We start from the raw sequence: 68,606 nt of genomic DNA, 5'->3' as shown, positions 1-68,606 counted from the left end.
CTTCCCGAGGGACTTAGAAGAATTTTGTGATATTTTTTATTAAAATGGTGTATAAGGGTATATATATAAATATATTTTATGCACTGTATATGAGCTGGCGATTTCTAAGTCTGTGGTTCCAGAGGGGGTAACCAGGCTCACTAATAAAGGTCAAACCACTTGCCTGCCAGAATGCCCTGCTTCAGCACAGACCAGAAAGGCATTGTGATAAGCGTATCCCCGGTATAGTCAGGGGTTAATGGGAGTCGTCCCCGTCCCCCCAGTATACGGCCAGAACCATGGACCCGGTACTTGTGGTTCGGACTGTCTCCAACCAGCCATAATGTTGTGAGAGTGAAATTATGTCTAAGTCCAGCTTTGGTACATTAGAAGCAACTCTGAAACTTAACCTAAGCGTTTTTCGAAGCTACTTTTTGGCTAACTTCTTATAGGAAGGTCTAGGAGCTCTGAAAATGAACGTGCGCGTCTTTCACTCTTCCCGAGAGACTTAGAAGAATTTTGTGATATTTTTTTATTAAAATGGTGTATAAGGGTATATATATAAATATATTTTATGCACTGTATATGAGCTGGCGATTTCTAAGTCTGTGGTTCCGAGAGGGGGTAACCAGGCTCACTAATAAAGGTCAAGCCACTTGGCTGCCAGAATGCCCTGCTTCAGCACAGACCAGAAAGGCATTGTGATAAGCGTATCCCCGGTATAGTCAGGGGTTAATGGGAGTCGTCCCCGTCCCCCCAGTATACGGCCAGAACCATGGACCCGGTACTTGTGGTTCGGACCCTCTCCAACCAGCCATAATGTTGTGAGAGTGAAATTATGTCTAAGTCCAGCTTTGGTACATTAGAAGCAACTCTGAAACTTAACCTAAGCGTTTTTCGAAGCTACTTTTTGGCTAACTTCTTATAGGAAGGTCTAGGAGCTCTGAAAATGAACGTGCGCGTCTTTCACTCTTCCCGAGAGACTTAGAAGAATTTTGTGATATTTTTTTATTAAAATGGTGTATAAGGGTATATATATAAATATATTTTATGCACTGTATATGAGCTGGCGATTTCTAAGTCTGTGGTTCCGAGAGGGGGTAACCAGGCTCACTAATAAAGGTCAAGCCACTTGGCTGCCAGAATGCCCTGCTTCAGCACAGACCAGAAAGGCATTGTGATAAGCGTATCCCCGGTATAGTCAGGGGTTAATGGGAGTCGTCCCCGTCCCCCCAGTATACGGCCAGAACCATGGACCCGGTACTTGTGGTTCGGACCCTCTCCAACCAGCCATAATGTTGTGAGAGTGAAATTATGTCTAAGTCCAGCTTTGGTACATTAGAAGCAACTCTGAAACTTAACCTAAGCGTTTTTCGAAGCTACTTTTTAGCTAACTTCTTATAGGAAGGTCTAGGAGCTCTGAAAATGAACGTGCGCGTCTTTCACTCTTCCCGAGAGACTTAGAAGAATTTTGTGATATTTTTTTATTAAAATGGTGTATAAGGGTATATATATAAATATATTTTATGCACTGTATATGAGCTGGCGATTTCTAAGTCTGTGGTTCCGAGAGGGGGTAACCATGCTCACTAATAAAGGTCAAGCCACTTGGCTGCCAGAATGCCCTGCTTCAGCACAGACCAGAAAGGCATTGTGATAAGCGTATCCCCGGTATAGTCAGGGGTTAATGGGAGTCGTCCCCGTCCCCCCAGTATACGGCCAGAACCATGGACCTGGTACTTGTGGTTCGGACTGTCTCCAACCAGCCATAATGTTGTGAGAGTGACATTATGTCTAAGTCCAGCTTTGGTACATTAGAAGCAACTCTGAAACTTAACCTAAGCGTTTTTCGAAGCTACTTTTTGGCTAACTTCTTATAGGAAGGTCTAGGAGCTCTGAAAATGAACGTGCGCGTCTTTCACTCTTCCCGAGAGACTTAGAAGAATTTTGTGATATTTTTTTATTAAAATGGTGTATAAGGGTATATATATAAATATATTTTATGCACTGTATATGAGCTGGCGATTTCTAAGTCTGTGGTTCCGAGAGGGGGTAACCAGGCTCACTAATAAAGGTCAAGCCACTTGGCTGCCAGAATGCCCTGCTTCAGCACAGACCAGAAAGGCATTGTGATAAGCGTATCCCCGGTATAGTCAGGGGTTAATGGGAGTCGTCCCCGTCCCCCCAGTATACGGCCAGAACCATGGACCCGGTACTTGTGGTTCGGACCCTCTCCAACCAGCCATAATGTTGTGAGAGTGAAATTATGTCTAAGTCCAGCTTTGGTACATTAGAAGCAACTCTGAAACTTAACCTAAGCGTTTTTCGAAGCTACTTTTTGGCTAACTTCTTATAGGAAGGTCTAGGAGCTCTGAAAATGAACGTGCGCGTCTTTCACTCTTCCCGAGAGACTTAGAAGAATTTTGTGATATTTTTTTATTAAAATGGTGTATAAGGGTATATATATAAATATATTTTATGCACTGTATATGAGCTGGCGATTTCTAAGTCTGTGGTTCCGAGAGGGGGTAACCAGGCTCACTAATAAAGGTCAAGCCACTTGGCTGCCAGAATGCCCTGCTTCAGCACAGACCAGAAAGGCATTGTGATAAGCGTATCCCCGGTATAGTCAGGGGTTAATGGGAGTCGTCCCCGTCCCCCCAGTATACGGCCAGAACCATGGACCCGGTACTTGTGGTTCGGACCCTCTCCAACCAGCCATAATATTGTGAGAGTGAAATTATGTCTAAGTCCAGCTTTGGTACATTAGAAGCAACTCTGAAACTTAACCTAAGCGTTTTTCGAAGCTACTTTTTAGCTAACTTCTTATAGGAAGGTCTAGGAGCTCTGAAAATGAACGTGCGCGTCTTTCACTCTTCCCGAGAGACTTAGAAGAATTTTGTGATATTTTTTATTAAAATGGTGTATAAGGGTATATATATAAATATATTTTATGCACTGTATATGAGCTGGCGATTTCTAAGTCTGTGGTTCCGAGAGGGGGTAACCAGGCTCACTAATAAAGGTCAAGCCACTTGGCTGCCAGAATGCCCTGCTTCAGCACAGACCAGAAAGGCATTGTGATAAGCGTATCCCCGGTATAGTCAGGGGTTAATGGGAGTCGTCCCCGTCCCCCGAGTATACGGCCATGAACCATGGACCCGGTACTTGTGGTTCGGACCCTCTCCAACCAGCCATAATGTTGTGAGAGTGAAATTATGTCTAAGTCCAGCTTTGGTACATTAGAAGCAACTCTGAAACAACCTAAGCGTTTTTCGAAGCTACTTTTTAGCTAACTTCTTATAGGAAGGTCTAGGAGCTCTGAAAATGAACGTGCGCGTCTTTCACTCTTCCCGAGAGACTTAGAAGAATTTTGTGATATTTTTTATTAAAATGGTGTATAAGGGTATATATATAAATATATTTTATGCACTGTATATGAGCTGGCGATTTCTAAGTCTGTGGTTCCGAGAGGGGGTAACCAGGCTCACTAATAAAGGTCAAGCCACTTGGCTGCCAGAATGCCCTGCTTCAGCACAGACCAGAAAGGCATTGTGATAAGCGTATCCCCGGTATAGTCAGGGGTTAATGGGAGTCGTCCCCGTCCCCCCAGTATACGGCCAGAACCATGGACCCGGTACTTGTGGTTCGGACCCTCTCCAACCAGCCATAATGTTGTGAGAGTGAAATTATGTCTAAGTCCAGCTTTGGTACATTAGAAGCAACTCTGAAACTTAACCTAAGCGTTTTTCGAAGCTACTTTTTAGCTAACTTCTTATAGGAAGGTCTAGGAGCTCTGAAAATGAACGTGCGCGTCTTTCACTCTTCCCGAGAGACTTAGAAGAATTTTGTGATATTTTTTTATTAAAATGGTGTATAAGGGTATATATATATAAATATATTTTATGCACTGTATATGAGCTGGCGATTTCTAAGTCTGTGGTTCCGAGAGGGGGTAACCAGGCTCACTAATAAAGGTCAAGCCACTTGGCTGCCAGAATGCCCTGCTTCAGCACAGACCAGAAAGGCATTGTGATAAGCGTATCCCCGGTATAGTCAGGGGTTAATGGGAGTCGTCCCCGTCCCCCCAGTATACGGCCAGAACCATGGACCCGGTACTTGTGGTTCGGACAATAGGAAAAAACCTGGCGCTTACCTTAAGCTTAATATATGAGGTGTGCTTACAATGTGGCAGTAAGTTAGACCACGGCTCTATGACAGATGCTTTGAGCCAGCATGGAGTTCCCCTCTGCTGCAACCCCAGGGAAGGGTTAATCCGGAACCCTTTTAAAGATATAGAGACATACAAGCAATGGGGGAGCGTGGGATTAGAAAAACATTTGACAATAAAAAACAATAAAATACAATAAAATTAATGTGGTTACAACAATATTGCTGGGGGTTGGTGAAAATATTAAATACACTTACACGGCCATGTGCAAGCGGACACGGTAATGTGGTTTCTTTAAGCAATTCCAGTCACTCCCAACAACAGGTAATGGTGGTTTAGAGGGTTTTGAAATAAATATATAAATATATCTGTACTCACACGGCCATGTGTGAGTCCTTGCAGGAAATTGGTAACTTTGGGGTTAAATTAACCCATCTGCATCTCCCCCCAGTGTAGACTCTTCTTTGTTTGCAACCAACGTGGGATTCTAACTCCAGTCTTGGGCATCAGATGGGGACTCTCCCCAGTGGTGGTAGTAGGGGGGGGAGTAGGTAGAGAAAGTGAGGCACGTTGTCAGTGGGGTTTAAAACACATTTATTAGTTTTAAAAGCAATTGGTACAACAAGACTCACATACATACATAGTGGTTGGACCCCTGGCCTCCTCGTGCAGTCCAGGATACAGTTTAAGCAGCCGTTATTGCCAATCACGCGTCCGTGATGCAGGAGGAAAAAAAACAAAACTTTTTCTCCTTATCTGCAATGGCTGCCTGGTTGATCCGGCTACGGGAGCCACGTTGGGCCAAATTCAGCAGGAACTTTAGAGCTACGCGTTTCGTCGAATCATCGACTTCCTCAGGCTCATATTCTGACGTGGAGGGGGTCTCTGAGTTTTATAAACCCCCTGTGTAATCAAAGTCTAATTGGGGCGGGCTGTGTTTAATAAAGCCCTAATTACAAAGTTTTTTTTTTTTTTGTTTTGTTTTTTTTTTTGTTTTTTGGTTTTTTTTTTATCAACGAGATTTACATAATTCATGTTCTGTAATCACACTGTCTTGCCTTTTAGAATTGGTTTAAGTTAAAACATTCTTGTATACTTAAATTAATATCCCTAACCATCAGGGGTTAATAGATGACTGCAATAAAATACATACTTGTTGATTATTTAATGAGATAATTTTATCAGAGTATTGTCAAATTTATTTGTAAACTTCACACACATTTAAACAATTTTATACAAATTCTACTAAAATTAAAATTCACAGGTATTTTGGTTTTAAGACCTCCAATGGGGTCCATCTAATCATATGTCAGAATTGGTCATCTGGTGATAATAGTTCAAAGTGTACTTGCTCCTTGAACCTGAACATTTAGATAAAAAATTCTTACCATGTAGATTTATAAACACATATAAATTAGTTAGAACATTTTGGCTATCAAAAGTGCCCAAATCCTTTAATATAAAAAGTAAATTACCCATCCCCGTCAGGGTTATACATTGGTTAAAAAACAATTATAAATGGATCATACGCAATATGTTCCATTTTAAAAATTAATCACTTTTGTAATAGTCGCACAAAATATTATTATCATTCTAAATCTAAAAGCTATGAACTAAAAATCTAAAAACAAGACTGACAACTAAAAACTAAAACTAAAACGGGAACTGACGCTGGACAAAGAAAATCTAGGGAACTAAAGGGAGCTGTAACAGAATGGAACTGTAAATGAATGGAACTGTAAAAGAAGAAGGGGAGAGGGGAAATACAATCAAACCCACATCTAATCCAATTTTCTTATGGTTCTAGATAGGGGTAAAAAGTTCCTCCCTCATAACTCTATATAGTTTTATTTCAAAACCCTCTAAACCACCATTACCTGTTGTTGGGAGTGACTGGAATTGCTTAAAGAAACCACATTACCGTGTCCGCTTGCACATGGCCGTGTAAGTGTATTTAATATTTTCACCAACCCCCAGCAATATTGTTGTAACCACATTAATTTTATTGTATTTTATTGTTTTTTATTGTCAAATGTTTTTCTAATCCCACGCTCCCCCATTGCTTGTATGTCTCTATATCTTTAAAAGGGTTCCGGATTAACCCTTCCCTGGGGTTGCAGCAGAGGGGAACTCCATGCTGGCTCAAAGCATCTGTCATAGAGCCGTGGTCTAACTTACTGCCACATTGTAAGCACACCTCATATATTAAGCTTAAGGTAAGCGCCAGGTTTTTTCCTATTGTCTCTCTGTTATATCCATCACCGTTGGCTGCCACCTTATAGCTTAATATTTATGAACATGGCTGATATGGAGGTGGAGGAAGAATCAACCACCCCCATAGACAGCACACCAATTGTCATTACACAAAGTGTGTTCGTAAAAAGGGCACTGAGATCTAATGATATAGAGAGTAAATTAAGCGTCAAAGAAGAAATCAATACCTCTGACATAGTTAAAGCTGAATTCGAGAAATTAGATAAAATAATGAAAAAAGAAGTACGTATCCTTCTGGATAAAACATATCTAGAAGAATATTTAAGGGTTGCAAGGATCCCTAGAGGTCTCAGCTGGGACAATTTATAATTGTTTTTTAACCAATGTATAACCCTGACGGGGATGGGTAATTTACTTTTTATATTAAAGGATTTGGGCACTTTTGATAGCCAAAATGTTCTAACTAATTTATATGTGTTTATAAATCTACATGGTAAGAATTTTTTATCTAAATGTTCAGGTTCAAGGAGCAAGTACACTTTGAACTATTATCACCAGATGACCAATTCTGACATATGATTAGATGGACCCCATTGGAGGTCTTAAAACCAAAATACCTGTGAATTTTAATTTTAGTAGAATTTGTATAAAATTGTTTAAATGTGTGTGAAGTTTACAAATAAATTTGACAATACTCTGATAAAATTATCTCATTAAATAATCAACAAGTATGTATTTTATTGCAGTCATCTATTAACCCCTGATGGTTAGGGATATTAATTTAAGTATACAAGAATGTTTTAACTTAAACCAATTCTAAAAGGCAAGACAGTGTGATTACAGAACATGAATTATGTAAATCTCGTTGATAAAAAAAAAAACAAAACAAAAAAAAAAAAACAAAAAAAAAAAAAAAAAAAAACTTTGTAATTAGGGCTTTATTAAACACAGCCCGCCCCAATTAGACTTTGATTACACAGGGGGTTTATAAAACTCAGAGACCCCCTCGACGTCAGAATATGAGCCTGAGGAAGTCGATGATTCGACGAAACGCGTAGCTCTAAAGTTCCTGCTGAATTTGGCCCAACGTGGCTCCCGTAGCCGGATCAACCAGGCAGCCATTGCAGATAAGGAGAAAAAGTTTTGTTTTTTTTCCTCCTGCATCACGGACGCGTGATTGGCAATAACGGCTGCTTAAACTGTATCCTGGACTGCACGAGGAGGCCAGGGGTCCAACCACTATGTATGTATGTGAGTCTTGTTGTACCAATTGCTTTTAAAACTAATAAATGTGTTTTAAACCCCACTGACAACGTGCCTCACTTTCTCTACCTACTCCCCCCCCTACTACCACCACTGGGGAGAGTCCCCATCTGATGCCCAAGACTGGAGTTAGAATCCCACGTTGGTTGCAAACAAAGAAGAGTCTACACTGGGGGGAGATGCAGATGGGTTAATTTAACCCCAAAGTTACCAATTTCCTGCAAGGACTCACACATGGCCGTGTGAGTACAGATATATTTATATATTTATTTCAAAACCCTCTAAACCACCATTACCTGCCAGTGACTGGAATTGCTTAAAGAAACCACATTACCGTGTCCGCTTGCACATGGCCGTGTAAGTGTATTTAATATTTTCACCAACCCCCAGCAATATTGTTGTAACCACATTAATTTTATTGTATTTTATTGTTTTTTATTGTCAAACACTTGTGGTTCGGACCCTCTCCAACCAGCCATAATGTTGTGAGAGTGAAATTATGTCTAAGTCCAGCTTTGGTACATTAGAAGCAACTCTGAAACTTAACCTAAGCGTTTTTCGAAGCTACTTTTTAGCTAACTTCTTATAGGAAGGTCTAGGAGCTCTGAAAATGAACGTGCGCGTCTTTCACTCTTCCCGAGAGACTTAGAAGAATTTTGTGATATTTTTTATTAAAATGGTGTATAAGGGTATATATATAAATATATTTTATGCACTGTATATGAGCTGGCGATTTCTAAGTCTGTGGTTCCGAGAGGGGGTAACCAGGCTCACTAATAAAGGTCAAGCCACTTGGCTGCCAGAATGCCCTGCTTCAGCACAGACCAGAAAGGCATTGTGATAAGCGTATCCCCGGTATAGTCAGGGGTTAATGGGAGTCGTCCCCGTCCCCCCAGTATACGGCCAGAACCATGGACCCGGTACTTGTGGTTCGGACTGTCTCCAACCAGCCATAATGTTGTGAGAGTGACATTATGTCTAAGTCCAGCTTTGGTACATTAGAAGCAACTCTGAAACTTAACCTAAGCGTTTTTCGAAGCTACTTTTTGGCTAACTTCTTATAGGAAGGTCTAGGAGCTCTGAAAATGAACGTGCGCGTCTTTCACTCTTCCCGAGGGACTTAGAAGAATTTTGTGATATTTTTTATTAAAATGGTGTATAAGGGTATATATATAAATATATTTTATGCACTGTATATGAGCTGGCGATTTCTAAGTCTGTGGTTCCAGAGGGGGTAACCAGGCTCACTAATAAAGGTCAAGCCACTTGCCTGCCAGAATGCCCTGCTTCAGCACAGACCAGAAAGGCATTGTGATAAGCGTATCCCCGGTATAGTCAGGGGTTAATGGGAGTCGTCCCCGTCCCCCCAGTATACGGCCAGAACCATGGACCCGGTACTTGTGGTTCGGACTGTCTCCAACCAGCCATAATGTTGTGAGAGTGAAATTATGTCTAAGTCCAGCTTTGGTACATTAGAAGCAACTCTGAAACTTAACCTAAGCGTTTTTCGAAGCTACTTTTTGGCTAACTTCTTATAGGAAGGTCTAGGAGCTCTGAAAATGAATGTGCGCGTCTTTCACTCTTCCCGAGAGACTTAGAAGAATTTTGTGATATTTTTTTATTAAAATGGTGTATAAGGGTATATATATAAATATATTTTATGCACTGTATATGAGCTGGCGATTTCTAAGTCTGTGGTTCCGAGAGGGGGTAACCAGGCTCACTAATAAAGGTCAAGCCACTTGGCTGCCAGAATGCCCTGCTTCAGCACAGACCAGAAAGGCATTGTGATAAGCGTATCCCCGGTATAGTCAGGGGTTAATGGGAGTCGTCCCCGTCCCCCCAGTATACGGCCAGAACCATGGACCCGGTACTTGTGGTTCGGACTGTCTCCAACCAGCCAAAATGTTGTGAGTGAAATTATGTCTAAGTCCAGCTTTGGTACATTAGAAGCAACTCTGAAACTTAACCTAAGCGTTTTTCGAAGCTACTTTTTGGCTAACTTCTTATAGGAAGGTCTAGGAGCTCTGAAAATGAACGTGCGCGTCTTTCACTCTTCCCGAGAGACTTAGAAGAATTTTGTGATATTTTTTTATTAAAATGGTGTATAAGGGTATATATATAAATATATTTTATGCACTGTATATGAGCTGGCGATTTCTAAGTCTGTGGTTCCGAGAGGGGGTAACCAGGCTCACTAATAAAGGTCAAGCCACTTGGCTGCCAGAATGCCCTGCTTCAGCACAGACCAGAAAGGCATTGTGATAAGCGTATCCCCGGTATAGTCAGGGGTTAATGGGAGTCGTCCCCGTCCCCCCAGTATACGGCCAGAACCATGGACCCGGTACTTGTGGTTCGGACTGTCTCCAACCAGCCATAATGTTGTGAGAGTGACATTATGTCTAAGTCCAGCTTTGGTACATTAGAAGCAACTCTGAAACTTAACCTAAGCGTTTTTCGAAGCTACTTTTTGGCTAACTTCTTATAGGAAGGTCTAGGAGCTCTGAAAATGAACGTGCGCGTCTTTCACTCTTCCCGAGGGACTTAGAAGAATTTTGTGATATTTTTTATTAAAATGGTGTATAAGGGTATATATATAAATATATTTTATGCACTGTATATGAGCTGGCGATTTCTAAGTCTGTGGTTCCGAGAGGGGGTAACCAGGCTCACTAATAAAGGTCAAGCCACTTGGCTGCCAGAATGCCCTGCTTCAGCACAGACCAGAAAGGCATTGTGATAAGCGTATCCCCGGTATAGTCAGGGGTTAATGGGAGTCGTCCCCGTCCCCCCAGTATACGGCCAGAACCATGGACCCGGTACTTGTGGTTCGGACCCTCTCCAACCAGCCATAATGTTGTGAGAGTGAAATTATGTCTAAGTCCAGCTTTGGTACATTAGAAGCAACTCTGAAACTTAACCTAAGCGTTTTTCGAAGCTACTTTTTAGCTAACTTCTTATAGGAAGGTCTAGGAGCTCTGAAAATGAACGTGCGCGTCTTTCACTCTTCCCGAGAGACTTAGAAGAATTTTGTGATATTTTTTATTAAAATGGTGTATAAGGGTATATATATAAATATATTTTATGCACTGTATATGAGCTGGCGATTTCTAAGTCTGTGGTTCCGAGAGGGGGTAACCAGGCTCACTAATAAAGGTCAAGCCACTTGGCTGCCAGAATGCCCTGCTTCAGCACAGACCAGAAAGGCATTGTGATAAGCGTATCCCCGGTATAGTCAGGGGTTAATGGGAGTCGTCCCCGTCCCCCCAGTATACGGCCAGAACCATGGACCCGGTACTTGTGGTTCGGACTGTCTCCAACCAGCCATAATGTTGTGAGAGTGACATTATGTCTAAGTCCAGCTTTGGTACATTAGAAGCAACTCTGAAACTTAACCTAAGCGTTTTTCGAAGCTACTTTTTAGCTAACTTCTTATAGGAAGGTCTAGGAGCTCTGAAAATGAACGTGCGCGTCTTTCACTCTTCCCGAGAGACTTAGAAGAATTTTGTGATATTTTTTATTAAAATGGTGTATAAGGGTATATATATAAATATATTTTATGCACTGTATATGAGCTGGCGATTTCTAAGTCTGTGGTTCCGAGAGGGGGTAACCAGGCTCACTAATAAAGGTCAAGCCACTTGGCTGCCAGAATGCCCTGCTTCAGCACAGACCAGAAAGGCATTGTGATAAGCGTATCCCCGGTATAGTCAGGGGTTAATGGGAGTCGTCCCCGTCCCCCCAGTATACGGCCAGAACCATGGACCCGGTACTTGTGGTTCGGACTGTCTCCAACCAGCCATAATGTTGTGAGAGTGACATTATGTCTAAGTCCAGCTTTGGTACATTAGAAGCAACTCTGAAACTTAACCTAAGCGTTTTTCGAAGCTACTTTTTGGCTAACTTCTTATAGGAAGGTCTAGGAGCTCTGAAAATGAACGTGCGCGTCTTTCACTCTTCCCGAGGGACTTAGAAGAATTTTGTGATATTTTTTATTAAAATGGTGTATAAGGGTATATATATAAATATATTTTATGCACTGTATATAAACTGGCGATTTCTAAGTCTGTGGTTCCAGAGGGGGTAACCAGGCTCACTAATAAAGGTCAAGCCACTTGCCTGCCAGAATGCCCTGCTTCAGCACAGACCAGAAAGGCATTGTGATAAGCGTATCCCCGGTATAGTCAGGGGTTAATGGGAGTCGTCCCCGTCCCCCCAGTATACGGCCAGAACCATGGACCCGGTACTTGTGGTTCGGACTGTCTCCAACCAGCCATAATGTTGTGAGAGTGACATTATGTCTAAGTCCAGCTTTGGTACATTAGAAGCAACTCTGAAACTTAACCTAAGCGTTTTTCGAAGCTACTTTTTGGCTAACTTCTTATAGGAAGGTCTAGGAGCTCTGAAAATGAACGTGCGCGTCTTTCATTCTTCCCGAGGGACTTAGAAGAATTTTGTGATATTTTTTATTAAAATGGTGTATAAGGGTATATATATAAATATATTTTATGCACTGTATATGAGCTGGCGATTTCTAAGTCTGTGGTTCCAGAGGGGGTAACCAGGCTCACTAATAAAGGTCAAGCCACTTGCCTGCCAGAATGCCCTGCTTCAGCACAGACCAGAAAGGCATTGTGATAAGCGTATCCCCGGTATAGTCAGGGGTTAATGGGAGTCGTCCCCGTCCCCCCAGTATACGGCCAGAACCATGGACCCGGTACTTGTGGTTCGGACCCTCTCCAACCAGCCATAATGTTGTGAGAGTGAAATTATGTCTAAGTCCAGCTTTGGTACATTAGAAGCAACTCTGAAACTTAACCTAAGCGTTTTTCGAAGCTACTTTTTGGCTAACTTCTTATAGGAAGGTCTAGGAGCTCTGAAAATGAACGTGCGCGTCTTTCACTCTTCCCGAGAGACTTAGAAGAATTTTGTGATATTTTTTTATTAAAATGGTGTATAAGGGTATATATATAAATATATTTTATGCACTGTATATGAGCTGGCGATTTCTAAGTCTGTGGTTCCGAGAGGGGGTAACCAGGCTCACTAATAAAGGTCAAGCCACTTGGCTGCCAGAATGCCCTGCTTCAGCACAGACCAGAAAGGCATTGTGATAAGCATATCCCCGGTATAGTCAGGGGTTAATGGGAGTCGTCCCCGTCCCCCCAGTATACGGCCAGAACCATGGACCCGGTACTTGTGGTTCGGACTGTCTCCAACCAGCCATAATGTTGTGAGAGTGAAATTATGTCTAAGTCCAGCTTTGGTACATTAGAAGCAACTCTGAAACTTAACCTAAGCGTTTTTCGAAGCTACTTTTTGGCTAACTTCTTATAGGAAGGTCTAGGAGCTCTGAAAATGAACGTGCGCGTCTTTCACTCTTCCCGAGAGACTTAGAAGAATTTTGTGATATTTTTTTATTAAAATGGTGTATAAGGGTATATATATAAATATATTTTATGCACTGTATATGAGCTGGCGATTTCTAAGTCTGTGGTTCCGAGAGGGGGTAACCAGGCTCACTAATAAAGGTCAAGCCACTTGGCTGCCAGAATGCCCTGCTTCAGCACAGACCAGAAAGGCATTGTGATAAGCGTATCCCCGGTATAGTCAGGGGTTAATGGGAGTCGTCCCCGTCCCCCCAGTATACGGCCAGAACCATGGACCCGGTACTTGTGGTTCGGACCCTCTCCAACCAGCCATAATGTTGTGAGAGTGAAATTATGTCTAAGTCCAGCTTTGGTACATTAGAAGCAACTCTGAAACTTAACCTAAGCGTTTTTCGAAGCTACTTTTTAGCTAACTTCTTATAGGAAGGTCTAGGAGCTCTGAAAATGAACGTGCGCGTCTTTCACTCTTCCCGAGAGACTTAGACGAATTTTGTGATATTTTTTATTAAAATGGTGTATAAGGGTATATATATAAATATATTTTATGCACTGTATATGAGCTGGCGATTTCTAAGTCTGTGGTTCCGAGAGGGGGTAACCAGGCTCACTAATAAAGGTCAAGCCACTTGGCTGCCAGAATGCCCTGCTTCAGCACAGACCAGAAAGGCATTGTGATAAGCGTATCCCCGGTATAGTCAGGGGTTAATGGGAGTCGTCCCCGTCCCCCCAGTATACGGCCAGAACCATGGACCCGGTACTTGTGGTTCGGACTGTCTCCAACCAGCCATAATGTTGTGAGAGTGACATTATGTCTAAGTCCAGCTTTGGTACATTAGAAGCAACTCTGAAACTTAACCTAAGCGTTTTTCGAAGCTACTTTTTGGCTAACTTCTTATAGGAAGGTCTAGGAGCTCTGAAAATGAACGTGCGCGTCTTTCATTCTTCCCGAGGGACTTAGAAGAATTTTGTGATATTTTTTATTAAAATGGTGTATAAGGGTATATATATAAATATATTTTATGCACTGTATATGAGCTGGCGATTTCTAAGTCTGTGGTTCCAGAGGGGGTAACCAGGCTCACTAATAAAGGTCAAGCCACTTGCCTGCCAGAATGCCCTGCTTCAGCACAGACCAGAAAGGCATTGTGATAAGCGTATCCCCGGTATAGTCAGGGGTTAATGGGAGTCGTCCCCGTCCCCCCAGTATACGGCCAGAACCATGGACCCGGTACTTGTGGTTCGGACCCTCTCCAACCAGCCATAATGTTGTGAGAGTGAAATTATGTCTAAGTCCAGCTTTGGTACATTAGAAGCAACTCTGAAACTTAACCTAAGCGTTTTTCGAAGCTACTTTTTGGCTAACTTCTTATAGGAAGGTCTAGGAGCTCTGAAAATGAACGTGCGCGTCTTTCACTCTTCCCGAGAGACTTAGAAGAATTTTGTGATATTTTTTTATTAAAATGGTGTATAAGGGTATATATATAAATATATTTTATGCACTGTATATGAGCTGGCGATTTCTAAGTCTGTGGTTCCGAGAGGGGGTAACCAGGCTCACTAATAAAGGTCAAGCCACTTGGCTGCCAGAATGCCCTGCTTCAGCACAGACCAGAAAGGCATTGTGATAAGCGTATCCCCGGTATAGTCAGGGGTTAATGGGAGTCGTCCCCGTCCCCCCAGTATACGGCCAGAACCATGGACCCGGTACTTGTGGTTCGGACTGTCTCCAACCAGCCATAATGTTGTGAGAGTGACATTATGTCTAAGTCCAGCTTTGGTACATTAGAAGCAACTCTGAAACTTAACCTAAGCGTTTTTCGAAGCTACTTTTTGGCTAACTTCTTATAGGAAGGTCTAGGAGCTCTGAAAATGAACGTGCGCGTCTTTCACTCTTCCCGAGGGACTTAGAAGAATTTTGTGATATTTTTTATTAAAATGGTGTATAAGGGTATATATATAAATATATTTTATGCACTGTATATGAGCTGGCGATTTCTAAGTCTGTGGTTCCGAGAGGGGGTAACCAGGCTCACTAATAAAGGTCAAGCCACTTGGCTGCCAGAATGCCCTGCTTCAGCACAGACCAGAAAGGCATTGTGATAAGCGTATCCCCGGTATAGTCAGGGGTTAATGGGAGTCGTCCCCGTCCCCCCAGTATACGGCCAGAACCATGGACCCGGTACTTGTGGTTCGGACTGTCTCCAACCAGCCATAATGTTGTGAGAGTGAAATTATGTCTAAGTCCAGCTTTGGTACATTAGAAGCAACTCTGAAACTTAACCTAAGCGTTTTTCGAAGCTACTTTTTGGCTAACTTCTTATAGGAAGGTCTAGGAGCTCTGAAAATGAACGTGCGCGTCTTTCACTCTTCCCGAGAGACTTAGAAGAATTTTGTGATATTTTTTTATTAAAATGGTGTATAAGGGTATATATATAAATATATTTTATGCACTGTATATGAGCTGGCGATTTCTAAGTCTGTGGTTCCGAGAGGGGGTAACCAGGCTCACTAATAAAGGTCAAGCCACTTGGCTGCCAGAATGCCCTGCTTCAGCACAGACCAGAAAGGCATTGTGATAAGCGTATCCCCGGTATAGTCAGGGGTTAATGGGAGTCGTCCCCGTCCCCCCAGTATACGGCCAGAACCATGGACCCGGTACTTGTGGTTCGGACCCTCTCCAACCAGCCATAATGTTGTGAGAGTGAAATTATGTCTAAGTCCAGCTTTGGTACATTAGAAGCAACTCTGAAACTTAACCTAAGCGTTTTTCGAAGCTACTTTTTGGCTAACTTCTTATAGGAAGGTCTAGGAGCTCTGAAAATGAACGTGCGCGTCTTTCACTCTTCCCGAGAGACTTAGAAGAATTTTGTGATATTTTTTTATTAAAATGGTGTATAAGGGTATATATATAAAAATATATTTTATGCACTGTATATGAGCTGGCGATTTCTAAGTCTGTGGTTCCGAGAGGGGGTAACCAGGCTCACTAATAAAGGTCAAGCCACTTGCCTGCCAGAATGCCCTGCTTCAGCACAGACCAGAAAGGCATTGTGATAAGCGTATCCCCGGTATAGTCAGGGGTTAATGGGAGTCGTCCCCGTCCCCCCAGTATACGGCCAGAACCATGGACCCGGTACGTGTGGTTCGGACTGTCTCCAACCAGCCATAATGTTGTGAGAGTGAAATTATGTCTAAGTCCAGCTTTGGTACATTAGAAGCAACTCTGAAACTTAACCTAAGCGTTTTTCGAAGCTACTTTTTAGCTAACTTCTTATAGGAAGGTCTAGGAGCTCTGAAAATGAACGTACGAGTCTTTCTCTCTTCCCGAGGGACTTAGAAGAATTTTGTGATATTTTTTATTAAAATGGTGTATAAGGGTATATATATAAATATATTTTATGCACTGTATATGAGCTGGCGATTTCTAAGTCTGTGGTTCCGAGAGGGGGTAACCAGGCTCACTAATAAAGGTCAAGCCACTTGCCTGCCAGAATGCCCTGCTTCAGCACAGACCAGAAAGGCATTGTGATAAGCGTATCCCCGGTATAGTCAGGGGTTAATGGGAGTCGTCCCCGTCCCCCCAGTATACGGCCAGAACCATGGACCCGGTACTTGTGGTTCGGACTGTCTCCAACCAGCCATAATGTTGTGAGAGTGAAATTATGTCTAAGTCCAGCTTTGGTACATTAGAAGCAACTCTGAAACTTAACCTAAGCGTTTTTCGAAGCTACTTTTTAGCTAACTTCTTATAGGAAGGTCTAGGAGCTCTGAAAATGAACGTGCGCGTCTTTCACTCTTCCCGAGAGACTTAGAAGAATTTTGTGATTTTTTTTATTAAAATGGTGTATAAGGGTATATATATAAATATATTTTATGCGCTGTATATGAGCTGGCGATTTCTAAGTCTGTGGTTCCGAGAGGGGGTAACCAGGCTCACTAATAAAGGTCAAGCCACTTGGCTGCCAGAATGCCCTGCTTCAGCACAGACCAGAAAGGCATTGTGATAAGCGTATCCCCGGTATAGTCAGGGGTTAATGGGAGTCGTCCCCGTCCCCCCAGTATACGGCCAGAACCATGGACCCGGTACTTGTGGTTCGGACTGTCTCCAACCAGCCATAATGTTGTGAGAGTGAAATTATGTCTAAGTCCAGCTTTGGTACATTAGAAGCAACTCTGAAACTTAACCTAAGCGTTTTTCGAAGCTACTTTTTAGCTAACTTCTTATAGGAAGGTCTAGGAGCTCTGAAAATGAACGTGCGCGTCTTTCACTCTTCCCGAGAGACTTAGAAGAATTTTGTGATATTTTTTTATTAAAATGGTGTATAAGGGTATATATATAAATATATTTTATGCACTGTATATGAGCTGGCGATTTCTAAGTCTGTGGTTCCGAGAGGGGGTAACCAGGCTCACTAATAAAGGTCAAGACACTTGGCTGCCAGAATGCCCTGCTTCAGCACAGACCAGAAAGGCATTGTGATAAGCGTATCCCCGGTATAGTCAGGGGTTAATGGGAGTCGTCCCCGTCCCCCCAGTATACGGCCAGAACCATGGACCCGGTACTTGTGGTTCGGACTGTCTCCAACCAGCCATAATGTTGTGAGAGTGACATTATGTCTAAGTCCAGCTTTGGTACATTAGAAGCAACTCTGAAACTTAACCTAAGCGTTTTTCGAAGCTACTTTTTGGCTAACTTCTTATAGGAAGGTCTAGGAGCTCTGAAAATGAACGTGCGCGTCTTTCACTCTTCCCGAGAGACTTAGAAGAATTTTGTGATATTTTTTTATTAAAATGGTGTATAAGGGTATATATATAAAAATATATTTTATGCACTGTATATGAGCTGGCGATTTCTAAGTCTGTGGTTCCGAGAGGGGGTAACCAGGCTCACTAATAAAGGTCAAGCCACTTGCCTGCCAGAATGCCCTGCTTCAGCACAGACCAGAAAGGCATTGTGATAAGCGTATCCCCGGTATAGTCAGGGGTTAATGGGAGTCGTCCCCGTCCCCCCAGTATACGGCCAGAACCATGGACCCGGTACTTGTGGTTCGGACTGTCTCCAACCAGCCATAATGTTGTGAGAGTGAAATTATGTCTAAGTCCAGCTTTGGTACATTAGAAGCAACTCTGAAACTTAACCTAAGCGTTTTTCGAAGCTACTTTTTAGCTAACTTCTTATAGGAAGGTCTAGGAGCTCTGAAAATGAACGTGCGCGTCTTTCACTCTTCCCGAGAGACTTAGAAGAATTTTGTGATTTTTTTTATTAAAATGGTGTATAAGGGTATATATATAAATATATTTTATGCACTGTATATGAGCTGGCGATTTCTAAGTCTGTGGTTCCGAGAGGGGGTAACCAGGCTCACTAATAAAGGTCAAGCCACTTGGCTGCCAGAATGCCCTGCTTCAGCACAGACCAGAAAGGCATTGTGATAAGCGTATCCCCGGTATAGTCAGGGGTTAATGGGAGTCGTCCCCGTCCCCCCAGTATACGGCCAGAACCATGGACCCGGTACTTGTGGTTCGGACTGTCTCCAACCAGCCATAATGTTGTGAGAGTGAAATTATGTCTAAGTCCAGCTTTGGTACATTAGAAGCAACTCTGAAACTTAACCTAAGCGTTTTTCGAAGCTACTTTTTAGCTAACTTCTTATAGGAAGGTCTAGGAGCTCTGAAAATGAACGTGCGCGTCTTTCACTCTTCCCGAGAGACTTAGAAGAATTTTGTGATATTTTTTTATTAAAATGGTGTATAAGGGTATATATATAAATATATTTTATGCACTGTATATGAGCTGGCGATTTCTAAGTCTGTGGTTCCGAGAGGGGGTAACCAGGCTCACTAATAAAGGTCAAGACACTTGGCTGCCAGAATGCCCTGCTTCAGCACAGACCAGAAAGGCATTGTGATAAGCGTATCCCCGGTATAGTCAGGGGTTAATGGGAGTCGTCCCCGTCCCCCCAGTATACGGCCAGAACCATGGACCCGGTACTTGTGGTTCGGACTGTCTCCAACCAGCCATAATGTTGTGAGAGTGACATTATGTCTAAGTCCAGCTTTGGTACATTAGAAGCAACTCTGAAACTTAACCTAAGCGTTTTTCGAAGCTACTTTTTGGCTAACTTCTTATAGGAAGGTCTAGGAGCTCTGAAAATGAACGTGCGCGTCTTTCACTCTTCCCGAGAGACTTAGAAGAATTTTGTGATATTTTTTTATTAAAATGGTGTATAAGGGTATATATATAAAAATATATTTTATGCACTGTATATGAGCTGGCGATTTCTAAGTCTGTGGTTCCGAGAGGGGGTAACCAGGCTCACTAATAAAGGTCAAGCCACTTGCCTGCCAGAATGCCCTGCTTCAGCACAGACTAGAAAGGCATTGTGATAAGCGTATCCCCGGTATAGTCAGGGGTTAATGGGAGTCGTCCCCGTCCCCCCAGTATACGGCCAGAACCATGGACCCGGTACTTGTGGTTCGGACTGTCTCCAACCAGCCATAATGTTGTGAGAGTGAAATTATGTCTAAGTCCAGCTTTGGTACATTAGAAGCAACTCTGAAACTTAACCTAAGCGTTTTTCGAAGCTACTTTTTAGCTAACTTCTTATAGGAAGGTCTAGGAGCTCTGAAAATGAACGTACGAGTCTTTCTCTCTTCCCGAGGGACTTAGAAGAATTTTGTGATATTTTTTATTAAAATGGTGTATAAGGGTATATATATAAATATATTTTATGCACTGTATATGAGCTGGCGATTTCTAAGTCTGTGGTTCCGAGAGGGGGTAACCAGGCTCACTAATAAAGGTCAAGCCACTTGCCTGCCAGAATGCCCTGCTTCAGCACAGACCAGAAAGGCATTGTGATAAGCGTATCCCCGGTATAGTCAGGGGTTAATGGGAGTCGTCCCCGTCCCCCCAGTATACGGCCAGAACCATGGACCCGGTACTTGTGGTTCGGACTGTCTCCAACCAGCCATAATGTTGTGAGAGTGAAATTATGTCTAAGTCCAGCTTTGGTACATTAGAAGCAACTCTGAAACTTAACCTAAGCGTTTTTCGAAGCTACTTTTTAGCTAACTTCTTATAGGAAGGTCTAGGAGCTCTGAAAATGAACGTGCGCGTCTTTCACTCTTCCCGAGAGACTTAGAAGAATTTTGTGATTTTTTTTATTAAAATGGTGTATAAGGGTATATATATAAATATATTTTATGCACTGTATATGAGCTGGCGATTTCTAAGTCTGTGGTTCCGAGAGGGGGTAACCAGGCTCACTAATAAAGGTCAAGCCACTTGGCTGCCAGAATGCCCTGCTTCAGCACAGACCAGAAAGGCATTGTGATAAGCGTATCCCCGGTATAGTCAGGGGTTAATGGGAGTCGTCCCCGTCCCCCCAGTATACGGCCAGAACCATGGACCCGGTACTTGTGGTTCGGACTGTCTCCAACCAGCCATAATGTTGTGAGAGTGAAATTATGTCTAAGTCCAGCTTTGGTACATTAGAAGCAACTCTGAAACTTAACCTAAGCGTTTTTCGAAGCTACTTTTTAGCTAACTTCTTATAGGAAGGTCTAGGAGCTCTGAAAATGAACGTGCGCGTCTTTCACTCTTCCCGAGAGACTTAGAAGAATTTTGTGATATTTTTTTATTAAAATGGTGTATAAGGGTATATATATAAATATATTTTATGCACTGTATATGAGCTGGCGATTTCTAAGTCTGTGGTTCCGAGAGGGGGTAACCAGGCTCACTAATAAAGGTCAAGACACTTGGCTGCCAGAATGCCCTGCTTCAGCACAGACCAGAAAGGCATTGTGATAAGCGTATCCCCGGTATAGTCAGGGGTTAATGGGAGTCGTCCCCGTCCCCCCAGTATACGGCCAGAACCATGGACCCGGTACTTGTGGTTCGGACTGTCTCCAACCAGCCATAATGTTGTGAGAGTGACATTATGTCTAAGTCCAGCTTTGGTACATTAGAAGCAACTCTGAAACTTAACCTAAGCGTTTTTCGAAGCTACTTTTTGGCTAACTTCTTATAGGAAGGTCTAGGAGCTCTGAAAATGAACGTGCGCGTCTTTCACTCTTCCCGAGGGACTTAGAAGAATTTTGTGATATTTTTTATTAAAATGGTGTATAAGGGTATATATATAAATATATTTTATGCACTGTATATGAGCTGGCGATTTCTAAGTCTGTGGTTCCAGAGGGGGTAACCAGGCTCACTAATAAAGGTCAAGCCACTTGCCTGCCAGAATGCCCTGCTTCAGCACAGACCAGAAAGGCATTGTGATAAGCGTATCCCCGGTATAGTCAGGGGTTAATGGGAGTCGTCCCCGTCCCCCCAGTATACGGCCAGAACCATGGACCCGGTACTTGTGGTTCGGACCCTCTCCAACCAGCCATAATGTTGTGAGAGTGAAATTATGTCTAAGTCCAGCTTTGGTACATTAGAAGCAACTCTGAAACTTAACCTAAGCGTTTTTCGAAGCTACTTTTTGGCTAACTTCTTATAGGAAGGTCTAGGAGCTCTGAAAATGAACGTGCGCGTCTTTCACTCTTCCCGAGAGACTTAGAAGAATTTTGTGATATTTTTTTATTAAAATGGTGTATAAGGGTATATATATAAAAATATATTTTATGCACTGTATATGAGCTGGCGATTTCTAAGTCTGTGGTTCCGAGAGGGGGTAACCAGGCTCACTAATAAAGGTCAAGCCACTTGCCTGCCAGAATGCCCTGCTTCAGCACAGACCAGAAAGGCATTGTGATAAGCGTATCCCCGGTATAGTCAGGGGTTAATGGGAGTCGTCCCCGTCCCCCCAGTATACGGCCAGAACCATGGACCCGGTACTTGTGGTTCGGACTGTCTCCAACCAGCCATAATGTTGTGAGAGTGAAATTATGTCTAAGTCCAGCTTTGGTACATTAGAAGCAACTCTGAAACTTAACCTAAGCGTTTTTCGAAGCTACTTTTTAGCTAACTTCTTATAGGAAGGTCTAGGAGCTCTGAAAATGAACGTACGAGTCTTTCTCTCTTCCCGAGGGACTTAGAAGAATTTTGTGATATTTTTTATTAAAATGGTGTATAAGGGTATATATATAAATATATTTTATGCACTGTATATGAGCTGGCGATTTCTAAGTCTGTGGTTCCGAGAGGGGGTAACCAGGCTCACTAATAAAGGTCAAGCCACTTGCCTGCCAGAATGCCCTGCTTCAGCACAGACCAGAAAGGCATTGTGATAAGCGTATCCCCGGTATAGTCAGGGGTTAATGGGAGTCGTCCCCGTCCCCCCAGTATACGGCCAGAACCATGGACCCGGTACTTGTGGTTCGGACTGTCTCCAACCAGCCATAATGTTGTGAGAGTGAAATTATGTCTAAGTCCAGCTTTGGTACATTAGAAGCAACTCTGAAACTTAACCTAAGCGTTTTTCGAAGCTACTTTTTGGCTAACTTCTTATAGGAAGGTCTAGGAGCTCTGAAAATGAACGTGCGCGTCTTTCACTCTTCCCGAGAGACTTAGAAGAATTTTGTGATTTTTTTTATTAAAATGGTGTATAAGGGTATATATATAAATATATTTTATGCACTGTATATGAGCTGGCGATTTCTAAGTCTGTGGTTCCAGAGGGGGTAACCAGGCTCACTAATAAAGGTCAAGCCACTTGCCTGCCAGAATGCCCTGCTTCAGCACAGACCAGAAAGGCATTGTGATAAGCGTATCCCCGGTATAGTCAGGGGTTAATGGGAGTCGTCCCCGTCCCCCCAGTATACGGCCAGAACCATGGACCCGGTACTTGTGGTTCGGACCCTCTCCAACCAGCCATAATGTTGTGAGAGTGAAATTATGTCTAAGTCCAGCTTTGGTACATTAGAAGCAACTCTGAAACTTAACCTAAGCGTTTTTCGAAGCTACTTTTTGGCTAACTTCTTATAGGAAGGTCTAGGAGCTCTGAAAATGAACGTGCGCGTCTTTCACTCTTCCCGAGAGACTTAGAAGAATTTTGTGATATTTTTTTATTAAAATGGTGTATAAGGGTATATATATAAATATATTCTATGCACTGTATATGAGCTGGCGATTTCTAAGTCTGTGGTTCCGAGAGGGGGTAACCAGGCTCACTAATAAAGGTCAAGCCACTTGCCTGCCAGAATGCCCTGCTTCAGCACAGACCAGAAAGGCATTGTGATAAGCGTATCCCCGGTATAGTCAGGGGTTAATGGGAGTCGTCCCCGTCCCCCCAGTATACGGCCAGAACCATGGACCCGGTACTTGTGGTTCGGACTGTCTCCAACCAGCCATAATGTTGTGAGAGTGAAATTATGTCTAAGTCCAGCTTTGGTACATTAGAAGCAACTCTGAAACTTAACCTAAGCGTTTTTCGAAGCTACTTTTTAGCTAACTTCTTATAGGAAGGTCTAGGAGCTCTGAAAATGAACGTACGAGTCTTTCTCTCTTCCCGAGGGACTTAGAAGAATTTTGTGATATTTTTTATTAAAATGGTGTATAAGGGTATATATATAAATATATTTTATGCACTGTATATGAGCTGGCGATTTCTAAGTCTGTGGTTCCGAGAGGGGGTAACCAGGCTCACTAATAAAGGTCAAGCCACTTGCCTGCCAGAATGCCCTGCTTCAGCACAGACCAGAAAGGCATTGTGATAAGCGTATCCCCGGTATAGTCAGGGGTTAATGGGAGTCGTCCCCGTCCCCCCAGTATACGGCCAGAACCATGGACCCGGTACTTGTGGTTCGGACTGTCTCCAACCAGCCATAATGTTGTGAGAGTGAAATTATGTCTAAGTCCAGCTTTGGTACATTAGAAGCAACTCTGAAACTTAACCTAAGCGTTTTTCGAAGCTACTTTTTGGCTAACTTCTTATAGGAAGGTCTAGGAGCTCTGAAAATGAACGTGCGCGTCTTTCACTCTTCCCGAGAGACTTAGAAGAATTTTGTGATTTTTTTATTAAAATGGTGTATAAGGGTATATATATAAATATATTTTATGCACTGTATATGAGCTGGCGATTTCTAAGTCTGTGGTTCCGAGAGGGGGTAACCAGGCTCACTAATAAAGGTCAAGCCACTTGGCTGCCAGAATGCCCTGCTTCAGCACAGACCAGAAAGGCATTGTGATAAGCGTATCCCCGGTATAGTCAGGGGTTAATGGGAGTCGTCCCCGTCCCCCCAGTATACGGCCAGAACCATGGACCCGGTACTTGTGGTTCGGACTGTCTCCAACCAGCCATAATGTTGTGAGAGTGACATTATGTCTAAGTCCAGCTTTGGTACATTAGAAGCAACTCTGAAACTTAACCTAAGCGTTTTTCGAAGCTACTTTTTGGCTAACTTCTTATAGGAAGGTCTAAGAGCTCTGAAAATGAACGTGCGCGTCTTTCACTCTTCCCGAGGGACTTAGAAGAATTTTGTGATATTTTTTATTAAAATGGTGTATAAGGGTATATATATAAATATATTTTATGCACTGTATATGAGCTGGCGATTTCTAAGTCTGTGGTTCCAGAGGGGGTAACCAGGCTCACTAATAAAGGTCAAGCCACTTGCCTGCCAGAATGCCCTGCTTCAGCACAGACCAGAAAGGCATTGTGATAAGCGTATCCCCGGTATAGTCAGGGGTTAATGGGAGTCGTCCACGTCCCCCCAGTATACGGCCAGAACCATGGACCCGGTACTTGTGGTTCGGACTGTCTCCAACCAGCCATAATGTTGTGAGAGTGAAATTATGTCTAAGTCCAGCTTTGGTACATTAGAAGCAACTCTGAAACTTAACCTAAGCGTTTTTCGAAGCTACTTTTTGGCTAACTTCTTATAGGAAGGTCTAGGAGCTCTGAAAATGAACGTGCGAGTCTTTCACTCTTCCCGAGAGACTTAGAAGAATTTTGTGATATTTTTTTATTAAAATGGTGTATAAGGGTATATATATAAATATATTTTATGCACTGTATATGAGCTGGCGATTTCTAAGTCTGTGGTTCCGAGAGGGGGTAACCAGGCTCACTAATAAAGGTCAAGCCACTTGGCTGCCAGAATGCCCTGCTTCAGCACAGACCAGAAAGGCATTGTGATAAGCGTATCCCCGGTATAGTCAGGGGTTAATGGGAGTCGTCCCCGTCCCCCCAGTATACGGCCAGAACCATGGACCCGGTACTTGTGGTTCGGACTGTCTCCAACCAGCCATAATGTTGTGAGAGTGACATTATGTCTAAGTCCAGCTTTGGTACATTAGAAGCAACTCTGAAACTTAACCTAAGCGTTTTTCGAAGCTACTTTTTGGCTAACTTCTTATAGGAAGGTCTAGGAGCTCTGAAAATGAACGTGCGCGTCTTTCACTCTTCCCGAGGGACTTAGAAGAATTTTGTGATATTTTTTATTAAAATGGTGTATAAGGGTATATATATAAATATATTTTATGCACTGTATATGAGCTGGCGATTTCTAAGTCTGTGGTTCCAGAGGGGGTAACCAGGCTCACTAATAAAGGTCAAGCCACTTGCCTGCCAGAATGCCCTGCTTCAGCACAGACCAGAAAGGCATTGTGATAAGCGTATCCCCGGTATAGTCAGGGGTTAATGGGAGTCGTCCCCGTCCCCCCAGTATACGGCCAGAACCATGGACCCGGTACTTGTGGTTCGGACCCTCTCCAACCAGCCATAATGTTGTGAGAGTGAAATTATGTCTAAGTCCAGCTTTGGTACATTAGAAGCAACTCTGAAACTTAACCTAAGCGTTTTTCGAAGCTACTTTTTGGCTAACTTCTTATAGGAAGGTCTAGGAGCTCTGAAAATGAACGTGCGCGTCTTTCACTCTTCCCGAGAGACTTAGAAGAATTTTGTGATATTTTTTTATTAAAATGGTGTTTAAGGGTATATATATAAATATATTTTATGCACTGTATATGAGCTGGCGATTTCTAAGTCTGTGGTTCCGAGAGGGGGTAACCAGGCTCACTAATAAAGGTCAAGCCACTTGCCTGCCAGAATGCCCTGCTTCAGCACAGACCAGAAAGGCATTGTGATAAGCGTATCCCCGGTATAGTCAGGGGTTAATGGGAGTCGTCCCCGTCCCCCCAGTATACGGCCAGAACCATGGACCCGGTACTTGTGGTTCGGACTGTCTCCAACCAGCCATAATGTTGTGAGAGTGAAATTATGTCTAAGTCCAGCTTTGGTACATTAGAAGCAACTCTGAAACTTAACCTAAGCGTTTTTCGAAGCTACTTTTTAGCTAACTTCTTATAGGAAGGTCTAGGAGCTCTGAAAATGAACGTACGCGTCTTTCTCTCTTCCCGAGGGACTTAGAAGAATTTTGTGATATTTTTTATTAAAATGGTGTATAAGGGTATATATATAAATATATTTTATGCACTGTATATGAGCTGGCGATTTCTAAGTCTGTGATTCCGAGAGGGGGTAACCAGGCTCACTAATAAAGGTCAAGCCACTTGGCTGCCAGAATGCCCTGCTTCAGCACAGACCAGAAAGGCATTGTGATAAGCGTATCCCCGGTATAGTCAGGGGTTAATGGGAGTCGTCCCCGTCCCCCCAGTATACGGCCAGAACCATGGACCCGGTACTTGTGGTTCGGACTGTCTCCAACCAGCCATAATGTTGTGAGAGTGAAATTATGTCTAAGTCCAGCTTTGGTACATTAGAAGCAACTCTGAAACTTAACCTAAGCGTTTTTCGAAGCTACTTTTTGGCTAACTTCTTATAGGAAGGTCTAGGAGCTCTGAAAATGAACGTGCGAGTCTTTCACTCTTCCCGAGAGACTTAGAAGAATTTTGTGATATTTTTTTATTAAAATGGTGTATAAGGGTATATATATAAATATATTTTATGCACTGTATATGAGCTGGCGATTTCTAAGTCTGTGGTTCCGAGAGGGGGTAACCAGGCTCACTAATAAAGGTCAAGCCACTTGGCTGCCAGAATGCCCTGCTTCAGCACAGACCAGAAAGGCATTGTGATAAGCGTATCCCCGGTATAGTCAGGGGTTAATGGGAGTCGTCCCCGTCCCCCCAGTATACGGCCAGAACCATGGACCCGGTACTTGTGGTTCGGACTGTCTCCAACCAGCCATAATGTTGTGAGAGTGACATTATGTCTAAGTCCAGCTTTGGTACATTAGAAGCAACTCTGAAACTTAACCTAAGCGTTTTTCGAAGCTACTTTTTGGCTAACTTCTTATAGGAAGGTCTAGGAGCTCTGAAAATGAACGTGCGCGTCTTTAACTCTTCCCGAGGGACTTAGAAGAATTTTGTGATATTTTTTATTAAAATGGTGTATAAGGGTATATATATAAATATATTTTATGCACTGTATATGAGCTGGCGATTTCTAAGTCTGTGGTTCCAGAGGGGGTAACCAGGCTCACTAATAAAGGTCAAGCCACTTGCCTGCCAGAATGCCCTGCTTCAGCACAGACCAGAAAGGCATTGTGATAAGCGTATCCCCGGTATAGTCAGGGGTTAATGGGAGTCGTCCCCGTCCCCCCAGTATACGGCCAGAACCATGGACCCGGTACTTGTGGTTCGGACTGTCTCCAACCAGCCATAATGTTGTGAGAGTGAAATTATGTCTAAGTCCAGCTTTGGTACATTAGAAGCAACTCTGAAACTTAACCTAAGCGTTTTTCGAAGCTACTTTTTAGCTAACTTCTTATAGGAAGGTCTAGGAGCTCTAAAAATGAACGTACGCGTCTTTCTCTCTTCCCGAGGGACTTAGAAGAATTTTGTGATATTTTTTATTAAAATGGTGTATAAGGGTATATATATAAATATATTTTATGCACTGTATATGAGCTGGCGATTTCTAAGTCTGTGGTTCCGAGAGGGGGTAACCAGGCTCACTAATAAAGGTCAAGCCACTTGCCTGCCAGAATGCCCTGCTTCAGCACAGACCAGAAAGGCATTGTGATAAGCGTATCCCCGGTATAGTCAGGGGTTAATGGGAGTCGTCCCCGTCCCCCCAGTATATGGCCAGAACCATGGACCCGGTACTTGTGGTTCGGACTGTCTCCAACCAGCCATAATGTTGTGAGAGTGACATTATGTCTAAGTCCAGCTTTGGTACATTAGAAGCAACTCTGAAACTTAACCTAAGCGTTTTTCGAAGCTACTTTTTTGCTAACTTCTTATAGGAAGGTCTAGGAGCTCTGAAAATGAACGTGCGAGTCTTTCACTCTTCCCGAGAGACTTAGAAGAATTTTGTGATATTTTTTATTAAAATGGTGTATAAGGGTATATATATAAATATATTTTATGCACTGTATATGAGCTGGCGATTTCTAAGTCTGTGGTTCCGAGAGGGGGTAACCAGGCTCACTAATAAAGGTCAAGCCACTTGCCTGCCAGAATGCCCTGCTTCAGCACAGACCAGAAAGGCATTGTGATAAGCGTATCCCCGGTATAGTCAGGGGTTAATGGGAGTCGTCCCCGTCCCCCCAGTATACAGCCAGAACCATGGACCCGGTACTTGTGGTTCGGACTGTCTCCAACCAGCCATAATGTTGTGAGAGTGACATTATGTCTACTGTAAGTCCAGCTTTGGTACATTAGAAGCAACTCTGAAACTTAACCTAAGCGTTTTTCGAAGCTACTTTTTGGCTAACTTCTTATAGGAAGGTCTAGGAGCTCTGAAAATGAACGTGCGCGTCTTTCACTTTTCCCGAGGGACTTAGAAGAATTTTGTGATATTTTTTATTAAAATGGTGTATAAGGGTATATATATAAATATATTTTATGCACTGTATATGAGCTGGCGATTTCTAAGTCTGTGGTTCCGAGAGGGGGTAACCAGGCTCACTAATAAAGGTCAAGCCACTTGGCTGCCAGAATGCCCTGCTTCAGCACAGACCAGAAAGGCATTGTGATAAGCGTATCCCCGGTATAGTCAGGGGTTAATGGGAGTCGTCCCCGTCCCCCCAGTATACGGCCAGAACCATGGACCCGGTACTTGTGGTTCGGACTGTCTCCAACCAGCCATAATGTTGTGAGAGTGACATTATGTCTAAGTCCAGCTTTGGTACATTAGAAGCAACTCTGAAACTTAACCTAAGCGTTTTTCGAAGCTACTTTTTGGCTAACTTCTTATAGGAAGGTCTAGGAGCTCTGAAAATGAACGTGCGCGTCTTTCACTCTTCCCGAGGGACTTAGAAGAATTTTGTGATATTTTTTATTAAAATGGTGTATAAGGGTATATATATAAATATATTTTATGCACTGTATATGAGCTGGCGATTTCTAAGTCTGTGGTTCCGAGAGGGGGTAACCAGGCTCACTAATAAAGGTCAAGCCACTTGGCTGCCAGAATGCCCTGCTTCAGCACAGACCAGAAAGGCATTGTGATAAGCGTATCCCCGGTATAGTCAGGGGTTAATGGGAGTCGTCCCCGTCCCCCCAGTATACGGCCAGAACCATGGACCCGGTACTTGTGGTTCGGACTGTCTCCAACCAGCCATAATGTTGTGAGAGTGAAATTATGTCTAAGTCCAGCTTTGGTACATTAGAAGCAACTCTGAAACTTAACCTAAGCGTTTTTCGAAGCTACTTTTTGGCTAACTTCTTATAGGAAGGTCTAGGAGCTCTGAAAATGAACGTGCGCGTCTTTCACTCTTCCCGAGAGACTTAGAAGAATTTTGTGATTTTTTTTATTAAAATGGTGTATAAGGGTATATATATAAATATATTTTATGCACTGTATATGAGCTGGCGATTTCTAAGTCTGTGGTTCCGAGAGGGGGTAACCAGGCTCACTAATAAAGGTCAAGCCACTTGCCTGCCAGAATGCCCTGCTTCAGCACAGACCAGAAAGGCATTGTGATAAGCGTATCCCCGGTATAGTCAGGGGTTAATGGGAGTCGTCCCCGTCCCCCCAGTATACGGCCAGAACCATGGACCCGGTACTTGTGGTTCGGACTCTCTCCAACCAGCCATAATGTTGTGAGAGTGAAATTATGTCTAAGTCCAGCTTTGGTACATTAGAAGCAACTCTGAAACTTAACCTAAGCGTTTTTCGAAGCTACTTTTTGGCTAACTTCTTATAGGAAGGTCTAGGAGCTCTGAAAATGAACGTGCGCGTCTTTCACTCTTCCCGAGGGACTTAGAAGAATTTTGTGATATTTTTTATTAAAATGGTGTATAAGGGTATATATATAAATATATTTTATGCACTGTATATGAGCTGGCGATTTCTAAGTCTGTGGTTCCGAGAGGGGGTAACCAGGCTCACTAATAAAGGTCAAGCCACTTGGCTGCCAGAATGCCCTGCTTCAGCACAGACCAGAAAGGCATTGTGATAAGCGTATCCCCGGTATAGTCAGGGGTTAATGGGAGTCGTCCCCGTCCCCCCAGTATACGGCCAGAACCATGGACCCGGTACTTGTGGTTCGGACTGTCTCCAACCAGCCATAATGTTGTGAGAGTGAAACCCGCCCCCAGGGGTTGCAATAATGGGCGGGTCCCACAGGGGAATATCATGCCCCTTAATTAAGGCCGCGCCTTTCTCAGTCCTGGTGGGCGCGGTCTGCGTTTTCGCGCCAGTTTCCTCCTCAGAGCTGTAGTCTTTTCCCGCGGCTAGTTCCCGCCTTCTCCTTGCAGCAGCTTTGCGTGCAAAGTATCCTTCTTTTTGGTAATTCACTCCCGCGGCCGGAACTACTTTTTGTAGTGGCGCCGTCTGGATATCAGTCCCTGGGCCCAGTGGGTGCATCCCCACAGGCCATAGTTGAAAATGACTCCCCCTGGTAGAAATCAGGGGAGGGTCCCATAGACTTAGCGGTTGACTCAGCACAGGGGCTGAATTAGTCACTGTCCATCCCGGCGCAGCTATAGCTTTCGCGCCATGCCCCCCATCAGGGCGGGGCTCTGCTGTTCGCGCCATTCCCGGCCAGCTCTTTGCAAGTCCTGCGTCAGCCATTTTCTCTGCGACTTGCCCATGCGGTTTCCCTAGCAAGCGGGAACCGCCATTTTGGTTGACTTTTAAGCCCAAAAAGTCCATTTGTTTGCTCTCCTCACTGGGTTCTCCCCCAATTATTACAATGTCCTCACACTCTTCAAGGGTGGCCCCTCGCTGTCCCAGACAGGATAAAAACGGGGCAGCCACGGCCTTCGCTCCGCTCCAGAGCAGATTCGTTAATGACAATTCGGCGACAGTCTGCTCTTCAGTGGGTTGCACGCCACGGGTGCCCTCCCCATCAGCCTCTGTCCGCCATTTCATGTTCTCCGCACCACGCGGATCCTCCACTCTCTCGTAACAGTTATCGTACATGGGGCTCCACTCTGCGGGGCAGCCACCACACCGGTACAATAAAGATTAGCTTCAGATGCACCACCACATGTGTACCTTATCTAGGTGTGACCCAGTGTTGCACTACCTCAGGCTAGGCTCACTCTCTCAGTGTCTGCTGTGACTCCTTCCTCCCAGTCTGTGCTCCCTACGGTGAGTGTCTGGAATGGGCTAGGTACTCTGGCTCTGCCATGCAGTACTTGGGGCGTCTACCTGTCTTGGTCAGCCTAGCGCAGACCCTCTCCAGGATTCCTGACCATGTTAACAGGCTATCCCTTCAGGCATCCTACCAACTAGCACTGCCTCAAGGTGACTCGGTCAGCTATAGCCCGGCTCCAGACCCCTCACTCCCTTCAGGCCCCTAGGTTGTCCCTGCGAACTGACAATATCCCGTCAGCCCCCTGACTACCCCTAGGTCCGTCCCTACGCAGCACAAAGTGGCAGCAGACACTCTCCCTGTTTCCCAGTGTGCCTAGCTAGAGCCTGTCCTGATGACAGATCTGATCTCAGCAGTGCCTCCAAATGTAACGGTATTTCTGGCCCGGCCTGACCCACCCAATCTCACATTGGCCCCTGTGGTCTAACCGGTCCCCATTACAGTGTGGCTCTTTCTTTCTCTCTCTGCGCTCTTTCTTTCTCTGTCTGCGCTCTTTCTTCCTCTCTCTCTCTCTGCGCTCTTTTTTTCTCTACGCTCTTTCTCTCTCTCTGCGCTCTTTTTTTCTCTCTCTCTGCGCTCTCTCTCTTTCTCTCTGCGCTCTCTCTCTCTGCGCTCTCTCTGTCTGCGCTCTCTCTCTCTGCGCTCTCTCTTTCTCTCTGCGCTCTTTCTCTCTCTCTCTGCGCTCTTTCTCTCTCTATGTGCTCTTTCTTTCTCTCTGCGCTCTTTCTTTCTCTCTCTCTGCGCTCTTTCTTCCTCTCTCTCTCTGCGCTCTTTCTCTCTCTCTGCGCTATTTCTTTCTCTCTCTGCGCTATTTCTTTCTCTCTCTCTCTGCGCTCTTTCTTTCTCTCTCTCTCTGCGCTCTTTCTCTCTCACTCTCTGCGCTCTTTCTTTCTCTCTCTGCGCTCTTTCTTTCTCTCTCTGCGCTCTTTCTTTCTCTCTGCGCTCTTTTTTCTCTCTCTCTGCGCACTTTTTTCTCTCTCTCTAAGCTCTTTCTCTCTCTCTCTGCGCTCTTTCTCTCTCTCTCTGCGCTCTTTCTTTCTCTCTGCGCTCTTTCTTTCTCTCTGCGCTCTTTCTCTCTCTGCGCTCTTCTTTCTCTCTGCGCTCTTTCTCTCTCTGCGCTCTTTCTCTCTCTGCGCTCTTTCTCTCTCTGCGCTCTTTCTCTCTCTGCGCTCTTTCTCTCTCTGTGCTCTTTCTCTCTCTGCGCTCTTTCTCTCTCTGCGCTCTTTCTTTCTCTTTCTCTCTCTGCGCTCTTTCTCTCTCTTTGCGCTCTTTCTCTCTCTCTCTCTGTGCTCTTTCTCTCTCTCTCTGCGCTCTTTCTTTCTCTTTCTCTCTCTGCGCTCTTTCTCTCTCTCTGCGCTCTTTCTTTCTTTCTCTCTGCGCTGTTTCTTTCTTTCTGCGCTCTTTTTTTCTCTCTTTGCGCTCTTTCTCTCTCTCTCTCTGCGCTCTTTCTTTCTCTCTGCGCTCTTTCTCTCTCTGCGCACTTTCTCTCTCTGCGCACTTTCTCTCTCTGCGCTCTTTCTTTCTCTTTCTCTCTCTCTGCGCTCTCTCTCTCTCTCTCGGCGCTCTTTCTCTCTCTCTCTCTCTGTGCTCTTTCTTTCTCTTTTTCTCTCTGCGCTCTCTCTCTCTCTCTCTGCGCTCTTTCTTTCTCTCTGCGCTCTTTCTTTCTTTTTCTCTGCGCTCTTTTTTTCTCTCTTTGCGCTCTTTTTTTCTCTCTTTGCGCTCTTTCTTTCTCTCCCTGCGCTCTTTCTTTCTCTCTCTGCGCTCTTTCTTTCTCTCTCTCTCTGTGCTCTTTCTTTCTCTGCGCTCTTTATTTCTCTCTCTGCGCTCTTTATTTCTCTCTCTGCGCTCTCTCTCTGCGCTCTTTCTTTCTCTCTCTCTGCGCTCTTTCTTTCTCTCTCTGCGCTCTTTCTCTCTCTGCGCTCTTTCTTTCTCTCTCTCTGCGCTCTTTCTCTCTCTCTGTGCTCTTTCTTTCTCTCTCTGTGCTCTTTCTTTCTCTTTCTCTCTCTCTGCGCTCTTTCTCTCTCTCTCTGCGCTCTTTCTCTCTCTCTCTGCTCTCTTTCTTTCTCTCTCTGCGCTCTTTTTTTCTCTCTCTCTGCGCTCTTTCTTTCTCTGTGCTCTTTCTTTCTCTCTCTGCGCTCTTTATTTCTCTCTCTGCGCTCTTTCTCTCTCTCTCTGCGCTCTTTCTCTCTCTCTCTGCGCTCTTTCTTTCTCTCTCTCTGCGCTCTTTCTCTCTCTATGTGCTCTTTTTTTCTCTCTGCGCTCTTTCTTTCTCTCTCTCTGCGCTCTTTCTTCCTCTCTCTCTCTGCGCTATTTCTTTCTCTCTGCGCTATTTCTTTCTCTCTGCGCTCTTTCTCTCTCTCTGCGCTCTTTCTCTCTCTCTGCGCTCTTTCTCTCTCTCTCTGCGCTCTTTCTTTCTCTCTGCGCTCTTTCTCTCTCTGCGCTCTCTCTCTCTCTGCGCTCTTTCTCTCTCTGCGCTCTTTCTCTCTCTGCGCTCTTTCTTTCTCTTTCTTTCTCTGCGCTCTTTCTCTCTCTCTGCGCTCTTTCTCTCTCTCTCTGCGCTCTTTCTCTCTCTCTCTCTGCGCTCTTTCTTTCTCTTTCTCTCTCTGCGCTCTTTCTCTCTCTCTGCGCTCTTTCTTTCTTTCTCTCTGCGCTCTTTCTTTCTTTCTGCGCTCTTTCTTTCTCTCTCTGCGCTCTCTCTTTCTCTCTCTGCGCTCTTTCTTTCTCTTTCTTTCTCTGCGCTCTTTCTCTCTCTGCGCTCTCTCTCTCTCTGCGCTCTTTCTTTCTCTTTCTTTCTCTGCGCTCTTTCTCTCTCTCTGCGCTCTTTCTCTCTCTCTCTCTGCGCTCTTTCTTTCTCTTTCTCTCTCTCTGCGCTCTTTCTCTCTCTCGGCGCTCTTTCTCTCTCTCTCTCTCTCTGCGCTCTTTCTTTCTCTTTCTCTCTCTGCGCTCTCTCTCTCTGCGCTCTTTCTTTCTCTCTGCGCTCTTTCTTTCTTTCTCTCTGCGCTCTTTTTTTCTCTCTTTGCGCTCTTTTTTTCTCTCTTTGCGCTCTTCTTTCTCTCTCTGCGCTCTTTATTTCTCTCTCTGCGCTCTTTATTTCTCTCTCTGCGCTCTTTATTTCTCTCTCTGCGCTCTTTATTTCTCTCTCTGCGCTCTTTCTCTCTCTCTGCGCTCTTTCTCTCTCTGCGCTCTTTATTTCTCTCTCTGCACTCTTTATTTCTCTCTCTGCGCTCTTTATTTCTCTCTCTGCGCTCTTTCTCTCTCTCTGCGCTCTTTCTCTTTCTCTGCGCTCTTTCTCTCTCTCTGCGCTCTTTCTCTCTGCGCTCTTTCTCTCTCTCTGCGCTCTTTCTCTCTCTCTCTGCGCTCTTTCTCTCTCTCTCTGCGCTCTTTCTCTCTCTCTCTGCACTCTTTTTCTCTCTGCGCTCTCTCTCTCTCTGCGCTCTTTCTCTCTCTGCGCTCTTTCTCTCTCTGCGCTCTTTCTTTCTCTTTCTTTCTCTGCGCTCTCTCTCTCTGCGCTCTTTCTCTCTCTCTCTGCGCTCTTTCTCTCTCTCTCTCTGCGCTCTTTCTTTCTCTTTCTCTCTCTGCGCTCTTTCTCTCTCTCTGCGCTCTTTCTTTCTTTCTCTCTGCGCTTTCTCTTTCTTTCTGCGCTCTTTTTTTCTCTCTTTGCGCTCTTTCTTTCTCTCTCTGCGCTCTCTCTCTCTCTCTCTGCGCTCTTTCTTTCTCTCTGCGCTCTTTCTCTCTCTGCGCACTTTCTCTCTCTGCGCTCTTTCTTTCTCTTTCTCTCTCTCTGCGCTCTTTCTCTCTCTCGGCGCTCTTTCTCTCTCTCTCTGCGCTCTTTCTTTCTCTTTCTCTCTCTGCGCTCTCTCTCTCTGCGCTCTTTCTTTCTCTCTGCGCTCTTTCTTTCTTTCTCTCTGCGCTCTTTTTTTCTCTCTTTGCGCTCTTTTTTTCTCTCTTTGCGCTCTTTCTTTCTCTCTCTGCGCTCTTTCTTTCTCTCTCTCTGCGCTCTTTCTTTCTCTGCGCTCTTTATTTCTCTCTCTGCGCTCTTTATTTCTCTCTCTGCGCTCTTTATTTCTCTCTCTGCGCTCTTTCTCTCTCTCTCTGCGCTCTTTCTCTCTCTCTCTGCGCTCTCTCTCTGCGCTCTTTCTTTCTCTCTGCGCTCTTTCTCTCTCTCTGCGCTCTTTCTCTCTCTCTCTGCGCTCTTTCTCTCTCTTTCTCTCTCTGCGCTCTTTCTCTCTCTCTGCGCTCTTTCTTTCTTTCTCTCTGCGCTTTTTCTTTCTTTCTGCGCTCTTTTTTTCTCTCTTTGCGCTCTTTCTTTCTCTCTCTGCGCTCTCTCTCTCTCTCTCTGCGCTCTTTCTTTCTCTCTGCGCTCTTTCTCTCTCTGCGCACTTTCTCTCTCTGCGCTCTTTCTTTCTCTTTCTCTCTCTCTGCGCTCTTTCTCTCTCTCGGCGCTCTTTCTCTTTCTCTCTGCGCTCTTTCTTTCTCTTTCTCTCTCTGCGCTCTCTCTCTCTGCGCTCTTTCTTTCTCTCTGCGCTCTTTCTTTCTTTCTCTCTGCGCTCTTTTTTTCTCTCTTTGCGCTCTTTTTTTCTCTCTTTGCGCTCTTTCTTTCTCTCTCTGCGCTCTTTCTTTCTCTCTCTCTGCGCTCTTTCTTTCTCTGCGCTCTTTATTTCTCTCTCTGCGCTCTTTATTTCTCTCTTTGCGCTCTTTTTTTCTCTCTTTGCGCTCTTCTTTCTCTCTCTGCGCTCTTTATTTCTCTCTCTGCGCTCTTTATTTCTCTCTCTGCGCTCTTTATTTCTCTCTCTGCGCTCTTTCTCTCTCTCTGCGCTCTTTCTCTTTCTCTGCGCTCTTTCTCTCTCTGCGCTCTTTCTCTCTGCGCTCTTTCTCTCTCTCTGCGCTCTTTCTATCTCTCTGCGCTCTTTCTCTCTCTCTCTGCGCTCTTTCTCTCTCTCTCTGCGCTCTTTCTCTCTCTCTCTGCACTCTTTTTCTCTCTGCGCTCTCTCTCTCTCTGCGCTCTTTCTCTCTCTGCGCTCTTTCTCTCTCTGCGCTCTTTCTCTCTCTGCGCTCTTTCTCTCTCTGCGCTCTTTCTCTCTCTTTCTTTCTCTGCGCTCTCTCTCTCTCTGCGCTCTTTCTCTCTCTCTCTGCGCTCTTTCTCTCTCTCTCTCTGCGCTCTTTCTTTCTCTTTCTCTCTCTGCGCTCTTTCTCTCTCTCTGCACTCTTTCTTTCTTTCTCTCTGCGCTTTTTCTTTCTTTCTGCGCTCTTTTTTTCTCTCTTTGCGCTCTTTCTCTCTCTCTCTGCGCTCTTTCTCTCTCTCTCTGCGCTCTTTCTTTCTCTCTGCGCTCTTTCTCTCTCTGCGCACTTTCTCTCTCTGCGCTCTTTCTTTCTCTTTCTCTCTCTCTGCGCTCTTTCTCTCTCTCGGCGCTCTTTCTCTCTCTCTCTGCGCTCTTTCTTTCTCTTTCTCTCTCTGCGCTCTCTCTCTCTGCGCTCTTTCTTTCTCTCTGCGCTCTTTCTTTCTTTCTCTCTGCGCTCTTTTTTTCTCTTTTTGCGCTCTTTTTTTCTCTCTTTGCGCTCTTTCTTTCTCTCTCTGCGCTCTTTCTTTCTCTCTCTCTGCGCTCTTTCTTTCTCTGCGCTCTTTATTTCTCTCTCTGCGCTCTTTATTTCTCTCTCTGCGCTCTTTATTTCTCTCTCTGCGCTCTTTCTCTCTCTCTCTGCGCTCTTTCTCTTTCTCTCTGCGCTCTCTCTCTGCGCTCTTTCTTTCTCTCTGCGCTCTTTCTCTCTCTCTGCGCTCTTTCTCTCTCTCTGCGCTCTTTCTCTCTCTCTCTGCGCTCTTTCTCTCTCTCTGCGCTCTTTCTCTCTCTCTGCGCTCTCTCTCTCTCTCTGCGCTCATTCTCTCTCTCTCTGCGCTCTTTCTTTCTCTCTGCGCTCTTTCTCTCTCTGCGCTCTCTCTCTCTGCGCTCTCTCTCTCTGCGCTCTTTCTCTCTCTGCGCTCTTTCTCTCTCTGCGCTCTTTCTTTCTCTTTCTTTATCTGCGCTCTTTCTCTCTCTCTGCGCTCTTTCTCTCTCTCTCTGCGCTCTTTCTCTCTCTCTCTCTGCGCTCTTTCTTTCTCTTTCTCTCTCTGCGCTCTTTCTCTCTCTCTGCGCTCTTTCTTTCTTTCTCTCTGCGCTCTTTCTTTCTTTCTGCGCTCTTTCTTTCTCTCTCTGCGCTCTTTCTTTCTCTTTCTTTCTCTGCGCTCTTTCTCTCTCTGCGCTCTCTCTCTCTGCGCTCTTTCTCTCTCTGCGCTCTTTCTTTCTCTTTCTTTCTCTGCGCTCTTTCTCTCTCTCTGCGCTCTTTCTCTCTCTCTCTCTCTGCGCTCTTTCTTTCTCTTTCTCTCTCTCTGCGCTCTTTCTCTCTCTCGGCGCTCTTTCTCTCTCTCTCTGCGCTCTTTCTTTCTCTTTCTCTCTCTGCGCTCTCTATCTGCGCTCTTTCTTTCTCTCTGCGCTCTTTCTTTCTTTCTCTCTGCGCTCTTTTTTTCTCTCTTTGCGCTCTTTTTTTCTCTCTTTGCGCTCTTTCTTTCTCTCTCTGCGCTCTTTCTTTCTCTCTCTGCGCTCTTTATTTCTCTCTCTGCGCTCTTTATTTCTCTCTCTGCGCTCTTTATTTCTCTCTCTGCGCTCTTTATTTCTCTATCTGCGCTCTTTATTTCTCTCTCTGCGCTCTTTCTCTCTCTCTGCGCTCTTTCTCTCTCTCTGCGCTCTTTCTCTTTCTCTGCGCTCTTTCTCTCTCTCTGCGCTCTTTCTCTCTCTCTGCGCTCTTTCTCTCTCTCTGCGCTCTTTCTCTCTCTCTGCGTTCTTTCTCTCTCTCTCTGCGCTCTTTCTTTCTCTCTCTCTGCGTTCTTTCTTTCTCTCTCTCTGCGCTCTTTCTTTCTGCGCTCTTTCTTTCTCTCTCTGCGCTCTCTCTTTCTCTCTCTGCGCTCTTTCTTTCTCTTTCTTTCTCTGCGCTCTTTCTCTCTCTGCGCTCTCTCTCTCTCTCTGCGCTCTTTCTCTCTCTGCGCTCTTTCTTTCTCTTTCTTTCTCTGCGCTCTTTCTCTCTCTCTGCACTCTTTCTCTCTCTCTCTCTGCGCTCTTTCTTTCTCTTTCTCTCTCTCTGCGCTCTTTCTCTCTCTCGGCGCTCTTTCTCTCTCTCTCTCTCTGCGCTCTTTCTTTCTCGTTCTCTCTCTGCGCTCTCTATCTGCGCTCTTTCTTTCTCTCTGCGCTCTTTCTTTCTTTCTCTTTGCGCTCTTTTTTTCTCTCTTTGCGCTCTTTTTTTCTCTCTTTGCGCTCTTTTTTCTCTCTCTGCGCTCTTTCTTTCTCTCTCTCTGCGCTCTTTCTTTCTCTGCGCTCTTTATTTCTCTCTCTGCGCTCTTTATTTCTCTCTCTGCGCTCTTTATTTCTCTCTCTGCGCTCTTTATTTCTCTCTCTGCGCTCTTTATTTCTCTCTCTGCGCTCTTTCTCTCTCTCTGCGCTCTTTCTCTTTCTCTGCGCTCTCTCTCTCTCTCTGCGCTCTTTCTCTCTCTCTGCGCTCTTTCTCTCTCTCTGCGCTCTTTCTCTCTCTCTGCACTCTTTCTCTCTCTCTGCGTTCTTTCTCTCTCTCTCTGCGCTCTTTCTCTCTCTCTGCGCTCTTTCTTTCTCTCTCTCTCTGCGCTCTTTCTTCCTCTCTCTGCGCTCTTTCTTTCTCTGCGCTTTTTCTTTCTCTCTCTCTCTCTGCGCTCTTTCTCTCTCTCTGCGCACTTTCTTTCTCTCTGCGCTCTTTCTCTCTCTCTGCGTTCTTTCTCTCTCTCTCTGCGCTCTTTCTCTCTCTGCGCTCTTTCTCTCTCTCTCTCTCTGCGCTCTTTCTTTCTCTTTCTCTCTCTCTGCGCTCTTTCTCTCTCTCGGCGCTCTTTCTCTCTCTCTCTCTCTGCGCTCTTTCTTTCTCTTTCTCTCTCTGCGCTCTCTCTCTCTGCGCTCTTTCTTTCTCTCTGCGCTCTTTCTTTCTTTCTCTCTGCGCTCTTTTTTTCTCTCTTTGCGCTCTTTTTTTCTCTCTTTGCGCTCTTTCTTTCTCTCTCTGCGCTCTTTCTTTCTCTCTCTCTGCGCTCTTTCTTTGCGCTCTTTATTTCTCTCTCTGCGCTTTTTATTTCTCTCTCTGCGCTCTATATTTCTCTCTCTGCGCTCTATATTTCTCTCTCTGCGCTCTTTATTTCTCTCTCTGCGCTCTTTATTTCTCTCTCTCTATGCGCTCTCTCTCTCTCTCTATGCGCTCTCTCTCTGCGCTCTTTCTTTCTCTCTCTCTGCGCTCTTTCTTTCTCTCTCTCTGCGCTCTTTCTTTCTCTCTCTGCGCTCTTTCTCTCTCTGCGCTCTTTCTTTCTCTCTCTCTGTGCTCTTTCTCTCTCTCTGCGCTCTTTCTCTCTCTCTGCGCTCTTTCTCTCTCTCTGCGCTCTTTCTCTCTCTCTGCGCTCTTTCTCTCTCTCTGCGCTCTTTCTCTCTCTCTGCGCTCTTTCTTTCTCTCTCTGCGCTCTTTCTTTCTCTCTCTGCGCTCTTTCTTTCTCTTTCTCTCTCTCTGCGCTCTTTCTCTCTCTCTCTGCGCTCTTTCTCTCTCTCTCTCTGCGCTCTTTCTTTCTCTTTCTCTCTCTGCGCTCTTTCTTTCTCTTTCTCTCTCTGCGCTCTCTCTCTCTGCGCTCTTTCTTTCTCTCTGCGCTCTTTCTTTCTTTCTCTCTGCGCTCTTTTTTTCTCTCTTTGCGCTCTTTCTTTCTCTTTCTGCTCTCTTTCTTTCTCTCTCTGTGCTCTTTCTTTCTCTCTCTGTGCTCTTTCTTTCTCTCTCTCTGCGCTCTTTCTCTCTCTCTGCGCTCTTTCTTTCTCTCTCTCTCTGCGCTCTTTCTTTCTCTCTCTCTCTGCGCTCTTTCTTCCTCTCTCTGCGCTCTTTCTTTCTCTGCGCTTTTTCTTTCTCTCTCTCTCTGCGCTCTTTCTCTCTCTCTGCGCTCTTTCTTTCTTTCTCTCTGCGCTCTTTCTTTCTTTCTCTCTGCGCTGTTTCTTTCTTTCTGCGCTCTTTTTTTCTCTCTTTGCGCTCTTTTTCTCTCTCTCTCTGCGCTCTTTCTCTCTCTGCGCTCTTTCTCTCTCTGCGCTCTTTCTTTCTCTTTCTTTATCTGCGCTCTTTCTCTCTCTCTGCGCTCTTTCTCTCTCTCTCTGCGCTCTTTCTCTCTCTCTCTCTGCGCTCTTTCTTTCTCTTTCTCTCTCTGCGCTCTTTCTCTCTCTCTGCGCTCTTTCTTTCTCTCTCTCTGCGCTCTTTCTCTCTCTCTGCGCTCTTTCTTTCTCTCTCTCTCTGCGCTCTTTCTTTCTCTCTCTCTCTGCGCTCTTTCTTCCTCTCTCTGCGCTCTTTCTTTCTCTGCGCTTTTTCTTTCTCTCTCTCTCTGCGCTCTTTCTCTCTCTCTGCGCTCTTTCTTTCTTTCTCTCTGCGCTCTTTCTTTCTTTCTCTCTGCGCTGTTTCTTTCTTTCTGCGCTCTTTTTTTCTCTCTTTGCGCTCTTTTTCTCTCTCTCTCTGCGCTCTTTCTCTCTCTGCGCTCTTTCTCTCTCTGCGCTCTTTCTTTCTCTTTCTTTATCTGCGCTCTTTCTCTCTCTCTGCGCTCTTTCTCTCTCTCTCTGCGCTCTTTCTCTCTCTCTCTCTGCGCTCTTTCTTTCTCTTTCTCTCTCTGCGCTCTTTCTCTCTCTCTGCGCTCTTTCTTTCTTTCTCTCTGCGCTCTTTCTTTCTTTCTGCGCTCTTTCTTTCTCTCTCTGCGCTCTTTCTTTCTCTTTCTTTCTCTGCGCTCTTTCTCTCTCTGCGCTCTCTCTCTCTAGGCTCTTTCTCTCTCTGCGCTCTTTCTTTCTCTTTCTTTCTCTGCGCTCTTTCTCTCGCTCTGCGCTCTTTCTCTCTCTCTCTCTCTGCGCTCTTTCTTTCTCTTTCTCTCTCTCTGCGCTCTTTCTCTCTCTCGGCGCTCTTTCTCTCTCTCTCTGCGCTCTTTCTTTCTCTTTCTCTCTCTGCGCTCTCTATCTGCGCTCTTTCTTTCTCTCTGCGCTCTTTCTTTCTTTCTCTCTGCGCTCTTTTTTTCTCTCTTTGCGCTCTTTTTTTCTCTCTTTGCGCTCTTTCTTTCTCTCTCTGCGCTCTTTCTTTCTCTCTCTGCGCTCTTTCTTTCTCTCTCTGCGCTCTTTCTTTCTCTGCGCTCTTTATTTCTCTGCGCTCTTTATTTCTCTCTCTGCGCTCTTTATTTCTCTCTCTGCGCTCTTTATTTCTCTCTCTGCGCTCTTTATTTCTCTATCTGCGCTCTTTATTTCTCTCTCTGCGCTCTTTCTCTCTCTCTGCGCTCTTTCTCTCTCTCTGCGCTCTTTCTCTTTCTCTGCGCTCTTTCTCTCTCTCTGCGCTCTTTCTCTCTCTCTGCGCTCTTTCTCTCTCTCTGCGCTCTTTCTCTCTCTCTGCGTTCTTTCTCTCTCTCTCTGCGCTCTTTCTTTCTCTCTCTCTGCGTTCTTTCTTTCTCTCTCTCTGCGCTCTTTCTTTCTGCGCTCTTTCTTTCTCTCTCTGCGCTCTCTCTTTCTCTCTCTGCGCTCTTTCTTTCTCTTTCTTTCTCTGCGCTCTTTCTCTCTCTGCGCTCTCTCTCTCTCTCTGCGCTCTTTCTCTCTCTGCGCTCTTTCTTTCTCTTTCTTTCTCTGCGCTCTTTCTCTCTCTCTGCACTCTTTCTCTCTCTCTCTCTGCGCTTTTTCTTTCTCTTTCTCTCTCTCTGTGCTCTTTCTCTCTCTCGGCGCTCTTTCTCTCTCTCTCTCTCTGCGCTCTTTCTTTCTCTTTCTCTCTCTGCGCTCTCTATCTGCGCTCTTTCTTTCTCTCTGCGCTCTTTCTTTCTTTCTCTTTGCGCTCTTTTTTTCTCTCTTTGCGCTCTTTTTTTCTCTCTTTGCGCTCTTTTTTCTCTCTCTGCGCTCTTTCTTTCTCTCTCTCTGCGCTCTTTCTTTCTCTGCGCTCTTTATTTCTCTCTCTGCGCTCTTTATTTCTCTCTCTGCGCTCTTTATTTCTCTCTCTGCGCTCTTTATTTCTCTCTCTGCGCTCTTTATTTCTCTCTCTGCGCTCTTTCTCTCTCTCTGCGCTCTTTCTCTTTCTCTGCGCTCTCTCTCTCTCTCTGCGCTCTTTCTCTCTCTCTGCGCTCTTTCTCTCTCTCTGCGCTCTTTCTCTCTCTCTGCACTCTTTCTCTCTCTCTGCGTTCTTTCTCTCTCTCTCTGCGCTCTTTCTCTCTCTCTGCGCTCTTTCTTTCTCTCTCTCTCTGCGCTCTTTCTTCCTCTCTCTGCGCTCTTTCTTTCTCTGCGCTTTTTCTTTCTCTCTCTCTCTCTGCGCTCTTTCTCTCTCTCTGCGCACTTTCTTTCTCTCTGCGCTCTTTCTCTCTCTCTGCGTTCTTTCTCTCTCTCTCTGCGCTCTTTCTCTCTCTCTGCGCTCTTTCTCTCTCTCTCTCTCTGCGCTCTTTCTTTCTCTTTCTCTCTCTCTGCGCTCTTTCTCTCTCTCGGCGCTCTTTCTCTCTCTCTCTCTCTGCGCTCTTTCTTTCTCTTTCTCTCTCTGCGCTCTCTCTCTCTGCGCTCTTTCTTTCTCTCTGCGCTCTTTCTTTCTTTCTCTCTGCGCTCTTTTTTTCTCTCTTTGCGCTCTTTTTTTCTCTCTTTGCGCTCTTTCTTTCTCTCTCTGCGCTCTTTCTTTCTCTCTCTCTGCGCTCTTTCTTTCTCTGCGCTCTTTATTTCTCTCTCTGCGCTTTTTATTTCTCTCTCTGCGCTCTATATTTCTCTCTCTGCGCTCTATATTTCTCTCTCTGCGCTCTTTATTTCTCTCTCTGCGCTCTTTATTTCTCTCTCTGCGCTCTTTCTCTCTCTCTATGCGCTCTCTCTCTGCGCTCTTTCTTTCTCTCTCTCTGCGCTCTTTCTTTCTCTCTCTCTGTGCTCTTTCTCTCTCTCTGTGCTCTTTCTCTCTCTCTGCGCTCTTTCTCTCTCTCTGCGCTCTTTCTCTCTCTCTGCGCTCTTTCTCTCTCTCTGCGCTCTTTCTCTCTCTCTGCGCTCTTTCTTTCTCTCTCTGCGCTCTTTCTTTCTCTCTCTGCGCTCTTTCTTTCTCTTTCTCTCTCTCTGCGCTCTTTCTCTCTCTCTCTGCGCTCTTTCTCTCTCTCTCTCTGCGCTCTTTCTTTCTCTTTCTCTCTCTGCGCTCTTTCTTTCTCTTTCTCTCTCTGCGCTCTCTCTCTCTGCGCTCTTTCTTTCTCTCTGCGCTCTTTCTTTCTTTCTCTCTGCGCTCTTTTTTTCTCTCTTTGCGCTCTTTCTTTCTCTTTCTGCTCTCTTTCTTTCTCTCTCTGTGCTCTTTCTTTCTCTCTCTGTGCTCTTTCTTTCTCTCTCTCTGCGCTCTTTCTCTCTCTCTGCGCTCTTTCTTTCTCTCTCTCTCTGCGCTCTTTCTTTCTCTCTCTCTCTGCGCTCTTTCTTCCTCTCTCTGCGCTCTTTCTTTCTCTGCGCTTTTTCTTTCTCTCTCTCTCTGCGCTCTTTCTCTCTCTCTGCGCTCTTTCTTTCTTTCTCTCTGCGCTCTTTCTTTCTTTCTCTCTGCGCTGTTTCTTTCTTTCTGCGCTCTTTTTTTCTCTCTTTGCGCTCTTTTTCTCTCTCTCTCTGCGCTCTTTCTTTCTCTCTGCGCTCTTTCTCTCTCTGCGCACTTTCTCTCTCTGCGCACTTTCTCTCTCTGCGCTCTTTCTTTCTCTTTCTCTCTCTCTCTGCGCTCTCTCTCTCTCGGCGCTCTTTCTCTCTCTCTCTCTCTCTGTGCTCTTTCTTTCTCTTTCTCTCTCTGCGCTCTCTCTCTCTCTCTCTGCGCTCTTTCTTTCTCTCTGCGCTCTTTCTTTCTTTCTCTCTGCGCTCTTTTTTTCTCTCTTTGCGCTCTTTTTTTCTCTCTTTGCGCTCTTTCTTTCTCTCTCTGCGCTCTTTCTTTCTCTCTCTGCGCTCTTTCTTTCTCTGCGCTCTTTATTTCTCTCTCTGCGCTCTTTTTTTCTCTCTCTGCGCTCTTTTTTTCTCTCTCTGCGCTCTTTTTTTCTCTCTTTGCGCTCTTCTTTCTCTCTCTGCGCTCTTTATTTCTCTCTCTGCGCTCTTTATTTCTCTCTCTGCGCTCTTTATTTCTCTCTCTGCGCTCTTTATTTCTCTCTCTGCGCTCTTTCTCTCTCTCTGCGCTCTTTCTCTCTCTGCGCTCTTTATTTCTCTCTCTGCGCTCTTTCTTTCTCTCTCTCTCTGCGCTCTTTCTTTCTCTGCGCTCTTTATTTCTCTCTCTGCGCTCTTTTTTTCTCTCTCTGCGCTCTTTTTTTCTCTCTTTGCGCTCTTTTTTTCTCTCTTTGCGCTCTTCTTTCTCTCTCTGCGCTCTTTATTTCTCTCTCTGCGCTCTTTATTTCTCTCTCTGCGCTCTTTATTTCTCTCTCTGCGCTCTTTATTTCTCTCTCTGCGCTCTTTCTCTCTCTCTGCGCTCTTTCTCTCTCTGCGCTCTTTATTTCTCTCTCTGCACTCTTTATTTCTCTCTCTGCGCTCTTTATTTCTCTCTCTGCGCTCTTTCTCTCTCTCTGCGCTCTTTCTCTTTCTCTGCGCTCTTTCTCTCTCTCTGCGCTCTTTCTCTCTGCGCTCTTTCTCTCTCTCTGCGCTCTTTCTCTCTCTCTGCGCTCTTTCTCTCTCTCTCTGCGCTCTTTCTCTCTCTCTCTGCGCTCTTTCTCTCTCTCTCTGCGCTCTTTCTCTCTCTCTCTGCACTCTTTTTCTCTCTGCGCTCTCTCTCTCTCTGCGCTCTTTCTCTCTCTGCGCTCTTTCTCTCTCTGCGCTCTTTCTTTCTCTTTCTTTCTCTGCGCTCTCTCTCTCTGCGCTCTTTCTCTCTCTCTCTGCGCTCTTTCTCTCTCTCTCTGCGCTCTTTCTTTCTCTTTCTCTCTCTGCGCTCTTTCTCTCTCTCTGCGCTCTTTCTTTCTTTCTCTCTGCGCTTTTTCTTTCTTTCTGCGCTCTTTTTTTCTCTCTTTGCGCTCTTTCTTTCTCTCTCTGCGCTCTCTCTCTCTCTCTCTGCGCTCTTTCTTTCTCTCTGCGCTCTTTCTCTCTCTGCGCACTTTCTCTCTCTGCGCTCTTTCTTTCTCTTTCTCTCTCTCTGCGCTCTTTCTCTCTCTCGGCGCTCTTTCTCTCTCTCTCTGCGCTCTTTCTTTCTCTTTCTCTCTCTGCGCTCTCTCTCTCTGCGCTCTTTCTTTCTCTCTGCGCTCTTTCTTTCTTTCTCTCTGCGCTCTTTTTTTCTCTCTTTGCGCTCTTTTTTTCTCTCTTTGCGCTCTTTCTTTCTCTCTCTGCGCTCTTTCTTTCTCTCTCTCTGCGCTCTTTCTTTCTCTGCGCTCTTTATTTCTCTCTCTGCGCTCTTTATTTCTCTCTCTGCGCTCTTTATTTCTCTCTCTGCGCTCTTTCTCTCTCTCTCTGCGCTCTTTCTCTCTCTCTCTGCGCTCTCTCTCTCTGCGCTCTTTCTTTCTCTCTGCGCTCTTTCTCTCTCTCTGCGCTCTTTCTCTCTCTCTGCGCTCTTTCTCTCTCTCTCTGCGCTCTTTCTCTCTCTTTCTCTCTCTGCGCTCTTTCTCTCTCTCTGCGCTCTTTCTTTCTTTCTCTCTGCGCTTTTTCTTTCTTTCTGCGCTCTTTTTTTCTCTCTTTGCGCTCTTTCTTTCTCTCTCTGCGCTCTCTCTCTCTCTCTCTGCGCTCTTTCTTTCTCTCTGCGCTCTTTCTCTCTCTGCGCACTTTCTCTCTCTGCGCTCTTTCTTTCTCTTTCTCTCTCTCTGCGCTCTTTCTCTCTCTCGGCGCTCTTTCTCTTTCTCTCTGCGCTCTTTCTTTCTCTTTCTCTCTCTGCGCTCTCTCTCTCTGCGCTCTTTCTTTCTCTCTGCGCTCTTTCTTTCTTTCTCTCTGCGCTCTTTTTTTCTCTCTTTGCGCTCTTTTTTTCTCTCTTTGCGCTCTTTCTTTCTCTCTCTGCGCTCTTTCTTTCTCTCTCTCTGCGCTCTTTCTTTCTCTGCGCTCTTTATTTCTCTCTCTGCGCTCTTTATTTCTCTCTTTGCGCTCTTTTTTTCTCTCTTTGCGCTCTTCTTTCTCTCTCTGCGCTCTTTATTTCTCTCTCTGCGCTCTTTATTTCTCTCTCTGCGCTCTTTATTTCTCTCTCTGCGCTCTTTATTTCTCTCTCTGCGCTCTTTCTCTCTCTCTGCGCTCTTTCTCTTTCTCTGCGCTCTTTCTCTCTCTGCGCTCTTTCTCTCTGCGCTCTTTCTCTCTCTCTGCGCTCTTTCTATCTCTCTGCGCTCTTTCTCTCTCTCTCTGCGCTCTTTCTCTCTCTCTCTGCGCTCTTTCTCTCTCTCTCTGCACTCTTTTTCTCTCTGCGCTCTCTCTCTCTCTGCGCTCTTTCTCTCTCTGCGCTCTTTCTCTCTCTGCGCTCTTTCTCTCTCTGCGCTCTTTCTCTCTCTGCGCTCTTTCTCTCTCTTTCTTTCTCTGCGCTCTCTCTCTCTCTGCGCTCTTTCTCTCTCTCTCTGCGCTCTTTCTCTCTCTCTCTCTGCGCTCTTTCTTTCTCTTTCTCTCTCTGCGCTCTTTCTCTCTCTCTGCACTCTTTCTTTCTTTCTCTCTGCGCTTTTCCTTTCTTTCTGCGCTCTTTTTTTCTCTCTTTGCGCTCTTTCTCTCTCTCTCTGCGCTCTTTCTCTCTCTCTCTGCGCTCTTTCTTTCTCTCTGCGCTCTTTCTCTCTCTGCGCACTTTCTCTCTCTGCGCTCTTTCTTTCTCTTTCTCTCTCTCTGCGCTCTTTCTCTCTCTCGGCGCTCTTTCTCTCTCTCTCTGCGCTCTTTCTTTCTCTTTCTCTCTCTGCGCTCTCTCTCTCTGCGCTCTTTCTTTCTCTCTGCGCTCTTTCTTTCTTTCTCTCTGCGCTCTTTTTTTCTCTTTTTGCGCTCTTTTTTTCTCTCTTTGCGCTCTTTCTTTCTCTCTCTGCGCTCTTTCTTTCTCTCTCTCTGCGCTCTTTCTTTCTCTGCGCTCTTTATTTCTCTCTCTGCGCTCTTTATTTCTCTCTCTGCGCTCTTTATTTCTCTCTCTGCGCTCTTTCTCTCTCTCTCTGCGCTCTTTCTCTTTCTCTCTGCGCTCTCTCTCTGCGCTCTTTCTTTCTCTCTGCGCTCTTTCTCTCTCTCTGCGCTCTTTCTCTCTCTCTGCGCTCTTTCTCTCTCTCTCTGCGCTCTTTCTCTCTCTCTGCGCTCTTTCTCTCTCTCTGCGCTCTCTCTCTCTCTGCGCTCATTCTCTCTCTCTCTGCGCTCTTTCTTTCTCTCTGCGCTCTTTCTCTCTCTGCGCTCTCTCTCTCTGCGCTCTTTCTCTCTCTGCGCTCTTTCTCTCTCTGCGCTCTTTCTTTCTCTTTCTTTATCTGCGCTCTTTCTCTCTCTCTGCGCTCTTTCTCTCTCTCTCTGCGCTCTTTCTCTCTCTCTCTCTGCGCTCTTTCTTTCTCTTTCTCTCTCTGCGCTCTTTCTCTCTCTCTGCGCTCTTTCTTTCTTTCTCTCTGCGCTCTTTCTTTCTTTCTGCGCTCTTTCTTTCTCTCTCTGCGCTCTTTCTTTCTCTTTCTTTCTCTGCGCTCTTTCTCTCTCTGCGCTCTCTCTCTCTGCGCTCTTTCTCTCTCTGCGCTCTTTCTTTCTCTTTCTTTCTCTGCGCTCTTTCTCTCTCTCTGCGCTCTTTCTCTCTCTCTCTCTCTGCGCTCTTTCTTTCTCTTTCTCTCTCTCTCTGCGCTCTTTCTCTCTCTCGGCGCTCTTTCTCTCTCTCTCTGCGCTCTTTCTTTCTCTTTCTCTCTCTGCGCTCTCTATCTGCGCTCTTTCTTTCTCTCTGCGCTCTTTCTTTCTTTCTCTCTGCGCTCTTTTTTTCTCTCTTTGCGCTCTTTTTTTCTCTCTTTGCGCTCTTTCTTTCTCTCTCTGCGCTCTTTCTTTCTCTCTCTGCGCTCTTTCTTTCTCTGCGCTCTTTATTTCTCTGCGCTCTTTATTTCTCTCTCTGCGCTCTTTATTTCTCTCTCTGCGCTCTTTATTTCTCTCTCTGCGCTCTTTATTTCTCTATCTGCGCTCTTTATTTCTCTCTCTGCGCTCTTTCTCTCTCTCTGCGCTCTTTCTCTCTCTCTGCGCTCTTTCTCTTTCTCTGCGCTCTTTCTCTCTCTCTGCGCTCTTTCTCTCTCTCTGCGCTCTTTCTCTCTCTCTGCGCTCTTTCTCTCTCTCTGCGTTCTTTCTCTCTCTCTCTGCGCTCTTTCTTTCTCTCTCTCTGCGTTCTTTCTTTCTCTCTCTCTGCGCTCTTTCTTTCTGCGCTCTTTCTTTCTCTCTCTGCGCTCTCTCTTTCTCTCTCTGCGCTCTTTCTTTCTCTTTCTTTCTCTGCGCTCTTTCTCTCTCTGCGCTCTCTCTCTCTCTCTGCGCTCTTTCTCTCTCTGCGCTCTTTCTTTCTCTTTCTTTCTCTGCGCTCTTTCTCTCTCTCTGCACTCTTTCTCTCTCTCTCTCTGCGCTCTTTCTTTCTCTTTCTCTCTCTCTGCGCTCTTTCTCTCTCTCGGCGCTCTTTCTCTCTCTCTCTCTCTGCGCTCTTTCTTTCTCGTTCTCTCTCTGCGCTCTCTATCTGCGCTCTTTCTTTCTCTCTGCGCTCTTTCTTTCTTTCTCTTTGCGCTCTTTTTTTCTCTCTTTGCGCTCTTTTTTTCTCTCTTTGCGCTCTTTTTTCTCTCTCTGCGCTCTTTCTTTCTCTCTCTCTGCGCTCTTTCTTTCTCTGCGCTCTTTATTTCTCTCTCTGCGCTCTTTATTTCTCTCTCTGCGCTCTTTATTTCTCTCTCTGCGCTCTTTATTTCTCTCTCTGCGCTCTTTATTTCTCTCTCTGCGCTCTTTCTCTCTCTCTGCGCTCTTTCTCTTTCTCTGCGCTCTCTCTCTCTCTCTGCGCTCTTTCTCTCTCTCTGCGCTCTTTCTCTCTCTCTGCGCTCTTTCTCTCTCTCTGCACTCTTTCTCTCTCTCTGCGTTCTTTCTCCTTCTCTCTGCGCTCTTTCTCTCTCTCTGCGCTCTTTCTTTCTCTCTCTCTCTGCGCTCTTTCTTCCTCTCTCTGCGCTCTTTCTTTCTCTGCGCTTTTTCTTTCTCTCTCTCTCTCTGCGCTCTTTCTCTCTCTCTGCGCACTTTCTTTCTCTCTGCGCTCTTTCTCTCTCTCTGCGTTCTTTCTCTCTCTCTCTGCGCTCTTTCTCTCTCTCTGCGCTCTTTCTCTCTCTCTCTCTCTGCGCTCTTTCTTTCTCTTTCTCTCTCTCTGCGCTCTTTCTCTCTCTCGGCGCTCTTTCTCTCTCTCTCTCTCTGCGCTCTTTCTTTCTCTTTCTCTCTCTGCGCTCTCTCTCTCTGCGCTCTTTCTTTCTCTCTGCGCTCTTTCTTTCTTTCTCTCTGCGCTCTTTTTTTCTCTCTTTGCGCTCTTTTTTTCTCTCTTTGCGCTCTTTCTTTCTATCTCTGCGCTCTTTCTTTCTCTCTCTCTGCGCTCTTTCTTTCTCTGCGCTCTTTATTTCTCTCTCTGCGCTTTTTATTTCTCTCTCTGCGCTCTATATTTCTCTCTCTGCGCTCTTTATTTCTCTCTCTGCGCTCTTTATTTCTCTCTCTGCGCTCTTTCTCTCTCTCTATGCGCTCTCTCTCTGCGCTCTTTCTTTCTCTCTCTCTGCGCTCTTTCTTTCTCTCTCTCTGCGCTCTTTCTTTCTCTCTCTGCGCTCTTTCTCTCTCTGCGCTCTTTCTTTCTCTCTCTCTGTGCTCTTTCTCTCTCTCTGTGCTCTTTCTCTCTCTCTGCGCTCTTTCTCTCTCTCTGCGCTCTTTCTCTCTCTCTGCGCGCTTTCTCTCTCTCTGCGCTCTTTCTCTCTCTCTGCGCTCTTTCTTTCTCTCTCTGCGCTCTTTCTTTCTCTCTCTGCGCTCTTTCTTTCTCTTTCTCTCTCTCTGCGCTCTTTCTCTCTCTCTCTGCGCTCTTTCTCTCTCTCTCTCTGCGCTCTTTCTTTCTCTTTCTCTCTCTGCTCTCTTTCTTTCTCTTTCTCTCTCTGCGCTCTCTCTCTCTGCGCTCTTTCTTTCTCTCTGCGCTCTTTCTTTCTTTCTCTCTGCGCTCTTTTTTTCTCTCTTTGCGCTCTTTCTTTCTCTTTCTGCTCTCTTTCTTTCTCTCTCTGTGCTCTTTCTTTCTCTCTCTGTGCTCTTTCTTTCTCTCTCTCTGCGCTCTTTCTCTCTCTCTGCGCTCTTTCTTTCTCTCTCTCTCTGCGCTCTTTCTTTCTCTCTCTCTCTGCGCTCTTTCTTCCTCTCTCTGCGCTCTTTCTTTCTCTGCGCTTTTTCTTTCTCTCTCTCTCTGCGCTCTTTCTCTCTCTCTGCGCTCTTTCTTTCTTTCTCTCTGCGCTCTTTCTTTCTTTCTCTCTGCGCTGTTTCTTTCTTTCTGCGCTCTTTTTTTCTCTCTTTGCGCTCTTTTTCTCTCTCTCTGCGCTCTTTCTCTCTCTGCGCTCTTTCTCTCTCTGCGCTCTTTCTTTCTCTTTCTTTATCTGCGCTCTTTCTCTCTCTCTGCGCTCTTTCTCTCTCTCTCTGCGCTCTTTCTCTCTCTCTCTCTGCGCTCTTTCTTTCTCTTTCTCTCTCTGCGCTCTTTCTCTCTCTCTGCGCTCTTTCTTTCTCTCTCTCTGCGCTCTTTCTTTCTCTCTCTCTCTGCGCTCTTTCTTTCTCTCTCTCTCTGCGCTCTTTCTTCCTCTCTCTGCGCTCTTTCTTTCTCTGCGCTTTTTCTTTCTCTCTCTCTCTGCGCTCTTTCTCTCTCTCTGCGCTCTTTCTTTCTTTCTCTCTGCGCTCTTTCTTTCTTTCTCTCTGCGCTGTTTCTTTCTTTCTGCGCTCTTTTTTTCTCTCTTTGCGCTCTTTTTCTCTCTCTCTCTGCGCTCTTTCTCTCTCTGCGCTCTTTCTCTCTCTGCGCTCTTTCTTTCTCTTTCTTTATCTGCGCTCTTTCTCTCTCTCTGCGCTCTTTCTCTCTCTCTCTGCGCTCTTTCTCTCTCTCTCTCTGCGCTCTTTCTTTCTCTTTCTCTCTCTGCGCTCTTTCTCTCTCTCTGCGCTCTTTCTTTCTTTCTCTCTGCGCTCTTTCTTTCTTTCTGCGCTCTTTCTTTCTCTCTCTGCGCTCTTTCTTTCTCTTTCTTTCTCTGCGCTCTTTCTCTCTCTGCGCTCTCTCTCTCTGCGCTCTTTCTCTCTCTGCGCTCTTTCTTTCTCTTTCTTTCTCTGCGCTCTTTCTCTCTCTCTGCGCTCTTTCTCTCTCTCTCTCTCTGCGCTCTTTCTTTCTCTTTCTCTCTCTCTGCGCTCTTTCTCTCTCTCGGCGCTCTTTCTCTCTCTCTCTGCGCTCTTTCTTTCTCTTTCTCTCTCTGCGCTCTCTATCTGCGCTCTTTCTTTCTCTCTGCGCTCTTTCTTTCTTTCTCTCTGCGCTCTTTTTTTCTCTCTTTGCGCTCTTTTTTTCTCTCTTTGCGCTCTTTCTTTCTCTCTCTGCGCTCTTTCTTTCTCTCTCTGCGCTCTTTCTTTCTCTCTCTGCGCTCTTTCTTTCTCTGCGCTCTTTATTTCTCTGCGCTCTTTATTTCTCTCTCTGCGCTCTTTATTTCTCTCTCTGCGCTCTTTATTTCTCTCTCTGCGCTCTTTATTTCTCTATCTGCGCTCTTTATTTCTCTCTCTGCGCTCTTTCTCTCTCTCTGCGCTCTTTCTCTCTCTCTGCGCTCTTTCTCTGCGCTCTTTCTCTCTCTCTGCGCTCTTTCTCTCTCTCTGCGCTCTTTCTCTCTCTCTGCGCTCTTTCTCTCTCTCTGCGTTCTTTCTCTCTCTCTCTGCGCTCTTTCTTTCTCTCTCTCTGCGTTCTTTCTTTCTCTCTCACTGCGCTCTTTCTTTCTGCGCTCTTTCTTTCTCTCTCTGCGCTCTCTCTTTCTCTCTCTGCGCTCTTTCTTTCTCTTTCTTTCTCTGCGCTCTTTCTCTCTCTGCGCTCTCTCTCTCTCTCTGCGCTCTTTCTCTCTCTGCGCTCTTTCTTTCTCTTTCTTTCTCTGCGCTCTTTCTCTCTCTCTGCACTCTTTCTCTCTCTCTCTCTGCGCTCTTTCTTTCTCTTTCTCTCTCTCTGCGCTCTTTCTCTCTCTCGGCGCTCTTTCTCTCTCTCTCTCTCTGCGCTCTTTCTTTCTCTTTCTCTCTCTGCGCTCTCTATCTGCGCTCTTTCTTTCTCTCTGCGCTCTTTCTTTCTTTCTCTTTGCGCTCTTTTTTTCTCTCTTTGCGCTCTTTTTTTCTCTCTTTGCGCTCTTTTTTCTCTCTCTGCGCTCTTTCTTTCTCTCTCTCTGCGCTCTTTCTTTCTCTGCGCTCTTTATTTCTCTCTCTGCGCTCTTTATTTCTCTCTCTGCGCTCTTTATTTCTCTCTCTGCGCTCTTTATTTCTCTCTCTGCGCTCTTTATTTCTCTCTCTGCGCTCTTTATTTCTCTCTCTGCGCTCTTTCTCTCTCTCTGCGCTCTTTCTCTTTCTCTGCGCTCTCTCTCTCTCTCTGCGCTCTTTCTCTCTCTCTGCGCTCTTTCTCTCTCTCTGCGCTCTTTCTCTCTCTCTGCACTCTTTCTCTCTCTCTGCGTTCTTTCTCTCTCTCTCTGCGCTCTTTCTCTCTCTCTGCGCTCTTTCTTTCTCTCTCTCTCTGCGCTCTTTCTTCCTCTCTCTGCGCTCTTTCTTTCTCTGCGCTTTTTCTTTCTCTCTCTCTCTCTGCGCTCTTTCTCTCTCTCTGCGCACTTTCTTTCTCTCTGCGCTCTTTCTCTCTCTCTGCGTTCTTTCTCTCTCTCTCTGCGCTCTTTCTCTCTCTCTGCGCTCTTTCTCTCTCTCTCTCTCTGCGCTCTTTCTTTCTCTTTCTCTCTCTCTGCGCTCTTTCTCTCTCTCGGCGCTCTTTCTCTCTCTCTCTCTCTGCGCTCTTTCTTTCTCTTTCTCTCTCTGCGCTCTCTCTCTCTGCGCTCTTTCTTTCTCTCTGCGCTCTTTCTTTCTTTCTCTCTGCGCTCTTTTTTTCTCTCTTTGCGCTCTTTTTTTCTCTCTTTGCGCTCTTTCTTTCTCTCTCTGCGCTCTTTCTTTCTCTCTCTCTGCGCTCTTTCTCTCTCTGCGCTCTTTCTTTCTCTTTCTTTCTCTGCGCTCTCTCTCTCTGCGCTCTTTCTCTCTCTCTCTGCGCTCTTTCTCTCTCTCTCTCTGCGCTCTTTCTTTCTCTTTCTCTCTCTGCGCTCTTTCTCTCTCTCTGCGCTCTTTCTTTCTTTCTCTCTGCGCTTTTTCTTTCTTTCTGCGCTCTTTTTTTCTCTCTTTGCGCTCTTTCTTTCTCTCTCTGCGCTCTCTCTCTCTCTCTCTGCGCTCTTTCTTTCTCTCTGCGCTCTTTCTCTCTCTGCGCACTTTCTCTCTCTGCGCTCTTTCTTTCTCTTTCTCTCTCTCTGCGCTCTTTCTCTCTCTCGGCGCTCTTTCTCTCTCTCTCTGTGCTCTTTCTTTCTCTTTCTCTCTCTGCGCTCTCTCTCTCTGCGCTCTTTCTTTCTCTCTGCGCTCTTTCTTTCTTTCTCTCTGCGCTCTTTTTTTCTCTCTTTGCGCTCTTTTTTTCTCTCTTTGCGCTCTTTCTTTCTCTCTCTGCGCTCTTTCTTTCTCTCTCTCTGCGCTCTTTCTTTCTCTGCGCTCTTTATTTCTCTCTCTGCGCTCTTTCTCTCTCTCTCTGCGCTCTTTCTCTCTCTCTCTGCGCTCTCTCTCTGCGCTCTTTCTCTCTCTCTGCGCTCTTTCTCTCTCTCTCTGCGCTCTTTCTCTCTCTTTCTCTCTCTGCGCTCTTTCTCTCTCTCTGCGCTCTTTCTTTCTTTCTCTCTGCGCTTTTTCTTTCTTTCTGCGCTCTTTTTTTCTCTCTTTGCGCTCTTTCTTTCTCTCTCTGCGCTCTCTCTCTCTCTCTCTGCGCTCTTTCTTTCTCTCTGCGCTCTTTCTTTCTCTTTCTTTCTCTGCGCTCTTTCTCTCTCTGCGCTCTCTCTCTCTCTCTGCGCTCTTTCTCTCTCTGCGCTCTTTCTTTCTCTTTCTTTCTCTGCGCTCTTTCTCTCTCTCTGCACTCTTTCTCTCTCTCTCTCTGCGCTCTTTCTTTCTCTTTCTCTCTCTCTGCGCTCTTTCTCTCTCTCGGCGCTCTTTCTCTCTCTCTCTCTCTGCGCTCTTTCTTTCTCTTTCTCTCTCTGCGCTCTCTATCTGCGCTCTTTCTTTCTCTCTGCGCTCTTTCTTTCTTTCTCTTTGCGCTCTTTTTTTCTCTCTTTGCGCTCTTTTTTTCTCTCTTTGCGCTCTTTTTTCTCTCTCTGCGCTCTTTCTTTCTCTCTCTCTGCGCTCTTTCTTTCTCTGCGCTCTTTATTTCTCTCTCTGCGCTCTTTATTTCTCTCTCTGCGCTCTTTATTTCTCTCTCTGCGCTCTTTATTTCTCTCTCTGCGCTCTTTATTTCTCTCTCTGCGCTCTTTATTTCTCTCTCTGCGCTCTTTCTCTCTCTCTGCGCTCTTTCTCTTTCTCTGCGCTCTCTCTCTCTCTCTGCGCTCTTTCTCTCTCTCTGCGCTCTTTCTCTCTCTCTGCGCTCTTTCTCTCTCTCTGCACTCTTTCTCTCTCTCTGCGTTCTTTCTCTCTCTCTCTGCGCTCTTTCTCTCTCTCTGCGCTCTTTCTTTCTCTCTCTCTCTGCGCTCTTTCTTCCTCTCTCTGCGCTCTTTCTTTCTCTGCGCTTTTTCTTTCTCTCTCTCTCTCTGCGCTCTTTCTCTCTCTCTGCGCACTTTCTTTCTCTCTGCGCTCTTTCTCTCTCTCTGCGTTCTTTCTCTCTCTCTCTGCGCTCTTTCTCTCTCTCTGCGCTCTTTCTCTCTCTCTCTCTCTGCGCTCTTTCTTTCTCTTTCTCTCTCTCTGCGCTCTTTCTCTCTCTCGGCGCTCTTTCTCTCTCTCTCTCTCTGCGCTCTTTCTTTCTCTTTCTCTCTCTGCGCTCTCTCTCTCTGCGCTCTTTCTTTCTCTCTGCGCTCTTTCTTTCTTTCTCTCTGCGCTCTTTTTTTCTCTCTTTGCGCTCTTTTTTTCTCTCTTTGCGCTCTTTCTTTCTCTCTCTGCGCTCTTTCTTTCTCTCTCTCTGCGCTCTTTCTCTCTCTGCGCTCTTTCTTTCTCTTTCTTTCTCTGCGCTCTCTCTCTCTGCGCTCTTTCTCTCTCTCTCTGCGCTCTTTCTCTCTCTCTCTCTGCGCTCTTTCTTTCTCTTTCTCTCTCTGCGCTCTTTCTCTCTCTCTGCGCTCTTTCTTTCTTTCTCTCTGCGCTTTTTCTTTCTTTCTGCGCTCTTTTTTTCTCTCTTTGCGCTCTTTCTTTCTCTCTCTGCGCTCTCTCTCTCTCTCTCTGCGCTCTTTCTTTCTCTCTGCGCTCTTTCTCTCTCTGCGCACTTTCTCTCTCTGCGCTCTTTCTTTCTCTTTCTCTCTCTCTGCGCTCTTTCTCTCTCTCGGCGCTCTTTCTCTCTCTCTCTGTGCTCTTTCTTTCTCTTTCTCTCTCTGCGCTCTCTCTCTCTGCGCTCTTTCTTTCTCTCTGCGCTCTTTCTTTCTTTCTCTCTGCGCTCTTTTTTTCTCTCTTTGCGCTCTTTTTTTCTCTCTTTGCGCTCTTTCTTTCTCTCTCTGCGCTCTTTCTTTCTCTCTCTCTGCGCTCTTTCTTTCTCTGCGCTCTTTATTTCTCTCTCTGCGCTCTTTCTCTCTCTCTCTGCGCTCTTTCTCTCTCTCTCTGCGCTCTCTCTCTGCGCTCTTTCTCTCTCTCTGCGCTCTTTCTCTCTCTCTCTGCGCTCTTTCTCTCTCTTTCTCTCTCTGCGCTCTTTCTCTCTCTCTGCGCTCTTTCTTTCTTTCTCTCTGCGCTTTTTCTTTCTTTCTGCGCTCTTTTTTTCTCTCTTTGCGCTCTTTCTTTCTCTCTCTGCGCTCTCTCTCTCTCTCTCTGCGCTCTTTCTTTCTCTCTGCGCTCTTTCTCTCTCTGCGCACTTTCTCTCTCTGCGCTCTTTCTTTCTCTTTCTCTCTCTCTGCGCTCTTTCTCTCTCTCGGCGCTCTTTCTCTTTCTCTCTGCGCTCTTTCTTTCTCTTTCTCTCTCTGCGCTCTCTCTCTCTGCGCTCTTTCTTTCTCTCTGCGCTCTTTCTTTCTTTCTCTCTGCGCTCTTTTTTTCTCTCTTTGCGCTCTTTTTTTCTCTCTTTGCGCTCTTTCTTTCTCTCTCTGCGCTCTTTCTTTCTCTCTCTCTGCGCTCTTTCTTTCTCTGCGCTCTTTATTTCTCTCTCTGCGCTCTTTATTTCTCTCTTTGCGCTCTTTTTTTCTCTCTTTGCGCTCTTCTTTCTCTCTCTGCGCTCTTTATTTCTCTCTCTGCGCTCTTTATTTCTCTCTCTGCGCTCTTTATTTCTCTCTCTGCGCTCTTTATTTCTCTCTCTGCGCTCTTTCTCTTTCTCTGCGCTCTCTCTCTCTCTGCGCTCTTCCTCTCTGCGCTCTTTCTCTCTCTCTGCGCTCTTTCTATCTCTCTGCGCTCTTTCTCTCTCTCTCTGCGCTCTTTCTCTCTCTCTCTGCGCTTTTTTTCTCTCTCTCTGCGCTCTTTCTTTCTCTGCGCTCTTTATTTCTCTCTCTGCGCTTTTTATTTCTCTCTCTGCGCTCTATATTTCTCTCTCTGCGCTCTTTATTTCTCTCTCTGCGCTCTTTATTTCTCTCTCTGCGCTCTTTCTCTCTCTCTATGCGCTCTCTCTCTGCGCTCTTTCTTTCTCTCTCTCTGCGCTCTTTCTTTCTCTCTCTCTGCGCTCTTTCTTTCTCTCTCTGCGCTCTTTCTCTCTCTGCGCTCTTTCTTTCTCTCTCTCTGTGCTCTTTCTCTCTCTCTGTGCTCTTTCTCTCTCTCTGCGCTCTTTCTCTCTCTCTGCGCTCTTTCTCTCTCTCTGCGCTCTTTCTCTCTCTCTGCGCTCTTTCTCTCTCTCTGCGCTCTTTCTTTCTCTCTCTGCGCTCTTTCTTTCTCTCTCTGCGCTCTTTCTTTCTCTTTCTCTCTCTCTGCGCTCTTTCTCTCTCTCTCTGCGCTCTTTCTCTCTCTCTCTCTGCGCTCTTTCTTTCTCTTTCTCTCTCTGCGCTCTTTCTTTCTCTTTCTCTCTCTGCGCTCTCTCTCTCTGCGCTCTTTCTTTCTCTCTGCGCTCTTTCTTTCTTTCTCTCTGCGCTCTTTTTTTCTCTCTTTGCGCTCTTTCTTTCTCTTTCTGCTCTCTTTCTTTCTCTCTCTGTGCTCTTTCTTTCTCTCTCTGTGCTCTTTCTTTCTCTCTCTCTGCGCTCTTTCTCTCTCTCTGCGCTCTTTCTTTCTCTCTCTCTCTGCGCTCTTTCTTTCTCTCTCTCTCTGCGCTCTTTCTTCCTCTCTCTGCGCTCTTTCTTTCTCTGCGCTTTTTCTTTCTCTCTCTCTCTGCGCTCTTTCTCTCTCTCTGCGCTCTTTCTTTCTTTCTCTCTGCGCTCTTTCTTTCTTTCTCTCTGCGCTGTTTCTTTCTTTCTGCGCTCTTTTTTTCTCTCTTTGCGCTCTTTTTCTCTCTCTCTCTGCGCTCTTTCTTTCTCTCTGCGCTCTTTCTCTCTCTGCGCACTTTCTCTCTCTGCGCACTTTCTCTCTCTGCGCTCTTTCTTTCTCTTTCTCTCTCTCTCTGCGCTCTCTCTCTCTCGGCGCTCTTTCTCTCTCTCTCTCTCTCTCTCTGTGCTCTTTCTTTCTCTTTCTCTCTCTGCGCTCTCTCTCTCTCTCTCTGCGCTCTTTCTTTCTCTCTGCGCTCTTTCTTTCTTTCTCTCTGCGCTCTTTTTTTCTCTCTTTGCGCTCTTTTTTTCTCTCTTTGCGCTCTTTCTTTCTCTCTCTGCGCTCTTTCTTTCTCTCTCTGCGCTCTTTCTTTCTCTCTCTCTCTGCGCTCTTTCTTTCTCTGCGCTCTTTATTTCTCTCTCTGCGCTCTTTTTTTCTCTCTCTGCGCTCTTTTTTTCTCTCTCTGCGCTCTTTTTTTCTCTCTTTGCGCTCTTCTTTCTCTCTCTGCGCTCTTTATTTCTCTCTCTGCGCTCTTTATTTCTCTCTCTGCGCTCTTTATTTCTCTCTCTGCGCTCTTTATTTCTCTCTCTGCGCTCTTTCTCTCTCTCTGCGCTCTTTCTCTCTCTGCGCTCTTTATTTCTCTCTCTGCGCTCTTTCTTTCTCTCTCTCTCTGCGCTCTTTCTTTCTCTGCGCTCTTTATTTCTCTCTCTGCGCTCTTTTTTTCTCTCTCTGCGCTCTTTTTTTCTCTCTTTGCGCTCTTTTTTTCTCTCTTTGCGCTCTTCTTTCTCTCTCTGCGCTCTTTATTTCTCTCTCTGCGCTCTTTATTTCTCTCTCTGCGCTCTTTATTTCTCTCTCTGCGCTCTTTATTTCTCTCTCTGCGCTCTTTCTCTCTCTCTGCGCTCTTTCTCTCTCTGCGCTCTTTATTTCTCTCTCTGCACTCTTTATTTCTCTCTCTGCGCTCTTTATTTCTCTCTCTGCGCTCTTTCTCTCTCTCTGCGCTCTTTCTCTTTCTCTGCGCTCTTTCTCTCTCTCTGCGCTCTTTCTCTCTGCGCTCTTTCTCTCTCTCTGCGCTCTTTCTCTCTCTCTGCGCTCTTTCTCTCTCTCTCTGCGCTCTTTCTCTCTCTCTCTGCGCTCTTTCTCTCTCTCTCTGCGCTCTTTCTCTCTCTCTCTGCACTCTTTTTCTCTCTGCGCTCTCTCTCTCTCTGCGCTCTTTCTCTCTCTGCGCTCTTTCTCTCTCTGCGCTCTTTCTTTCTCTTTCTTTCTCTGCGCTCTCTCTCTCTGCGCTCTTTCTCTCTCTCTCTGCGCTCTTTCTCTCTCTCTCTCTGCGCTCTTTCTTTCTCTTTCTCTCTCTGCGCTCTTTCTCTCTCTCTGCGCTCTTTCTTTCTTTCTCTCTGCGCTTTTTCTTTCTTTCTGCGCTCTTTTTTTCTCTCTTTGCGCTCTTTCTTTCTCTCTCTGCGCTCTCTCTCTCTCTCTCTGCGCTCTTTCTTTCTCTCTGCGCTCTTTCTCTCTCTGCGCACTTTCTCTCTCTGCGCTCTTTCTTTCTCTTTCTCTCTCTCTGCGCTCTTTCTCTCTCTCGGCGCTCTTTCTCTCTCTCTCTGTGCTCTTTCTTTCTCTTTCTCTCTCTGCGCTCTCTCTCTCTGCGCTCTTTCTTTCTCTCTGCGCTCTTTCTTTCTTTCTCTCTGCGCTCTTTTTTTCTCTCTTTGCGCTCTTTTTTTCTCTCTTTGCGCTCTTTCTTTCTCTCTCTGCGCTCTTTCTTTCTCTCTCTCTGCGCTCTTTCTTTCTCTGCGCTCTTTATTTCTCTCTCTGCGCTCTTTCTCTCTCTCTCTGCGCTCTTTCTCTCTCTCTCTGCGCTCTCTCTCTGCGCTCTTTCTCTCTCTCTGCGCTCTTTCTCTCTCTCTCTGCGCTCTTTCTCTCTCTTTCTCTCTCTGCGCTCTTTCTCTCTCTCTGCGCTCTTTCTTTCTTTCTCTCTGCGCTTTTTCTTTCTTTCTGCGCTCTTTTTTTCTCTCTTTGCGCTCTTTCTTTCTCTCTCTGCGCTCTCTCTCTCTCTCTCTGCGCTCTTTCTTTCTCTCTGCGCTCTTTCTCTCTCTGCGCACTTTCTCTCTCTGCGCTCTTTCTTTCTCTTTCTCTCTCTCTGCGCTCTTTCTCTCTCTCGGCGCTCTTTCTCTTTCTCTCTGCGCTCTTTCTTTCTCTTTCTCTCTCTGCGCTCTCTCTCTCTGCGCTCTTTCTTTCTCTCTGCGCTCTTTCTTTCTTTCTCTCTGCGCTCTTTTTTTCTCTCTTTGCGCTCTTTTTTTCTCTCTTTGCGCTCTTTCTTTCTCTCTCTGCGCTCTTTCTTTCTCTCTCTCTGCGCTCTTTCTTTCTCTGCGCTCTTTATTTCTCTCTCTGCGCTCTTTATTTCTCTCTTTGCGCTCTTTTTTTCTCTCTTTGCGCTCTTCTTTCTCTCTCTGCGCTCTTTATTTCTCTCTCTGCGCTCTTTATTTCTCTCTCTGCGCTCTTTATTTCTCTCTCTGCGCTCTTTATTTCTCTCTCTGCGCTCTTTCTCTTTCTCTGCGCTCTTTCTCTCTCTGCGCTCTTCCTCTCTGCGCTCTTTCTCTCTCTCTGCGCTCTTTCTATCTCTCTGCGCTCTTTCTCTCTCTCTCTGCGCTCTTTCTCTCTCTCTCTGCGCTCTTTCTCTCTCTCTCTGCACTCTTTTTCTCTCTGCGCTCTCTCTCTCTCTGCGCTCTTTCTCTCTCTGCGCTCTTTCTCTCTCTGCGCTCTTTCTCTCTCTGCGCTCTTTCTCTCTCTGCGCTCTTTCTCTCTCTTTCTTTCTCTGCGCTCTCTCTCTCTCTGCGCTCTTTCTCTCTCTCTCTGCGCTCTTTCTCTCTCTCTCTCTGCGCTCTTTCTTTCTCTTTCTCTCTCTGCGCTCTTTCTCTCTCTCTGCACTCTTTCTTTCTTTCTCTCTGCGCTTTTTCTTTCTTTCTGCGCTCTTTTTTTCTCTCTTTGCGCTCTTTCTCTCTCTCTCTGCGCTCTTTCTCTCTCTCTCTGCGCTCTTTCTTTCTCTCTGCGCTCTTTCTCTCTCTGCGCATTTTCTCTCTCTGCGCTCTTTCTTTCTCTTTCTCTCTCTCTGCGCTCTTTCTCTCTCTCGGCGCTCTTTCTCTCTCTCTCTGCGCTCTTTCTTTCTCTTTCTCTCTCTGTGCTCTCTCTCTCTGCGCTCTTTCTTTCTCTCTGCGCTCTTTCTTTCTTTCTTTCTCTCTGCGCTCTTTTTTTCTCTTTTTGCGCTCTTTTTTTCTCTCTTTGCGCTCTTTCTTTTTCTCTCTGCGCTCTTTCTTTCTCTCTCTCTGCGCTCTTTCTTTCTCTGCGCTCTTTATTTCTCTCTCTGCGCTCTTTATTTCTCTCTCTGCGCTCTTTATTTCTCTCTCTGCGCTCTTTCTCTCTCTCTCTGCGCTCTTTCTCTTTCTCTCTGCGCTCTCTCTCTGCGCTCTTTCTTTCTCTCTGCGCTCTTTCTCTCTCTCTGCGCTCTTTCTCTCTCTCTGCGCTCTTTCTCTCTCTCTCTGCGCTCTTTCTCTCTCTCTGCGCTCTTTCTCTCTCTCTGCGCTCTCTCTCTCTCTCTGCGCTCTTTCTTTCTCTCTGCGCTCTTTCTCTCTCTGCGCTCTCTCTCTCTGCGCTCTTTCTCTCTCTGCGCTCTTTCTTTCTCTTTCTTTATCTGCGCTCTTTCTCTCTCTCTGCGCTCTTTCTCTCTCTCTCTCTGCGCTCTTTCTTTCTCTTTCTCTCTCTGCGCTCTTTCTCTCTCTCTGCGCTCTTTCTTTCTTTCTCTCTGCGCTCTTTCTTTCTTTCTGCGCTCTTTCTTTCTCTCTCTGCGCTCTTTCTTTCTCTTTCTTTCTCTGCGCTCTTTCTCTCTCTGCGCTCTCTCTCTCTGCGCTCTTTCTCTCTCTGCGCTCTTTCTTTCTCTTTCTTTCTCTGCGCTCTTTCTCTCTCTCTGCGCTCTTTCTCTCTCTCTCTCTCTGCGCTCTTTCTTTCTCTTTCTCTCTCTCTGCGCTCTTTCTCTCTCTCGGCGCTCTTTCTCTCTCTCTCTGCGCTCTTTCTTTCTCTTTCTCTCTCTGCGCTCTCTATCTGCGCTCTTTCTTTCTCTCTGCGCTCTTTCTTTCTTTCTCTCTGCGCTCTTTTTTTCTCTCTTTGCGCTCTTTTTTTCTCTCTTTGCGCTCTTTCTTTCTCTCTCTGCGCTCTTTCTTTCTCTCTCTGCGCTCTTTCTTTCTCTGCGCTCTTTATTTCTCTGCGCTCTTTATTTCTCTCTCTGCGCTCTTTATTTCTCTCTCTGCGCTCTTTATTTCTCTCTCTGCGCTCTTTATTTCTCTATCTGCGCTCTTTATTTCTCTCTCTGCGCTCTTTCTCTCTCTCTGCGCTCTTTCTCTCTCTCTGCGCTCTTTCTCTTTCTCTGCGCTCTTTCTCTCTCTCTGCGCTCTTTCTCTCTCTCTGCGCTCTTTCTCTCTCTCTGCGCTCTTTCTCTCTCTCTGCGTTCTTTCTCTCTCTCTCTGCGCTCTTTCTTTCTCTCTCTCTGCGTTCTTTCTTTCTCTCTCTCTGCGCTCTTTCTTTCTGCGCTCTTTCTTTCTCTCTCTGCGCTCTCTCTTTCTCTCTCTGCGCTCTTTCTTTCTCTTTCTTTCTCTGCGCTCTTTCTCTCTCTGCGCTCTCTCTCTCTCTCTGCGCTCTTTCTTTCTCTGCGCTCTTTCTTTCTCTTTCTTTCTCTGCGCTCTTTCTCTCTCTCTGCGCTCTTTCTCTCTCTCGGCGCTCTTTCTCTCTCTCTCTCTCTGCACTCTTTCTTTCTCTTTCTCTCTCTGCGCTCTCTATCTGCGCTCTTTCTTTCTCTCTGCGCTCTTTCTTTCTTTCTCTTTGCGCTCTTTTTTTCTCTCTTTGCGCTCTTTTTTTCTCTCTTTGCGCTCTTTTTTCTCTCTCTGCGCTCTTTCTTTCTCTCTCTCTGCGCTCTTTCTTTCTCTGCGCTCTTTATTTCTCTCTCTGCGCTCTTTATTTCTCTCTCTGCGCTCTTTATTTCTCTCTCTGCGCTCTTTATTTCTCTCTCTGCGCTCTTTCTCTCTCTCTGCGCTCTTTCTCTTTCTCTGCGCTCTCTCTCTCTCTCTGCGCTCTTTCTCTCTCTCTGCGCTCTTTCTCTCTCTCTGCGCTCTTTCTCTCTCTCTGCACTCTTTCTCTCTCTCTGCGTTCTTTCTCTCTCTCTCTGCGCTCTTTCTCTCTCTCTGCGCTCTTTCTTTCTCTCTCTCTCTGCGCTCTTTCTTCCTCTCTCTGCGCTCTTTCTTTCTCTGCGCTTTTTCTTTCTCTCTCTCTCTCTGCGCTCTTTCTCTCTCTCTGCGCACTTTCTTTCTCTCTGCGCTCTTTCTCTCTCTCTACGTTCTTTCTCTCTCTCTCTGCGCTCTTTCTTTCTCTTTCTCTCTCTCTGCGCTCTTTCTCTCTCTCTCTCTCTGCGCTCTTTCTTTCTCTTTCTCTCTCTCTGCGCTCTTTCTCTCTCTCGGCGCTCTTTCTCTCTCTCTCTCTCTGCGCTCTTTCTTTCTCTTTCTCTCTCTGCGCTCTCTCTCTCTGCGCTCTTTCTTTCTCTCTGCGCTCTTTCTTTCTTTCTCTCTGCGCTCTTTTTTTCTCTCTTTGCGCTCTTTTTTTCTCTCTTTGCGCTCTTTCTTTCTCTCTCTGCGCTCTTTCTTTCTCTCTCTCTGCGCTCTTTCTTTCTCTGCGCTCTTTATTTCTCTCTCTGCGCTTTTTATTTCTCTCTCTGCGCTCTATATTTCTCTCTCTGCGCTCTTTATTTCTCTCTCTGCGCTCTTTATTTCTCTCTCTGCGCTCTTTCTCTCTCTCTATGCGCTCTCTCTCTGCGCTCTTTCTTTCTCTCTCTCTGCGCTCTTTCTTTCTCTCTCTCTGCGCTCTTTCTTTCTCTCTCTGCGCTCTTTCTCTCTCTGCGCTCTTTCTTTCTCTCTCTCTGTGCTCTTTCTCTCTCTCTGCGCTCTTTCTCTCTCTCTGCGCTCTTTCTCTCTCTCTGCGCTCTTTCTCTCTCTCTGCGCTCTTTCTCTCTCTCTGCGCTCTTTCTCTCTCTGCGCTCTTTCTTTCTCTCTCTGCGCTCTTTCTTTCTCTTTCTCTCTCTCTGCGCTCTTTCTCTCTCTCTCTGCGCTCTTTCTCTCTCTCTCTCTGCGCTCTTTCTTTCTCTTTCTCTCTCTGCGCTCTTTCTTTCTCTTTCTCTCTCTGCGCTCTCTCTCTCTGCGCTCTTTCTTTCTCTCTGCGCTCTTTCTTTCTTTCTCTCTGCGCTCTTTTTTTCTCTCTTTGCGCTCTTTCTTTCTCTTTCTGCTCTCTTTCTTTCTCTCTCTGTGCTCTTTCTTTCTCTCTCTGTGCTCTTTCTTTCTCTCTCTCTGTGCTCTTTCTCTCTCTCTGCGCTCTTTCTTTCTCTCTCTCTCTGCGCTCTTTCTTTCTCTCTCTCTCTGCGCTCTTTCTTCCTCTCTCTGCGCTATTTCTTTCTCTGCGCTTTTTCTTTCTCTCTCTCTCTGCGCTCTTTCTCTCTCTCTGCGCTCTTTCTTTCTTTCTCTCTGCGCTCTTTCTTTCTTTCTCTCTGCGCTGTTTCTTTCTTTCTGCTCTCTTTTTTTCTCTCTTTGCGCTCTTTTTCTCTCTCTCTCTGCGCTCTTTCTTTCTCTCTGCGCTCTTTCTCTCTCTGCGCACTTTCTCTCTCTGCGCACTTTCTCTCTCTGCGCTCTTTCTTTCTCTTTCTCTCTCTCTCTGCGCTCTCTCTCTCTCGGCGCTCTTTCTCTCTCTCTCTCTCTCTCTCTCTCTGTGCTCTTTCTTTCTCTTTCTCTCTCTGCGCTCTCTCTCTCTCTCTCTGCGCTCTTTCTTTCTCTCTGCGCTCTTTCTTTCTTTCTCTCTGCGCTCTTTTTTTCTCTCTTTGCGCTCTTTTTTTCTCTCTTTGCGCTCTTTCTTTCTCTCTCTGCGCTCTTTCTTTCTCTCTCTGCGCTCTTTCTTTCTCTCTCTCTCTGCGCTCTTTCTTTCTCTGCGCTCTTTATTTCTCTCTCTGCGCTCTTTTTTTCTCTCTCTGCGCTCTTTTTTTCTCTCTCTGCGCTCTTTCTTTCTCTCTCTCTGCGCTCTTTCTTTCTCTCTCTGCGCTCTTTCTCTCTCTGCGCTCTTTCTTTCTCTCTCTCTGCGCTCTTTCTCTCTCTCTGTGCTCTTTCTCTCTCTCTGCGCTCTTTCTTTCTCTCTCTGTGCTCTTTCTTTCTCATTCTCTCTCTCTGCGCTCTTTATCTCTCTCTCTGCGCTCTTTCTCTCTCTCTCTCTGCGCTCTTTCTTTCTCTTTCTCTCTCTGCGCTCTCTCTCTCTCTCTCTGCGCTCTTTCTTTCTCTCTGCGCTCTTTCTTTCTTTCTCTCTGCGCTCTTTCTTCTCTCTCTGCTCTCTTTCTTTCTCTCTCTGCTCTCTTTCTTTCTCTCTCTGCTCTCTTTCTTTCTCTCTCTGCGCTCTTTCTTTCTCTCTCTGCGCTCTTTCTTTCTCTCTCTGCGCTCTTTCTTTCTCTCTCTGCGCTCTTTATTTCTCTCTCTGCTCTCTTTCTTTCTCTCTCTGCTCTCTTTCTTTCTCTCTCTGCTCTCTTTCTTTCTCTCTCTGCGCTCTTTCTTTCTCTCTCTGCGCTCTTTCTTTCTCTCTCTGCGCTCTTTATTTCTCTCTCTGCGCTCTTTATTTCTCTCTCTGCGCTCTTTCTTTCTCTCTGTGCTCTTTCTCTCTCACTCTCTGCGCTCTTTCTTTCTCTCTCTGCGCTCTTTCTTTCTCTCTCTGCGCTCTTTCTTTCTATCTCTGCGCTCTTTCTTTCTCTCTCTCTGCGCTCTTTCTCTCTCTCTGCGCTCTTTCTCTCTCTCTGCGCTCTTTCTCTCTCTCTGCGCTCTTTCTCTCTCTCTGCGCTCTTTCTCTCTCTCTGCGCTCTTTCTCTCTCTCTGCGCACTTTCTCTCTCTCTCTCTGCGCTCTTTCTTTCTCTCTGCGCTCTCTCTCTGCGCTCTTTCTCTCTCTGCGCTCTTTCTCTCTCTGCGCTCTTTCTCTCTCTGCGCTCTTTCTTTCTCTTTCTTTCTCTGCGCTCTTTCTCTCTCTCTGCGCTCTTTCTCTCTCTCTCTGCGCTCTTTCTCTCTCTCTCTCTGCGCTCTTTCTCTCTCTCTGCGCTCTTTCTTTCTTTCTCTCTGCGCTCTTTCTTTCTTTCTGCGCTCTTTTTTTCTCTCTTTGCGCTCTTTCTTTCTCTCTCTGCGCTCTCTCTTTCTCTCTCTGCGCTCTTTCTTTCTCTTTCTTTCTCTGCGCTCTTTCTCTCTCTGCGCTCTCTCTCTCTCTGCGCTCTTTCTCTCTCTGCGCTCTTTCTCTCTCTGCGCTCTTTCTTTCTCTTTCTCTCTCTGCGCTCTTTCTCTCTCTCTGCGCTCTTTCTCTCTCTCTGCGCTCTTTCTTTCTCTTTCTCTCTCTCTCTGCGCTCTTTCTCTCTCTCGGCGCTCTTTCTCTCTCTCTCTCTCTGCGCTCTTTCTTTCTCTTTCTCTCTCTGCGCTCTCTCTCTGCGCTCTTTCTTTCTCTCTGCGCTCTTTCTTTCTTTCTCTCTGCGCTCTTTTTTTCTCTCTTTGCGCTCTTTCTTTCTCTCTCTGCGCTCTTTCTTTCTCTCTCTCTGCGCTCTTTCTTTCTCTGCGCTCTTTATTTCTTTCTCTGCGCTCTTTATTTCTCTCTCTGCGCTCTTTATTTCTCTCTCTGCGCTCTTTATTTCTCTCTCTGCGCTCTTTATTTCTCTCTCTGCGCTCTTTATTTCTCTCTCTGCGCTCTTTATTTCTCTCTCTGCGCTCTTTATTTCTCTCTCTGCGCTCTTTATTTCTCTCTCTGCGCTCTTTATTTCTCTCTCTGCGCTCTTTATTTCTCTCTCTGCGCTCTTTATTTCTCTCTCTGCGCTCTTTCTTTCTCTCTCTGCGCTCTTTCTTTCTCTTTCTCTCTCTCTGCGCTCTTTCTCTCTCTCGGCGCTCTTTCTCTCTCTCTCTCTCTCTGCGCTCTTTCTTTCTCTTTCTCTCTCTGCGCTCTCTCTCTCTGCGCTCTTTATTTCTCTCTCTGCGCTCTTTATTTCTCTCTCTGCGCTCTTTATTTCTCTCTCTGCGCTCTTTCTCTCTCTCTCTGCGCTCTCTCTCTGCGCTCTTTCTTTCTCTCTCTCTGCGCTCTTTCTTTCTCTCTCTGCGCTCTTTCTCTCTCTGCGCTCTTTCTTTCTCTCTCTCTGTGCTCTTTCTCTCTCTCTGTGCTCTTTCTCTCTCTCTGCGCTCTTTCTCTCTCTCTGCGCTCTTTCTCTCTCTCTGCGCTCTTTCTCTCTCTCTGCGCTCTTTCTTTCTCTCTCTGCGCTCTTTCTTTCTCTCTCTCTGCGCTCTTTCTCTCTCTCTGCGCTCTTTCTCTCTCTCTGCGCTCTTTCTCTCTCTCTGCGCTCTTTCTTTCTCTCTCTGCGCTCTTTCTTTCTCTCTCTGTGCTCTTTCATTCTCTTTCTCTCTCTCTGCGCTCTTTCTCTCTCTCTCTGCGCTCTTACTTTCTCTTTCTCTCTCTGCGCTCTCTCTCTCTGCGCTCTTTCTTTCTCTCTGCGCTCTTTCTTTCTTTCTCTCTGCGCTCTTTTTTTCTCTCTTTGCGCTCTTTTTATCTCTCTTTGCGCTCTTTCTTTCTCTCTCTGCTCTCTTTCTTTCTCTCTCTGCTCTCTTTCTTTCTCTCTCTGCGCTCTTTCTTTCTCTCTCTCTGCGCTCTTTCTTTCTCTGCGCTCTTTCTTTCTCTGCGCTCTTTTTTTCTCTCTTTGCGCTCTTTCTTTCTCTCTCTGCGCTCTTTCTTTCACTCTCTGCGCTCTTTCTTTCTCTCTCTCTCTGCGCTCTTTCTTTCTCTGCGCTCTTTATTTCTCTCTCTGCGCTCTTTTTTTCTCTCTCTGCGCTCTTTTTTTCTCTCTCTGCGCTCTTTCTTTCTCTCTCTCTGCGCTCTTTCTTTCTCTCTCTGCGCTCTTTCTCTCTCTGCGCTCTTTCTTTCTCTCTCTCTGCGCTCTTTCTCTCTCTCTGTGCTCTTTCTCTCTCTCTGCGCTCTTTCTTTCTCTCTCTGTGCTCTTTCTTTCTCATTCTCTCTCTCTGCGCTCTTTATCTCTCTCTCTGCGCTCTTTCTCTCTCTCTCTCTGCGCTCTTTCTTTCTCTTTCTCTCTCTGCGCTCTCTCTCTCTCTCTCTGCGCTCTTTCTTTCTCTCTGCGCTCTTTCTTTCTTTCTCTCTGCGCTCTTTCTTCTCTCTCTGCTCTCTTTCTTTCTCTCTCTGCTCTCTTTCTTTCTCTCTCTGCTCTCTTTCTTTCTCTCTCTGCGCTCTTTCTTTCTCTCTCTGCGCTCTTTCTTTCTCTCTCTGCGCTCTTTCTCTCTCTGAGCTCTTTATTTCTCTCTCTGCGCTCTTTATTTCTCTCTCTGCGCTCTTTATTTCTCTCTCTGCGCTCTTTCTCTCTCTCTCTGCGCTCTTTCTCTCTCTTTCTGCGCTCTTTCTTTCTCTCTCTCTGCGCTCTTTTCTCTCTATGTGCTCTTTCTTTCTCTCTGCGCTCTTTCTTTCTCTCTCTCTGCGCTCTTTCTTTCTCTCTCTCTCTGCGCTCTTTCTTTCTCTCTCTCTCTGCGCTCTTTCTTTCTCTCTGTGCTCTTTCTCGCTCACTCTCTGCGCTCTTTCTTTCTCTCTCTGCGCTCTTTCTTTCTCTCTCT

The sequence above is a fragment of the Ascaphus truei genome, chromosome 12, assembly GCF_040206685.1.
Source record: "Ascaphus truei isolate aAscTru1 chromosome 12, aAscTru1.hap1, whole genome shotgun sequence".
Classification (NCBI taxonomy): Eukaryota; Metazoa; Chordata; class Amphibia; order Anura; family Ascaphidae; genus Ascaphus; species Ascaphus truei.
The sequence above is the reverse complement of the archived record's forward strand: the minus strand, read 5'-3'. Positions refer to the sequence as shown.